This window comes from Epinephelus fuscoguttatus, linkage group LG19 (assembly GCF_011397635.1).
Source record: "Epinephelus fuscoguttatus linkage group LG19, E.fuscoguttatus.final_Chr_v1".
NCBI lineage: Eukaryota > Metazoa > Chordata > Actinopteri > Perciformes > Serranidae > Epinephelus > Epinephelus fuscoguttatus.
The window spans coordinates 28,054,896-28,126,984 of record NC_064770.1 but is presented as its reverse complement, the minus strand read 5'-3'; the positions used below and the strand labels follow the sequence as shown (position 1 = coordinate 28,126,984).

Below are 72,089 nucleotides of genomic sequence, written 5' to 3'. Positions count from 1 at the left end.
GTGAAAATCGTGTAATGTGAGCTAGGCTTAAGCAACACCAACAAGCAGGATTTCTAATCAAATGAAAGACACTGACACGTCCACAGTGGGATTGTCATGGTTGACAGGATCACTTGCGGTGTTCTATGTGTGGCCTGCATACTCAAAACATAAGGGCTATTAAATGTGTTTTTCCATCATTAACTCAAAGTAAAAAATATGTTACCGTAACAACCAGGGGTGTGGCACAAATTGTGGAGCCTGTGCATAGGCATTCTCTACGGTCCCCTCCCTGCATTCATATTCTAGTATATTTGTGGCCCGTCCTCATGTAAAGGTCTTCAAAGTCCCTCTTTCAGTTTTTATGAAATTCTCACACTGCCTCTATTCTTTGTACTCTATCTGTGATCTTTTAAACACATTCCCATGTTGCTTTTTTCCACTGTAGTTAGCAGTCCCTTTATTCCACTGTCATCCTCCTCTCTCACATGCTGCCTTTTCTCTTTGTTTACCTTTTTTTTTTTTTTTAACTTTGTCTTTCGCTAAGGGACTCCCCCTCCCCTGTGCTCCATGCCCGCTCATTGCATCTCCACTTGCACATCTCTCCCCTCATCTCTCTTAAGTTCCAGCGGTCAATGGCGAACAGGATTCAGAGCCTTAATTACACCCCAGAGGAGTCTCCTCCTCTTCTCTCCTCATCCTCTTATCATTGCTGCTCCCTCATTCTCTTCTCTTTGTTCTTGTTTGCTCCCTCCCTCCTCTGCCTGCTCCTTTTTTTGCACACTTACATAAATTCTTCTTGCTTTGCTTTTAGTCTCCATCTCCTGACGAGTCACTAAAACATGCACTGTTGCTTTTGCACCTCTCTTTCTCATGCTGGAGCTTTCACTCTCTGCTTGAGGTCATGGTCATGTCTCTCTGTCCATCACGTCCTCTCATGTCTCTAACCTTGTTGTGAAAAGAATACACAATTAACATGCAGTCAGACCTTCATGTTAAGAATAAATTTAAGAATGCAGACCAAACCACACTTTCATAAGAGTGGTTTTGCACTGACCAGATCTAGTCTTGTGTTTTTGTTTGTTTGCTTCCCAGTGACATTGGTTAGATCCCTGTAGGGAGAATTTCTTCATCGCTCCACTTCCACAGGGAGGTCAAAGGTCAGAGTGAGCTCAATGACACTTAAGCAAAGCGGATGTTTGCTGTCATGTGGCCATGAACTGTCTGGGCAGTTGAAAGCCTGCCCTCTTCACACCACCATCCTGCCAAAGGCATCTACCGATTATCATTCACTCACTATAATAATATCAGAATGGTCAGCCAGTGTTTGGGCAAATATTTTCTATCACAGCAAGGTTTTTTTGAATGCAATCCCAAACCTGATGCCCAAAGAAATATGAAACTGTTTACATGCGGCCATAAAATAACAATATCGTGCTGTTTAATCTCCTTAATGAGGACATTTGTCAAATGTCATATTCTGACTATGTTTTGCTCCTCTGGTTTTCATCACCGTGATTCTTTTTGAAGGCGGCAGAATAATTAGTCATAAATTAAGCCAGACTTATGATTAATATGTTTTTAATTAGTCATCTGCACTGCCTATTATTCTCTTCTTTCCGGGCATGTAAACTTCAAGGTAACGGCATGAGTGCTGTGTTGGGACCATTGAGAATTCATTCTCTTTAGTTGGTGCTGTGATGCACTGAGGTTGCAGGACTCCTGTTGCTAATCAGCCTATTGTTTGTTCTCTTTCTCTTTTTTTTTGTTTTTTTGTTTTTACCTTTCATGTCACCAGTCACAAATTTCCCTTTACTGTGGGAGCCACAATCTACTCCCAGGCTGTATTTTACTGACAAGAACTGGCAACACTTTTTTTTTATTTTCTGCAAGTCAGGTCTCACCTAACAATGTTTTTGGCTTATCTGTGAGCTTGAATTTGAAAAATATGATGAGAGGATCCAAAACATGTGTTGGTAGCTTGAATTAGAAAATACCATCTGCACCATTTACACAAACCTGGATTAGGGTTACGTTTCAGATATTTTCAGACAGGTGAGGCTGTCAAGAGAGGCTATCTTGCCAACTAATATTCAGCCTTAGCTGCCCCTGCTGGCCAGCAATCTGTTTTTGTGGCACCATGACTTGTTTTGTCCACCAGCATAGCATTATATATTGGCTGTTATTCATTATTATTGTTCATGCTATTCAAGTTGAGCTTTGCAAGGAATTGCACAATACACTATAAAAACTGCCAGAGACCTGCTGTGATTTTGTGCTTACTGCACCTCCAGCATCTGATCTTTTTAAGAGTTTCACAATGTACTATGTAACTTCAACTTGGTTGATTAAGTGGTAACACTTTTCTTTTTAATGTATCCTTTATTTGGCCAGGGAGGACCCATCGAGATACAATATCTCTTCTTCCTGGGAGTCCTGGTCATGACTCATAAGCACTTGACAATACAGTACACAGAAATGTGAGTAGTTACCAGAGACCAAGTGAGGAACAACAAGATAATTAATGAATCCTTAATAGCTCCTGAAACTTAGTTCTTCTTTTTTTCTCTTTTGGCTGGACCGCAGAGGCGAGGTCAGCCCTACAAATGGAAAAGTCTGTCCATGACTGACTAAGTAAGTGATGAAGTTATACCACTGGTCCGAGTGACCGATGATTGAGTGTTTGTGTTTCCCCTTTGACTGTTGCTAGGCGCTGACAGGCTGGTAGAGCTGTGGACGCTGACAGTCCTGTATTACTGTTTTCCTTGGGATCACCTTATCAGTTTGTGTAAGGAACCACCGTGTCTATGACACAAGCTCTAAATTTATTTAAACATTATTAACTACTACGTGTTACAGAACAGGTTCCACCACTGTTACAAGGAGAAAGTATAAATAAGACACTGATTGAAACTGAAGTGAATATTATTTGTTAAAATTTCAAAACGGGTGCCACCACAATGACAAAATTCTCCTTCTGGTAATCAGTGCTGATAAAATGTTTACAAACTGTCATTTCACTCAGGGACACTTTAGTCAAAAAAACCTTTATTTCCATTTGCAGTATTATATTTGGTGTATGGCTCTGTTCTGGGGCCTCCCTGCCCTTTCTCGGGCCTACGCAGAAAGCCTAAGGCAGAGAGAGAGCACACCTCTCCACCCTTCTGCATGCCTGTGTGGAAAGCCTATCTCCGCCCTTCCACACGCTTACATGGAAAGCCTTAAGGCAGGGGTGTCAAACTCATTTTCACCAAGGGCCACATCAGCATAACAGCTGCCCTCAGAGGGCCAGATGTAAGTTATAAATGTAACTAAATGTAACCAAATGTAATGTAAAATAAATGTAACTACTCCTTAATGTTAAATAACTCTGAATTTATTACTTATTCAAGTTACAAATATTACAGTTGCATAGAAAAAAAAATGTTTGCTTGTTGCTCTGTTATAACATAAATCATTTTAATTTGTCAGGTTATGAAACCCACATAACTCCATCAATCAAGGATCAAACTATCCAAGTGAATAAAGAAAAATAACATCAAACACAAGTTATGACATTAACTTTGTTCAAAACGTTTTTGTCATCTCAATTCCACTTGTTGGATAAATGATGTGGAAACACTGCCGTCTAGTGGCGGGAAGCCGTCACTTCGCAGGTAACATAATCAACATGCATTGTGGGAATTGTAGTTTTTGGTCAAATCACGCTTTTGACCTATTTATTTTTAGACAATCAGGCCTTTTAAGCTCTCGCAGGCCACATGAAATGACGTGGTGGGCCACATTTGGCCCGCGGGCCTTGAGTTTGACACATATGCCTTAAGGCAAAGAGAGCACACCTCTCTATGCCCTTCCACGTGCAAACAAGGAAAGCCAGAGGCAGAGCAAGCACACACCCCTGCCCTTCCATGTGCAAACAAGGAAAGCCAGAGGCAGAGAGAGTTCACCTCCCTGCCCTTCCATGCACCTACATGGAAAGCCCAAGGCAGGGAGAGCAGCAGCAAAGACCCCCCGGAAACAGAACAGAGCAACATAGAAATGACATTGATAAGTCAGACACAGCATGAAAAGGAGGAGCTGGGGTGGGGGTGGGTTGCAAAGCAGCTTGCAGAGGAAGCAGCAACAGTAGGCAGGCCAGAGCAGTTTAAACAGGGCACCCTGAATGAGATTCACAAATTGGTTGCATAGAAAGGAATCATGTGATCTATCAGCTGACTCCCTTCCATCAATCAGCTGCTCCATCAGTTGATTGGCTGTTTGAGATCAGCTGATGTAGCTGGGACGTGAGCTGAGCTTGACATTGTGTCCTGTCTGAACTAACGCTGTGCTCAGTTATCTGTAGAGCTTGGCTCTAATGGCGGCTGTGCAGCCTCCACCAGTCATGCAGGGACATACACACCCAACGGGAGCTGATGTGGGGAAGGTTGTGTCAGATGTTCAGTGGGTACAGCTCCAGACAAGGCAGTGTGTGTGTGTGTGTGTGTGTGTGTGTGTGTGTGTGTGTGTGTGTGTGTGTGTGACTGTTTCTAGATGTGTTGTTCTTCATTTTAACATGTATTAATTTCTGTGTTTATTAGGGAGTAGAGATGCACATGAAGGAGGGGAGAGAAAGTGGATGATGTAGCAAAGAGCCACAAGTTGGAATCAAACCCATGCCATTGCTAAGAACTACCGCCTAGGGGCGCACGCTCTGCCAGGTGAGCCACTGAGGCGCCCCATTCCTGCATAACTCTGATTCGAGGACTCTGTGTAGTAGACTATGATGAGTTACCACAGAGCAGACTGGGAGATATCTTAATAAATCATCCATGTCATTTGTATTATAAGAGTGCCAATTCATTTTTTATAGGAGAATAAAAAAACACTATTATTTGTCATCCTACCTCTGCTCAGATGTTTTATTTGTTCCCAGTCTGGCTCATGTATTGTTTCTGAATCATTCTCTCAAGTTGAGAAAATGTTATGTGAATTTTTCTTTTCCAACCAAATATTCTCCTCCAGTGTTGCACTCCAGAAAAATAATGAGCATGAAACAGACTTAAGAAATCCTTTTGCTTCTACCGCACGTCAAATCACTGTAAACTCCTCTTGCATCTTTATAAAGAATACATATTTTCACATAACTTTATTACTGAACCACAAGGGCAACGGAGCAGGCTTGATCTATGCAAAACATTTCACAGAGCTCTAGAGCTGGCAAGCCAGAAAAATTAATGTTCTGGGCATGAATTATGGCATTATTCATATCCATGTCTTGCTGCTTCAGCACTCCGATTGAAAGTGAAGCTAGCTGGTGAAAGACAGCCTTAAATTTCATTACTTCATAGCGGGTACTAGCCTCTCACCAGGGTGATGACTCATGGTGAAAATAGATAAATCACACTTTTCTATACAGTATATATATATATATATATATATATGTGTGTGTGTGTGTGTGTGTGTGTGTGTGTGTGTGTGTGCTTGGAGGGTATGCATGGCCATGTGTGTCTCACCTACCTGTGTGTCTGTGCAGGCATTGTGTGTGTGCGTGTGCCTCCTGGTTCTCTCTGTACATCATTCACATTTTCCGTGTGCAGCAGGGAGGGGAGCCAGCCAAGCGTAGCATTGCACTACCCTGCTTGTTATCAGGTGGAGAAAACGAGGACAGAAAGTGGGCAGACGGGGCTGGTGAGCAGGGGGGAAGAGGTGAATGGAGGGATGAGCAGAGATTGAGAAAAATGAGGGAGAAAGGCACGGATGACTGGAGAGACAGAAAGAGAAAGGGATGGAGGGCAGCAGGCACGGACGAATGACTGGGAGAGGGAGGAGAGGCAGACGGAGTGACACTTGAATCTGAGAGCGTATGAAAGACACTATTTGCATCGGTGAGGATGGAGGGAATTGTGAGGAAGAGGTGGGAAGAAAACACATTGGATGAGTTACAGGGGATCTTGGTGTCAGAGAGAGCTGCGGCATCTATGCTATTAACTTCCTGAAATATTGATCAATACACACACAGAGACACACAGAGCTGCACTGCATAGATATAAATGTTTTATTAATTGGTGACCCACAATGCAACAGGTAAACACAACAGAGTACATAAACTGACACAACAGATAATGTCACTGAGGCAGGTTGCATCACACTGCGTCGCATCGGACACACATGCTACGACTAACGACAAAGAAACAGCAGGGGTTGTGACAGAGCAATGACATGCAGCGGGCGATTTTAGGAGGGAATAATTTGTGTGTGCGCATATCTGGCATCTCGGGGGGGAAGAAAGGAGAGAAGGAAAAAAACAGACGAGTAGGAGAGCAAAGAAATAGATAAGCTACATGTGAGAGATTTTTGGAGATGAGGGAAATGTTACTGAAGCAGCCTCACATCCACATCTCCATGTGATTACAAACACTCAATTAGTGTAGTTTTACAAGTTGCATAAAGCCAAAAATTTGCATACAGTATAAAAATAACCCCAAAAGTATATGCCAGAGAGCAGGACTATATTTAATGAGGGACAGTGTTGCAGTGGCACCGTCACCTCACAGCACGGGGGCCCCAGGCTTAAATCCGCCGGCCGGCTGAGGCCCTTCTTTGTGGAGTTTACAAATTCTCAGCGTGGGTTTTCTCTGGGTACTCCAGCTTCCTCCCACAGTCCAAACACATGCAGATTAAGTTATATGGCGACTCTAAATTGTAGGTGTGAATGCAAGTGTGAATGGTTGTCTGTCTCTATGTGTTAGCCCTGTTACAGTCTGGCAACGTCAGCTAGGCTAGGCTCCAGCCCCCATGACCCTTAAGAGGATGAGTAAGTGGTTACGGCTAATGAATGAATTAATGTTCTTTACTTATCAGATGAGGGGGTCGGCAGGGGTGTGACTTCATTTTTTTAATTAATTAATTTTACTTTTTTTTAATTAGAAATATTTTTCCTGGAGCCTGACTGGAGAAAATGTATGACCCTCCCTTCCACTATATTGTTTAATATTCACACCAAATGTAGGAATAGGAGCCAATGCAGCTAGCAAACAGCATGGAGGAAACAAGAGTTATCACCAAAACAAACAATTAATTCCACCTGTCCTACCACACAAAAGCAACCAAATTTAATAAGCCTACACATCACATCACACACACACACACACACACACACACACACACACACACACACACACACACAGACAAACACTCATACACACATTACAAAGAGCAAACTGCTTATTAGTAGGGATGGGTATCATTAAGAACAGGATTATTGGATATTTTAAGTAAAACAAATTGTTTCCAGAGCAGCAACAGTAATTTACAACAACATGACAATACTGAGTGAAGTTTAGTATTTATTAGTAACTATAAGTCATTCCTCCTGTCCTCTGTCCTCCTGTCCTCCTGTCCTCTGTCCTGCTCCTTCTCTGCTGATGTGATTCACTGTGTGCAGGTAACATTAGCGCTGGTAGAGAGAGGAGGGGCTGTTTGTCTCAGCCAGCAGCTAAGTTTAAAAGTATCTGCCCAATTTTACAATAAGTGTCAAACTAAGTTAGTCTACATACAGACAGCTGTCATTTGAGCTTATTAGTAACAATTCCCTATTAGCTGAACTAGTGCACAGCGTGCACCGTGGATGACAGACTGCGTACACAGCATATTGAATATCATTGTCTACAAGTGTACATGTTCATGTTTGCAGAACACATGTATTGATTCATTTTTGGCTTCTTACTCGCTAAAGTTTAATTGCTTTTACACTGACATGTTTAGTTGCCGTCAACTTGAGTAATTTTCTAGTTATCTTCACTGCATTTCCCCTGCGGCCTCTCTATTGTTCACCGACGACTCCATCTGTGTGTGTTTGTGTGTGTATGTGTGTGTGTATGTAGAGGAGGTCAGCCCCAGCACAGAGCGCAGGTGAGAGGCTGCAGGATGATGATGAATTAAGCCAAAATGTGTGAAAGAACCGATAACGTCACAGCTTTTTGATCATTTAGCCCGGGGGCTCTTTTAATACCAGGTTTCGGCACCCATCCCTGATTAGCAACACATGCATATAACGAACACTCTCCCAAATAGCCTACACAACAGTGGCAGCAGCAGCCAGCCAAAATAATAAAAGCAACTTGGCTTGACTGGTGATTTTTAAAGAAAACATGCTGAACGAAGCTGCAGGCTGGGTTTGGGGTCCAGTGGGTCTTTAAAATATATATAAAATACAAACATTTAAAGTCCCTCCTCAGTGCTTAAAATCTATTTGACATGCCTCCCCCCATTTTGCACCACTTCCCTCCCCCCTCATAAATGATGAATAGTCCCTAATGCATATGAACATGTATCTGGCAACACAAATATTGTGTACAAGGGTAAATATGAGGGGGAAATGCGCTGCAATATGCATAAATCTCACAAAAACTCCCTTTAACAGCAGTCTTTAACAGCGCCTGTAAACAAAGTCGGGAGATTTTCAGTGAGGTTCATGTAGAGGACAAGTTATTCAAGTGTCCAACAGCTCTGAAATTGCTCCAGACAAAAGGCTGAACTGCTGGGAAGCAGAACAGTTTAGACTTCAACTGTCTGCAGTAATCGTATCACAGTATATATACTTAACTGCTAAACTGAATATGTGTCCCATCTTTACTGTCCAGTGTCCAGGAGCAGTCAGCTGCAGTCATGCCACATGTGCTTCTAATGTACATCAGTGCCAAGAGTGCATGTGTCATCCCAGTGCTGCGCCTGCATATGATACATACACGATGTTTTCCCTATCTTTTCACACACGCTTACACATGCAGTGTAGACGCACACAGACGCATGTCAACACGTATCAAAAGGAAGAAGAAGAAGAGGGGTTGTATCCCCCTGATGTTCTAATCCCTGTAGGCTCCATGTTTATACAGTGCTTAGGAGGGAAAGGGATAACAAGGCGACATGCTGAGCCACAAATGTAATCAGGGCCATGAAAGACTTTAAGTTGACCGCTTGTTGATCAAATTCTTCACAGTCATAGAATTGGCCAAGGGACATTCTATCTGCTCACAAAGAAAAATGTGTAGGCTATCTCAAAAGCATTTTTCATCATCTTTTATTCGGTGTGTGTGTGTGTAAGAGAGTGAGTGTGCATTTTTGTGTTGTAGATATGAGGTTTTGCATGCATGGCTGCGCTCATGTTTCCGTGTGTAACATGTGTGTGCAGCATGCTAAACTTATTTATTAAAACACAGACTTTCAATATTTGATTTCCTGCGCTGAAGCGCCAAGGCTGAATGAGGTGAAAGGAGTGCCTTAAATATTTCATCAAACCCAGGTAGCACATACTGCTGTGAAAAAGCACTGCTCGAAAAGCAGAGCTATGGCCTAATGTTTCACCAGCTAGGAAGTCAAGACATTAAACCTTATTTTCAACTTGGCTTCTTGCATTTATTGACATTACATTTTGTTAATTGTCAGATTATCCACATTCCACCAGATAAAAGGAGTGTATTTTTATCCATATTTCAGTGGCAGTGTGACAAAAACATTTCCACACTTTACACTATACACTTTAAAATGTGTTCTTAAATCATCTCAGCACCCTGCCAAGCTTTAAATTGAATATACAGGCAAATGCAGAGGTGACCATCTCAAGAGAAAATGCAGTGCAATGATTACATTCACTACATGAGCACTAGCAACCACTGTAAGCTCTTGAGTTGGTAAACTATTCATATCCACCCCAATGTGATGCAGGTTATGGAAAGCTATTTGAGCCAGCCTCAGTGATTTGATGTGCTGCGCACTTCAGTGCCGAGAGTTCACCAACTGAGTAAGCAATGAAAAAATAAAGTAAAATAAACCCTATGCTCATAAAGCTCATCGCAAACTTTGACGCTGTGAAAGATTTTAAAATAAAAGTGACTTTACACACGTGTTTTGTCAAGCTGATGACCAGCTGATGACCAGTATGTACTCAATGGTACATGACAGTCCTAACAACATGTGCACAGCAATATGCACTTAATCATATTCCTGAGAGGCAGGTCGCATCTGGAGAATGAATAAATAAAACCCTTCAGCATTCATTAGTTAACATGTAGAGCTTGTGCAAATCTGCTTTCTGAATGGAGAGAAAATCTCAGCTCATGAAGCGGAGATGTGTCACTCTTCTTGATTCGAGGTGGCTGAGGGAGAAAAGTATTAATCTAGAAATGGAATTTAACTCCAGTTGAAAACAGTGTCTCGACTTCAGACTTTGCTGCGGTGATGTCTAGGTGTATACTATGGCATGTCAGAACACCATGACATCACTGATAGGAGTGATTACAAGTGTAACACAATTGAAAGTCTTGACAAGAGACCTCAGTGACACAATGCAGACAAGATAAATAGTCTCACACAGGCTCCGCCCTCTACGGGATTCTATGGGTAATACTCTCCTCCAATCAGGAGCACAATCAGGACATGCCTACCTGAATACATGAGGACCCCACAGCATATAAGGCAACACATAACACTATCAGTCATCCTGTTCTCCTGAGTGACACAACCATACAATATAGCATGCCAGATAAATATTAAGTATGTCCTAATACATAGTATGTCAAATGCAGTATGCCAAAAATACCAGGATGTTCTACTACATCCGGTCCGATTTTGCAGTATGCAGGTAAGCATGCTTCTCTGGCTATTCTGACCCACAATCCTCTGCACAGTAGACGATACTTCACATCAACTGAGCCCCAAACTTGACAGCTCATTGCCACTGTTTGACAGCTGATTGACAGCAAAAATGATGGATGACAGCGCATTCAAATAAATTATAACCAGTCGAACAGTAATAATAGTTTACCTGAACAAAATAATCATCAATATTACAAACATAGACATAGAACTGCAGATGTAATTTAATTGTTGCTAATATAACATGTTAAAGTCTACAATCATTGCTAAGTAACAACAGCAGATCTCCAGGTTGATCTCCATCTCTGGCGAAACTGGTAAGTGGTGTTTGTTTGTCTCCAAGGTAACAGATATAAAAGCAAGAGGTTCAGAGTTGGGGGCATAATGTTATGAGAAAGTAGTATGTCCTGATCATGTGCATGCTGCATGCAACAGTACCTACTTTTTGAGGGCAGCTGCAGTGCCTGCAAAAAGTAAAAAGAGAAAGTGTGTGATTTGAAACACACCCTGTGATTTGCCCACTGATCAGCTGTGTTGCACCTGACTCCCCTCTGGACATATTCCTGTGCTCCGTAATAACTCTGGGAATGTGGTTTGCAAGGTATGTATTGCTTGTCTCTCGACCCCTGCAAGATTACACCATGGCTCCACCCAGTTTGGCTGCATACTACCTGGGTCTGCTGGGACCTCCTAATTCTACACAGTGGCAGCCTAGGTAATAAAGAAGTTAGCGGGCTAGGGGGACCAACCTTTAGCTAGTCAGAATCAGTCATTGATGGGTTGTTGATATATCGCAACAAGCCGTTCATTCCTCGGACTTCATCCACTGTATCCATAGAGTCCAGTAGAGGGCGGAGCCTGTGTGAGAAAGAACAAAATGTTACAATATTGTAACCCTAGTTCTATTAGGACAGGTGGAGTTCTCTAACTAGGGGCCCTGTTGCTCCTATGGTGCTCGCTGAGGAGGGTGTAAGATGGTGGACAGCATCATGTGCTGCCTTATATCAGACTCATTAATGCTGGAGCTAGCTTGGGTGCTTGACCCATGTTTGTTATTTATTTATGGACATTCTGAAGCTTTTTTTTTGGCGGACATCTTAAAGGATAACTTCAGTATTTTTGAAGAAAAGAAAAGAAGAAGAGAAGACATCCAAACCCTGAAATACACCTCTTCCTCAAGAAAACGGCTGCCCCACGAGTAGAGAGAGCTACAGACACAGTGGAACAAAGCTCTCGTGAGATGACGTCACACAGCCCAGAGGTAAGGGAAACGCTTAGTATGCTATTTACAGAGATAGCACTGGCGATCTGAACCGGTCAGTGGCAAAAAAAAAAGCACTTTTAATGTGCAAACTTATACGGGACGCATTTGCCCCCGTTACCGTTTAGCTCGTTTCACGGCTCCCGGTTGCATCCGCCTCCCTCAATACTGAACTAGTTTTAGAACGAGTTGAATCATATGGGGAAATAGGGCCCAGGTTGAAAAATACCGAAGTTATCCTTTAAAATGTTTAAGGCTGCACTCTGCACTGTATGTCAAATTATGTTTTGTCATTTTTCCAATAGCATGTGTTGTGTGTGCACTGATGTTTCTACACAGATGAAGTTCCTACTGGATTAGTAGTTATTTTGATTGTGTGATTTGATTTTAATATACGGTGGGATCTATATGTGTTCAGGAAGGCATGTCTTGATTGGCAAGCTACTGTACGTTTATGTAAATTTTAGTGTGCAGATGCCCTCTACTGGACTTTTACCCATAGAGTTAGTAGAGGGCTCTGTCTGTACTAATAGAACTAGGGTTACATATGGTAACATACCAGTCATTTACACTGAGTGGACACTTCAGACCTTGGCTCCCAGGGTGTACAAATTATGGCATTGCATCATCATCATCATCATCATCATCACATAAACAAATGCACACACACTGACACATGTATTAATGTGAAGACGCATACTGTAACACTATATTTACCTTTAAAATCAGGGCTTGTCTGCAGTGTCGGGACTTTGTGTTGATATTATATAATTTGCAACCACTCAGGGAGACACTGATGGAGAGTTGCAGAGCTTGTAGGGCCATTTCACAGCAATAAATAAACCATTTGCTCAAAGCTCATTGCCATGTCTCTTTCCCACACATGCACAAATACAAATGGACACACACACACCAACAGATTCTAAAGAGGAAGGATGGTTTTGTAAGAACCTGAAGAATGAGGAAGATGTTGTAGCCTACCGCAGAATTGAGCCAATGCCACTAAAATGGGGCTTGAAAAGGTCTGTTTTCATGTTACGCTTGGTTGCTTCAGTCATTGCATAACATCATGAATACATGATGAATGAGTATTATTTTATATTTGTGTCCTTCTGCTTGATCTCAACCCTCTTCTTCCTCTTCTCCTGCCTCCTCGTCTTCCTGTGATTTGCATGGGAATTAAACGTAGCTGCTCACAGATCGCCCCAGCTCACTTTGACCAATTGAGCAAATCTACCAAGAAAAATCTGAATCCCAAGATTCTGATGAGCCCAGCTGTTACAGACATATCCAACAAGATTGGAAGCTACAACACTGCCAAATGTGCCGAAACAAAGTGATGACTCAGGAAATGAAACAGCTATTTCAGCAGAAATCTCAATTTGCACGATTGTTTTTCCACTTGCCATTAATTTGGAGAGTAATTAATTCATTAACACTTCATCTGTGATGCAGTTACAAAGACACAAAGAAATAGATGTTAAGACTTTACGCTGTGATTCAGGAAGTGTGTGCATGTGTGCTGAGGGATATTTGGAAGGCCACATGTGCAGCTATGCACACATTCATGAGCGTGCCCTCAAGCATACATATGTTTGCACATATTTGTGGTAACCTGTCAGTGAATATTTCTGTGTGGTTGTGTTTCTTTAACTACTGATGGAGTTATTGAAAACTTGGAGGCATTAGCTCGTACCCACCGGGCTCTGTTGACGCAAAACAGGTTTTAATGAAGTCTCAGCGGTAACATTTCAGGTTGTAGTTGCCTCCAAATTACACCCAGCGTTTCAACCAAATCTTATGTAGCACAATTTTAGAGTCTCTTTGTTTCTTTTTGATGATGTAGTATTGTTTCTTTATGCTGTTAGTGTTTCCATAACACGTGCCTGTGATCTATGAGCTGCTGTCTGTGCTTTGTAGTGCTTGGACTGTTGAAGGCTGTTTGCTTGGTCTCTTACCCAGGAGCAAGATAAGAAGTACCCTTTTTACTGCGGGTCGTGACCTTTGTTCCTGTATACTCCCACTCCCACTAACACATACGCATGACCATGACCTCTTATACACAGACATAACTGTATACAGGAAGACACACGCTTATATTGTCTTCATCTCCTAGCACACACTCTAAAATACCTCCATTTCCTCTCTGCTACACAAACTCTTTCTTTCATTCTTTGAAATATAATACACGCAAACACACTCATACACACACACACAAGGACCCAACAGCATTTATCAGCAGCCAGTGTTGACAGAAAGTAAACAGCACTGTCTCTATCAGCCGATGTGTATCAGGGCTACAGGGACCCCATTCATTCCTATTATCAGTGATTACCATCACTGAGTGCTCCTCCTGCTCCTGATTTTTATCTGCACTCGCAGGCCAAAAGATCTCTATCACAGACACTACAGTAACTACTACTAAAAGTATGAGCATTTATTTTCCAATCATCTATCATTGTCTATTAATTAGACGATTAGTTGCAGTAAGAGGATGAGGTGAATTGGGTGGGTGATGACATCATTGAATTGGGGTATTATTGTCCTTATGAGAACTTGCTTAAAAAATATATTCAGTTTTACATGTGTTGTTCCCATTAGTGTCTGAATTAATTCACAGTTTAAATACATTCATGAAAAAATATTAGAAAGAATATTTTATGGCCTCCACATCTGAGGCCATGGTTCTTTGCCAGAAACCGGTGGATTGCCTTCTCTGGGTTGGGAGAGAGTTACTGCCCCAAGCGAGGGAGTTCAAGTATCTCAGGGTCTTGTTCATGAGTGAGGGTAGAATGAAGCATGAGATGGATCGGCGATTTGGTGCAGCTTCTGCAGTGATGCGGGTGCTGTGCCGGGACCATCGTGGTGAAAAGGGAGCTGAGCCAGAAGGCGAAGCTTTTGATTTACTGGTCCATCTATGTCCCAACCCTCAACTACGGCCATGAGCTCTGGGTAGTGACTGAAAGAATGAGATCATGGATACAAGCGGCTAAAATGCGTTTCCTGAGAGGGGTGGCTGGGATCGGTTTGTTGTGGCTTCTGCAGTGATGTGGGTACTGTGCAGGACAGTCGTGGTGAAGAGGGAGCTGAGCCAGAAGGCAAAGCTTTCGATTTACCTGTCCATCCACGTCCCAACCCTCACCTATGGTCAGAGCTCTGGGTAGTGACTAAAAGAATAAGATTGCGAATGCAAGAGGCCGAAATGAGTTCCCTCAGATAGGTGGCTGGACTTGGTTTGTTGCGGCTTCTGCAGCAATGCAGGCACTGCGCTGGACCATCATGGTGAAGAGGGAGCTTTTGATTTACTGGTCCATCTATGTCCCACACCTCACCTATGGTCATGAGCTCTGGGTAATTTTTTAATTTAATTTTATATACTTTATTAATCCCCCTGAGGGGAAATTCAAGTTTTCACTCTTTTGTCCTTAACACACAGGTCCAAAAGACACACACATGCACAAACAGGACCTATACATGCGCAAAGTGGGGAGATGTCAGAGTGAGGGGGCTGCCTTGGTCAGGCGGGGGTTTGGTGCCTTGCTCAAGGGCACCTCGGCAGTGCCCAGGAGGTGAACTGGCACCTCTCCAGCCGCCAGTCCACGCTCCATATTTGGTCCGGACGGGGACTCGAACAGGTGACCCTCCAGTTCCCAACCCAAGTCCCTATGGACTGAGCTACTGCCAGTAGTGACTGAAAGAATGAGATCGCGAATACAAGCAGCCGAAATGAGTTTTTGAGGTGGCTGGACTCAGCCTTAGAGATAGGGTAAGGAGCTTTGGCATCTTGGAGGGAGCTCGGAGTAGAGCCGCTGCTCCTTCATGTTGAAAGGCGTCAGTTGAGGTGGTTCAGGCATTTGATCGGGATGCCTCCCGGGCGCCCCCAGTTAGAGGTGTGCCTAGTACGTCCCACTGGTAGGAAGCCCCTGGGGCAGACCCAGAACACACTGGAGGGATTATCTGGCCTGGGAACGCCTCAGGGTTCCCCAGGAGGAGGTGGAAAGTTGCTGGGGAGAGGGAAGTCTGTGGTGCTTTGCTTGGCCTGCTGCCCCCGCGACTCAGCAACGGATAAGCGGATGAAAATGGATGGATGGATGTTTTATTGCAAATTAATCTATCAAGCACAAGCATTAGTGGTGTGTACACTGAACATGCAGATGCTTAAGGAAGACTGCTGACCTTTAGGACCATAAATGAGAAAGAGACAGATATTCATGCCTGTCAGTTCAATGCTCCCTCCAATCACCCCACAATATTGCATATATGTAAATCAATCAATAGACAATAGAGTTTGCACATATCCTGGCAAACACGTAACTGTTTTGGTTTTTATGCATGAACGATTTAATCAGGTTCTTACTCGTCTCAAGTCAATAAATATTATTTTGTTTGACGCAACAATTGGCAACATCAGACATCATTCAGAGCCATCTCAGAGGGGATCAGGTAGATTAGGCAGACTGACACAGTGATTATCCCTGGCGGAGTGTGATAAAGAGAAAAAAGGCTCGGCAACAAATAAAAAAATGAGAAAATGTAGATAAAAAAAAGAAAAGGCGGGAGAGGTGTGTGTGTGTATGGTAGGTATACGTACAGAGGAAGGGTCTTTATATATAGCAGTATATTATATAAGTATACTCTTATTTACAGTACATAATATTCATAACTGACAAACCAAAAACCCGAATGTAAATTGTTTTCGCTGAGACATCAGCAGCAAGAACACTGTGACAAAAGACCATCTGTTGTTTACAACTGCATTACCACACACACACACACACACACACACACACACAAACACACTCACACAAAGATATGCATTTAGCAGTTTAACATATAACCACTTAATTGACTGATAGTCTTTCTTTTGCATTTTCATGATCGTCCTGCTTTTTACCCATTAGCGCCTTGTATCAAGCTCTCTTTGCAAAGTGAGTGTATTGTCAAGGCAGAGGAGCCTGTGTGTACTCATTATTATTATAACTGGGATATAAGTCAGCATATGGATCAAGGGCACACTGCTCTTTTATCCTCTTAGCCAGCACTTAGTGACAAATATAAACCACATAGATGTGCGCACACACACACGTACACACTCACAGAGATGTGGAGACATAAGTCACACTCTCTATTCCACCCTTATTTTTTTCCCAGAGACCTTTGCTGTCCCCTGAGTCTGTTACTCTTGCTTCCTTTTTTCCTTTCTTTAACAGAGACTAATGGGGGAGATAAAGACAACCTGCAGAGGGGCCCTTTCAGTGTGTCTCAGTAAATGATGTAATTAGCATACATGTCTTTTTCCGCTACTTTAGATGGGGCTGTCCCGTTCCCTCCCTACTTTGCTGTCTATCTCCAGCTATTGTATAAATAAAGACAAAATATGCCCCATGTTTAAAATAGCTTTAAAAAATCTAAACAATGAATTATTTTGCATTGTTTCTGAATTATGGAAAAGAAAAGAGCAGAAAAGACAAAGAACTTGGAGTGATAATAACAGCCTCTGTGTGGCCTTTGCCATGCTGCACACCTCCATCCATAATACACCATCCAGTGAACTGAGGTGGATAAATCTAAACCTAAGACATGCTGCTACACAGCAGAAAATTAGTAACTTTAGCATAACCAGAGGACCTTTTTTTTTTTTTTTTTTTTACTAAAATCTTTTCTTATTAAGTGTGGCTGAGTGTGGCAGCAGTGTAAACAGCAGAGCAGGAGCTCAGCAGTTTGTGAAATGAAAAATAGTAAAGCACGCTGTCACATAAACCCACTGTATTTAATGCTTAGCTGAATATGAAGTCTGCGGAGAAAATGGAAATTTGATGACCTATCCTATAAGACAAAAGTTTCCCAGGATGCCAATATCACAGGGTAATAATTGTGGGCTGTGTGCAACACAAATCCCTGAAGCCAATGTACAATATTATCCTCTGCTAGAATCATGGTTTACATTAAGGGAAGGGAGGCGTCCCCACCCAAAAAAAAAAAAACAACTGCAGCTTGCAGGGAGGTATGCTACAAACCCAGCTCATCCTATAACACTCATAATACTCAGACATGAGCTCTTACTGCATTCTCATTTCAACTCTACATAAATGAGCAGCATGAATGCATTGAAATTGAATATCCAGAGAGCAGCAGACAAGCTCAGCCACAACATGTGAATACAGGAGGTGCACTGTTACTCCACATGATGTACATTAGTACTTTTCAACATCATGTGCAATATTATTCTACAATATCATGATCACTTGTGTAATGCATATCATTCTCTCAATCATGTGCAATACTACTTCTCATTGTTATACTATATCCAATATAACATTATCAGGCGCAGTTTTGTTCTGTTTTTCCACCATTTTAGTTTATTTTTAGTACCTCTTGTATTTAACATACTCCTGTTGTTACTCTATTAGGCACTGGTTTATGCTTTTGCTCCTTGAGAACACCTCTATCCTGTATATTTGTATATTTCGCATGAAATTTTCATGCATGAATTATGACTACTTCGGTCAGGATTTTTATTCCTCTTTAGGCATGAGAAACAAAAATTTGAATTTCATTTTTTTTCACATGTGCATTTGGGTGGACAGCATGCATTTAAGTTTTCAACAAAAGAAATATAAGCTAATACAAAAAATGTATTATGTGAAACTATAGTTTAAAACTATAGTTTTATTAAACTAGAGTGTATATTTTGTGTTTATTCTGATAAAATTCAATACTGTTCAATGCCTGTGCAAAAGCACTGAACCTTGCCTCTGACTCCTCAGCCTCTCTCTCTCTCTCTCTCTCTCTTTCTGCACCTCCCCCTCCCTCATTCAGCTCCTTCCTCTTGACTCCTCACCCCCCCCCCCACACACCTTCTCCATTAAACTATATCTTTTTTCAATGACAATTTTTACAAAATTACAAAAATCTTGTCAAAATATTGTTTTTGTCACAAACACATTGCAAGTTGCAGTCTGATAACTTAACTAAATTAATTTATTTAGAGCCTATAAAGTCACTGCAGATGAGGTACTTTGTTGCAGTAATGGTATTAATTGTAGTTAAAATATAGCCAGTGCTGCATGATGTCCAGTTTAGAGGACAGATGATTAATTGTAATTTCTCCCCAACATAAAATAATTACTTGAAAAATTTAACAACTGCATTTCTTCTTAGATGTTACTTGATGTTTACAAATTGTATTTACCTGCAAGGGTCTCCTATTATAGTAGGATTGGTGATAAATTCCTGAGCTGCACAACATTTCTTGCGTTCCATCGGCCATCTTGGTTTTCAGGGGGTTAGGGTTAGGGTTAGCATACAAAAAAATGGTTTTAAATAACTGTGTCCTGTCATGACAACTATGTGTGAGAGGGTCTGTTGTTCTAAAACTGGGCCCAGTGAGTGACTCTGACCCGGGGAACCCACTGGTTGTTGTGGTTGTGAATTGTTAAAATTGTGGGTGCTGTACTTAGTGTTACTGTAATTTGGAGCATTCTCTGGTGCAAGAATTTCCTTCGGTATAAATAAAGTTCTACTGAATTGAATTGAATTGAGTGAAAATGTATTAATAGGTTAAGGTTTTCTAATATCTATATACACATTCTTAGCTCTCTCTGCAGTCTGACATCGATTGAAACACTAATTTGCTAGTTTATGATGGATTGTGATCCACACTATTTTTAGACATGGCTGTCTGAGATAATCTGAGCAGGTCACACACACAAACACTGTAACACACTGAGCAAGGGGTCCTAGGGTTAACAAGCATTACATCCATGGTCATAAATACAAGAGGGGAGGGCCGAGGTTAGAGGGATTTATGAAGCCATAACATCCATCCGTCTGTGTCTATCACTAAGACAAATAATGACTGGCCTCCCACCCAACAAATGGCCGCAGCAGATGGACAGAATGAAGTGGCATAATTGCTGTGCAAACAACATATTACTAGAAGAATATCTGGGGGTTGGTGGCAGTGTCTGCTGTAGTTGTAAACACTGGTTACAAAACTTTGAAGTTTTACAAATTGCTAAACAAGTGATTGCTATAATAGAAACCACACTGTAGTTCTGTTGTTACACTGCAAAACACAGATTTCCTGGTGTAGCAACAGCCCAGTGTTTGTGGTTTCTTGTAGCACTTTGTTAAAGTAGAAATACAAACGTTTTATTACAGTGATGCATTAATGCAGCTCTTTTATATGCTCCAGAGAAAATAGCATCTACAAATTCTGCTGTGGCTTTATGATTACTATCTCTTCCTCTTTGGCTCCGCATTTTATACCTCACATTGTAAATCCATGCCCCCCTGCTCCCCTCTCCTTCATTCCAGCATTCACTACATTGGTCCCTCTTGACCTTCGCCATCATCATCACACTCACCTCCTTTACATCAACCTCCGGAGTGTGTGTGTGTTTGCTTAGATGCTTGGTGCATCATTTCCCAAATGACTTGACCTCAGAAAATGATAAAACAAGCTCAGACGGAGAGAATGTAGGATTTGTATACAAGTGCATTAAAGATGTCATGATACTCTTGAGACTCTTGAGATTCTTTTTATCCCTCTCTTTTCCTCCTTGCCCTTGCCATGACCCAGAAGTAAGTTACAGGAAACATGGTATTCAAATATCTTTGACTTTGCCCCATTTTGTCAAATTGGTAACACAGGTAAACATGTTTGCCCTCCTTTCTCTCTCTCGGCCCCACACACTATAGATTTAACACAGAATCATAAATAAAAAAGAGCAGCCACTCCCATCACAGCACCCAAGAGAAATCACTTGCCATTGCGATGCGTAGCCTCAGAGCCCCTGCCCTTTACCTTCAATCCTCCTCATCACAGGAGAGATCCTCTGAGACTGGGGGGAACAGCTGCGTGAAAGCCCCGTGATCCAGCCTGAGAGACCCAGCCTGGCTTAGCCTACCCTGGCCTTATATGCATAAATGATCCCAACGGCAGAGTCCACATCATGCAGGTTACATAAACCTGTGTGCTCCGTGTTGCTTAAAGGGTGCCCCTATGCGTCTCTGTATGACACTAGAGACGTGCAGACTTAATCATGTGCGGCTCAATGATTTCAGTTTAGCTCAAATTGGGCTAATGGAAGTATTAGAAGGAGGGCTCACTCGATTTGCACCTCATTGTGATTTTATTATGCATGCTGGGAAAACATAGCACGTACATATGACATAGTACATATAAATATGCATGCATAAACTAATACGCATGAACAGCACTGATACATGTGGGCACACAGGCCTGTTTTAGTACACATCAGTGCACGCCTGCACGCATGCGCACATGTGGGCACACATTTACATTTATAATATAATCTACTCAAATATGGCCCACATAGAGGGTTAATTGTAAACTGACTGGTGTGATGCAACAGCGCTATCTCCTGTCCTGATGGAACACTGCAGCACTGCAGCAAATTGACTCAGTGTGAACAAGTGGTCCTCTCTCTGTCTTTCGTTTCATCTCTCATCTATCTGATGGCAAGCTGCTGATTCATCTGGATCAATAATCCCTTTCATCTGATCCAATGAACATGTCAATAGCACTTGTGCATGTGTGCTCGTATCTGTGTGCTTGCGAGCTTTTGAGCTGACTAAAAAAACCACCCACATACACACCAAGACTGTGAGCCTGAGGTTTCTCTTGCCTCATACGAACAATATAGCAGAAAAATGCCTCTTTCAGCCCACGTCTTCTCTCCTCCCTCTCCCTCTACTTTTCCACTCTGTTTCCCACTGCTTTCTCTTTATTCCTCACCTTACGCTTGCACTTAATTTTCTTGTGCTTCAGCCACACACACACAAACACACACACACACACACACACACACACACACCTGCGTTGAGTCTCTTGCTCAATCTCCTATATTTTTTTGCTCACCCTTATCGCAGCTTTATTCCTCTCCCCTCCCTCCCTCTTTGTTTCTCGATCTCTGTCTGTCTCCTCATTCCTCCCCTGGCATCTCTCTCCTCCTCCCTCTGCCTCTGTCTGACGTCATAGCAACTGCAGTGTAAGATCCAGGGCTTGCTTGACAGTGCCCATCATTCTATCAAAACTGACGAAGACAGCCAGACAGATAAGCACTAGAGGAGGTGGAGCAGAGGGGGAAAGAGGTGGCAGAAAAGGGACTGAACCACACCCACATCACAGTGAGATGTAGGGCGAATGCACTAGTGGGGCTATTTGGCCGGCAAGCTGCGGGCAAGGTCGGCTTTAGGCTGCAGCATTTTTAATGATGTGACTCACTCTGGCATGGTGCAGCAAACTGAGCATGCAAGCAATGCAAGAGGGTTAGAGTGAACAGAGGAGCGTCATGCTGATGTGTCACAGGGCAGAGGAGGAGAGAGACTGAGGGAAGGGTATGTGAGGCGAAAGAGATTTTCAACAAAGGACATACTAACTTTTCACCATATGTCTGTGAGTCAGTGGCAAAGGAGCAAGAAGAAGGTGAAGAAGACTGCAGGAACTGAGGGATAAGGTGTAATTGGTTTAAACAGAGCGACACACTAAGTGATTTGCATCCTAAAGGATTATTGACTCCTCAGTCAGGAGCTCTGCAACATGTGTTTTCATGCACACACACACACACACACACACACACACACACACACACACACACACACACACACACACACACACACACACAAAGACACACTATCTCATTTTTTCAGAAGAAATTAAAATGCACTCTCTCACTGTGCAAAATTTGCAGCCCCAGCATCAAAGTGCCGGCTCCTGTCATGCATGAATCATCTCATACTTTAAAGAATAGCTGATCACATGGTTCTAATGCCCATTTAGCCTGACTTCTGCTAACTAACGTGAGATAACACAGGGCACTGTCCCCTAAGGTCAGTCTGGACTGCAGGAGCACACCAGACCTCAATTAAAATATCTTATCTTAGGTGTGTTTGTGGGTGAGAGGGTTGGTGGTTGTGTGGAGGTGGAAGATTGAGGCTTGTGGGTGCTGTGATAAGAAACATACTGTGTGCTGTGAGGTCTTACTTTCAGTGGTTGAGCCACGATAAGTATGCCAGTGTGAAAAGGCTTGTGCACTTATTGCACCAGAGACATCTTGTGGAGTAATTGTGTAAAAGCATTATGTTTTAACCATCAGTGGAACCATTTCAGAGGAAATTTGAGGTTTGTCTCAAACTAATTAAAGGAGATACAACTGATCTTCATGTCTTGACTAAGATTAAATAGCACCTTTTTCCACTTTTGTAAAAAAATTTTTTAAAAACAACATATTTTCCTCTTTTTTTAGTAATTTAATAGGGTAATTGAATTTGTATGGGTGGTCTACTAATGCTCAAAATCAAGGATAAGAAAAGAAAGTATGCCACTTTCATGATCTTATTCTTATTGGATCTAATAGGCCTGTGTAATAATAATACATTTCAAGTGGAAATCTCTCCAGAAAATGTTTAAGATCTTTAAAAATCACAGATTTAAAGGTTAACAGCTGTTTCATCTTATTGCCACTTTATTAGGGACACGTCCTTTACAAAAGAAGCATGATTTAAGGGGTTAAACGTGTCATTCAAAACAGCAAACACACCCAACAACCAGCAATATGGAGCCAGATTTCCGTAAAAATGTGTTGTGTTCGCAATAAAGTGCTCCTAATTTCATCTGACATCATGATTAGCACTATTTAAATCGCGAGAGTTTCATTTTCCTGCAGGAGTGAATGAGCAAAAAGGACGAGGAAACTAATGAATGAATGGAACAAGCAAACGTCGTGTGCCTACGTCATCCAGTCCTCCGCGGAAGGATATCTTTCAGCGAGAAGTGTAGTTCCGGGATGTGGAACTACTTCTCAGGATGGTCAGGAAAGCCCTTTTAAAGGGTGTAGGGATACCACGGAGCTACACGTCGCTAGCAGGTGCATAACGCAGAGGAAATCACAAATACGAGACGAAAGATGGCATAGCATATGGCGTTTGACTCTTTCCAACGACAGAAGACACGTCCGACACAACACGTAACCTTGTGCTTTCGGTAGAATAATGTCACGGTAAGTTATGCTAGCAGGCTGTTGGCCACCATTGTGTGTAACTGTTAGCTTAAAGCGAGAGGTAGCGTGTTTGGCTAACGTTAACAGCTGACAACTCACAGTGGAATCATTAAGGTCTCTGAGACGGGTGAGTTTTATCAATTTATAGGCATAGCTTATTTTTTATAGTGCACGTTTAGTGTAGTTTATAACTTAAAGAGAATATAGTCGGCCAAATGTGTTGCCTTTGGAAGGTGTCATTGAAAGTATTGCTCATTTTACAGTCTTTTGACTGCATTTGACGTCAGCTGGGGTTTGACGTAACCACAATTCAGCTAGCTTCATACTGAAAATGACGTTATGATTTCTATATTATTCTGACGTAATGCACACACACACTTGCATACAAGTACGCAGTATACTTTTCATAGCAGCTCATGTGATATTTTGCTTTGGGTCTAATGCAGTGATGTAGTCATAGGTGATGGAGTGGGTGCACTAAGGTAAATGGGTAGGCTACAGAGGAGGAAGTGGACATACTCTCCAAAAAATTCCAGTTGCTTTTCTGCTGGTAGGTAAACGGCCAGAAAAAGAGGTGGGTCATATCCTGTAGACCTGCCCACACCCTCCACTGGTCTAATGAGAAACGTGCACAACAGGAGCTTTTCAGCATACAGATTGTGCACATTAAAACCCTGTTTGTGGTATACCTTAACATGCATTACTATGTGGTGTGTGTAACCACAAATCCAGATGAGTCACTTGTTGCTTTCTGTAACAATATTATCATGATGCTTAAGCCACAATATATTATTGTAATTTTAAACATATTGTGGCATGCTTAGTGTTGTGATAAAATATATTGTGATTTACCACAGCTGCAAGGAAATCTTTGTCAACATCTGTATTATCCAACAAGATTAGGTTTTCAGTCTGTTCATCTCACTTCAGTCATTTTTACTCTAGCCAAATATATCTAGTGGATCAAAAAAGCAATCCATTTTATAATTCTCATAGGCTATCAAAAGTTTATTTTTTTATCTGCAGTATTAATCATTTCTTTAAGTAAAAAAAGTCAATACTTGTTGTCCATGCACTGACAAAATATTGCCACTTAAAAAATATCATGATACTGTGCTGTATCAATTTAGAAGGGGTTTTACAATATCTTCTTATTCCCCTGCTCTTGTCGAAGCCACATTCCTGTTCACCACGGTGGCACATGCCTCTGTGTGTAACCGAGAGTGTGAATTGATAGATGTGACGTGTGGCTGTGTATGTGTGTGTGAAAGAGAGACAGACGGAAAGACACAGTCTGCCAAAGAGTACAAAGAACTGTCTATCATAATTCAGCCAAAGCGAACTTGGCAAGGCACGAGCCGGTCCTGTAATTCTGTGACATACATGGCCGTGTAGGTGGGCGTCTTCTCGAGAGGGGAACATGAGTCACCATTGTTGTGGCTACTGTGAGAACAACTGAAGGAGGTGTTTGGGAAGGAAGGGGGCGGGGGGTTTTGGTGGGCCTAACATGGCAACACAAACTCAATTATCAAAGTAGAGTTGAGAACTTACTCTACTGATGTAAAAGGAAGGGTCTTGCTGTGTGTACACATGCACACACACATGCTGTGTCTGCGCAGCAGGATGTTACTCTTTGCTTTACCTGCGGCAGGGAGTTGACCGGTTTGTGCAAACACAGGTGAGCACAGCCGCACCTAAACAATGGAAAAGATCTTGTGTCAGTAAGAAAGAGAAACATCCCATTATATAGACGCAGCCAAAAGTGATTTTAGTTTTTTTTTTGTTTTTTTTTTTCATGGGTGTTTCAAGTAGTTTTATAATCAGTATTGGGTTGGATGATGTGTATTGTAAGATCATATAAATTTGTAACATGTTAGTCCAAATCCAGGTTGCTGTCTCTGCAGTATTTCTGATTGTGTTGGCAATTGTGGAGTGTTGTAAATCAACAATTAGGCCTGCTTTATAGCAATATTGGATTTTTGAGTCAATGTGATAATGTATGGACAGTCCTGTCTGGTCATTTTGTTAATCCATAAACATGTTCTCAATTGACTTTCTACAAAGTTTACTATTGCAATATACCATATATATATATATATATATATATATATATCTCATTATCATATAAAAAGATCTTGATATTGGTGTTGAAAAATTTACACATTTTGATTTACAGTATAGCCATTTATTCTTTTTGACAACACCCCAACTGATAAGTGGATTTTTGAGGTAAAACTAATACTGAACTTTGATAGTGAGGATAATTAAACATCATCTAATATTTTATTTTACAGAAACAGTTTTGCTAAGGACCCCTCAAAATCTCTTACAAAAATTAGTAAAAATTAACATGGTAAATATAATATAATAAAAAATATGTAATTATAAAAACACAACAAGTAGGAATGTGCTGCAATTTCCTATATAGGCCTTTATATAGCTAGCATGATGATGCAGTGGTTAGCATTGTCGTTTCACAGCAAGGGCATTCTTGGTTCGCACCTAAGGTGCGGGGTTCGAACCCCGGGGTGGGGGAGCCCCTCCTTGCAGAGTTTGCATGTTCTTCCCGTGTCAGCATGGGTTTTCTCCAGGTACTCCAGCTTCCTCCCACAGTCCAAAGACATGCAGGTTCGGTTGGGGACTCTAAATTGTCCGTAGGTGTGAATGTGAGTGTGAATGGTTGTTTGTCTCTATGTGTCAGCCCTGTGATAGTCTGGTGACCCCACCTCTCGCTCAGTGTCAGCTGGGATACGCTCCAAAATGAATGAATGCCTAAATATAGCCAATATGAAGTATCTGTGGTAGCCCAGTGGCTGCAATTAATATTGGTTGGCCTCTATTCTTGACATTAAGTTGTTAATGGGCGATTCTGTTTACTCCAGGTTAACCGCAACCACAGTAACAGCTAATGCCTACAGCTAGCTACTTACTATTACATTGTAAACAACCTAGTTGTACACAAGTTTGCAGCAAGGATCATATCTTAGTTTAACTCTGAAAATAAGGATTCAAAATTAAAGTTTTTCTAGAAATCACTTGGTCTTTACAATATCAGAAAACTTTAGAAAAGAAAAGAAATGCCCTGAACATCTTCAGTTTATATGTTTTTGTCAGACTAACAGTATGCTATCATGAAAGACAAAGACAAGTAGCACATCCCCACATTTGACACACTGAAAGCAGCGTTTGTAGGCTTTTTTTTTTTTTTTTTTTTTTTTAAATATTTAAACAATTGACCATCAAAATAGTTGCTGATTATATTCATGTTATTAACTGATTAATGATTCAACCAATCGTGTCTGGTCAAACTTTTGCTTCCTTCTGCAGCAGAAATTTGCAGTTAGGTTCGTCAATATGTGCAACAGTTTGCAGAAGGGGCTCAGTCGTGTTGGTTTTCTTGGCAGGTGATTAAACTGTTTGTGTTCTTGTAAGGGAGTCGCTCCAAAATCCCAGTACTCCCCTGAGCTACACACAGAGCTAGCCTGAAAGTACTTGGCCATCCTCCAAACCTCAAATTGATTTCTCATCTCTCTTAAGTCCTAAATCCCTCTTCAGATGCTGCAAGCCTGCTGCTGGAATAAATCATTTTGGCAGGGTGTTTGCATGCTGGTGAGCCTCTTTTGCAGGTTACGGTTGTTGGGCTGTTGTGTCTGCCCATGTATGATTGTGTGTGGTGTATCGGTGCTCACGTTCCAAATGGTGTCTTTTCTTAGGATACTTCATATGAGCCTGATAGCACAATGTCATGACCTTAGAAGCATCCAAATTCCTCTTCCCTTACTTTACTGCTTTGTTGACTCAGAATCTGAGTTTTGTGCAAATAATTGGAAGTGACTATCCAATAATCAGGGGATTTGTGATTATTCTGTGTGCTCAAAACATATTTGGACAGCAGCATATTTGTTGTGGGTATATCAGATCTGGATTATTTGGCTTGGTCTTCCAGTTTTAATGTGTTTTATATGTAGCATGAAATGGTGATTGGAGTGTATAATAGCCTGTAGACCAATAGGCTGAGCTGAAATTGAACAAAAAGAAAATCTAGTGACAATCTAGTTTTTCAATTTTATTATTATGTTGAAAAACTCTGTCGGTGGCATATCTGCTGAACTTTTGCATACAGAAGAAAAAAGATGAAGAGTACAAATCTGCTGTCGCTGGTGTGTTTTATTTTTAGTCATCCGTTTCAGATATTCTCCAAGCATTGGCTGACTGATGCACTTGAGATACTCGTTTTTTTTAAAGGTGACATAACTGGAACAAAAATTGCGAGCGCTCTGGATGGCTGAACAATAGCCAGAGCTGTGATGTCACCATCAGAAGAGATATGGTGATTAGCTCAGCAGTGCTGTAAATGGTTATATTTCCTACTTCCTGTTTGTTCACTTCATTATTTATGTAGTAGGGCTGCAACGATTAGTTGACTAATCGATGACTAATCGACTATTAAAATAATCAGTGACTATTTTAGTAGTTGACTAATCAGTTTGAGTCATTTTTCATAGAAAAGTACTATTAAAGTACCCCAAAATACTCTTATTACAGCTTCTTACATTCAAATATTGGCAGCAGCGTTACACATTCTACCATGACCAATAAAATGATTAGTCGATTTATCGAAGAAATAATTGACAGATTAGTCGACAATGAAAATAATCGTTAGTTGCAGCCCTATTATGTAATTGCAGTTCTAATTAGTTGCAGAGTGTTTTCCAAATGAGTCATTGAAATACTAAGACACACTTTTCCATCAGCTTTGTCTACAAGAAAACTAGTTTTTAAAGTAGATGTGACACAATAAAAACATACACACAATAGAAGCAGGCTATACAATACAGAGCCTAGCAAATTAAAATAACTACCTACCTATTTTCATGATTAGCTACTTCTAGTAGCCAGTAGAACAACATGCAAAGTTGTCCAAGTTTACAGCCATTTTCAGATCTGGTCCATAGTTGGGCTGAGTGGTGATCTAAGAAAATTACCACATTTGTGATGCATGGAACCCTCCCAACCAAAAACAAGATAAAATCCTCAAGAAGAATTCTCACAGAACGTCTGTTAATTTAGCCTCTGGACCTTTTTAACTGTTTAAAAACAGAGCAGCAGCACACAAAGTTAAATAAAGCAATTAGCCTCTGGTAAGTGCAGCAGTCATATGGCCATGACAAGAGACACAAGAATGTCCTCCCTTCTCTCTCTCACTTGCGATAATTGTGTCGAGCCTCTGAATCTCTCCCATTAGTAATGCTTGAAGAGGAAACACTGCTGTGTTATGGAATAATTGGACTTGAGCTTGGACTGTTGTGGAGGTACTTGCATAATTTTTGAAAAATGGTAATGATGGTTACAGCACAGGGGCAGGTTTAGAGAAGATAAACTGTTATAAGTTGAAATCAATGACGGGATTGAACCACCAACCATTTCTCTTCCTCTGTTTGTCCTTTTTACAGAGTGGGTGCTATCTGCTGACCCCCCTCCTCCAGAGTGACTGTGGTGTTTGTGTATAGAAGCCATTCACTCTAATACCAACAAAATGTCAGGTAAAAGACTTGTATACATTTTATGCAAAAGGCTCTCAATTTAAGGGCATCTTTGTACATTTGTTTCTGGTTATCAGAGAAACGTATTCATGTCCACAAATACACGCTGACGTTGGAGTGCTGAAATTACATGAGTCATGGCATTGCTCATTACTCTTTACTTTGGATACATCTTGATATCTCATTTGTGGGTTTAACTGTCTTGGTTATTCTCGAAACTCCACGCATCATATTTTCTGTTTAAGGACCAGTTTTTCTGATTTCTGTATCCGTCTCTGTTTTAGGTACTTACACACCAGCCCCTGGTGGGCCATTCTCTGCTCTCACCCCAAGCATGTGGCCTCAGGACATTTTGGCCAAGTACCATCAGGTAAGATATGACTTCATGTGGTGTTTATGTGCAAACCCTAAGAATCTGTGACATTAAATAGAGACTGAAGACAGCGACTATTCTGGAACGAGGGGAGAAAATAAAATAACAAGCTACGATGACTCATCTGAATTGCGTGACAGAATATAAGAGACCAGAATGCCTCAGGAGCTCCATGTGACACTGACACCTGATGTGTTGTGTTAACTGGTGTTTAAGACGCTAAGAAAAGCTGCTGTGGCCATCGTCGGCAGGGCCTGTCACAGTCTCCTTTCCTCTGCTAATGACATGCATGTTGTGTCTCTGCAGAAGGAGCCCTCAGAACAGCCTGAACTCCAATATGACGAGTTTGGCTTCAGAGTGGACACTGAAGGTAATGTGTTCACTCACACTGACACATGCAAACATGCCCACTTCTTCTTGCTTCACTCTATTTTTTCCACACTGGTAAAGTTCCTTCATCCCAGTTATGAAGCATAAATGGAAATCTCCATATCTTTGGACAGTAGCTGCATTATGCACACAGACTAAGGGCATGTGATCTCAGAGTTATGACTTTTATTTTTCTTGCTTTAGGCTGGGAAAATATTTTGTGCCACTTTTGTACCACAATGTTTTGTACATTATTAAAGGTCTGTTCTAGTGTAGTGGTTCAGAAGGCTGTTTCCTGTCCTTAAATTATCTTAAATATTGTCTGGCAGCAGTATATTCTCCGCATTCAGCTGGATGTTGATGTATTCATGTTGGTTGTTGTTTTTGCCTAATAGTAATCATGCACGTAATAAACAATCAGCTGGAGTATAGTGTGTCTCCCATTAAGGGAGTGCTATTTTTGGCTTTGTTATTTAACCACTTGTCTTTTATCCAGACACATTTCCCCGCACTCCCCTCCTTCCCCTTTCCTACCACGTCACTGTCATGCATGATTCCATCAACACCTCCCCTCAAGAGGTTAAATTGGGGTTTACTTAGGTTAATATTTTGAAAACAAAGAACACGAACCACGTATCTTGACATATTACTCTCTTATCACTCAGACGATGGGAAGCCCACGTCCTGGCTGGGCTCCGAAGGCTCACCCCAGCGTGAAGACCCCCAGCAGCGATTGCGCTGGCAAGCCCACCTGGAGTTCACCCACAACCACACGGTGGGCGATTTGACCTGGGAGCTCATTGATCCCGTCCTCCCACGCTCTGAGCGCCTGCGTTCCCTGGTGCTCGGTGGCATACCTCACAGCATGAGGCCACAGGTAAGCAGACCCACTCAGCATGAGGGAACATTTTGTGTCATTGAGTAGGAGTGGTATACATGATAGCCCATGATAGCTAGTCAGTTTCTTTTTATAAATAAATAAGTTAAAAAAATAAAAGTTAAATTTGTGGCTATGCTTGCATTTCATATTTACATTTTTTTTTGTTATCTACAAAGTCACAGAACAGCACTTATTTTGTTTGTTAGCTATGGATGCGTCTGGCTGGAGCACTGCAGAAGAAGAGGACCTCGGAGATCACTTACAGAGAAATCATTAAGAACAGCTCCAATGACGACACCAGCACAGCTAAACAGGTAAAAATCCCACACCGCTGTACACATAACCAAACACAGTCCCATTGCAGAATTCCAACCAAGCATTGTACTTCTTGAACATGCATCCATAATTGGTTGATTAATCAATTAATAATTAGAAACAGCTATTAAATGGAATCAGTCAAAGAATCTTTCCTGGCATATGTATGTATTATACACCTGTGCATTTTGATTCATTAAATGTTGCACAGCCCCAAAATACATGAATGAAGCAGCTATTAATCTGCTGTAGAGGGGTATACACACGGTGCCACAGTTCACGGAAGATGAAACAGTCAGCTTTTACCATGTTGCATTCACATCTATCCTGCAGTTGACTGCACAGTCAGGTCTAGTAAGAATTTAGGTGTAAGTTGTGTTTGTTTTGGCAGCCAGTTGTGCTGTCACATGAAGGTGATAGTGGTGCAACTTTATAGTTATTTTTGTCCCTCACTAAGATACAAATAGACAGATGAGGAAGGTGATGGATCAGGCGCTACCATGGTGTTATACAGTTAATACTACAAAGTCGAGGATGATTTTAAGACCCAGTTAATTGAAATAAAAATACCCTAGAGATTCAATCTTAGATAACAGGTTCGCACATTTCTTTTTCCTTCTTTCTTTATTCCGATCTCCATTAGCACCAGCATAAGCTTTCTCTATTCTGCCTGGGATCCACACACATACAGTCACACACACTATAACCACAAACAGACAAACACATTAAACCAAACACAAAATTACAAGTCAGTCACAGCTCCTTTTTCTCTGCTTCTTCTTTCAAACAAATATCAGTTCCTAATAAACATAAAATCTTGTCTGAATGACATTCTGTGCTTTCACACATTTAATTCCGAGAAAATAGGGAACTAAAATGCATTTCTCATTATCTACCCAGGGGAATTTCCCTTTCACCTTGGTGTACTTTTTATTCCTTACACCTTTTTCATAGTTACACACACAATTCAATTATGGTTCCTGAAATGTTTGGAGATAGTGTTTTTGCAAAGTTTTGAATGCATATTTAATGTTCTCTAAAACACTATGCACCAGAAATGAATTTCACTTTACTGTGGCTGTGTACACAACAGTTGTCTCTATCATACTTTTTCTTGTTTCAGGGGTCCGTTTCACAAAGCAGGTTTAGTGAAAACTCTGAGTCTGTTAACCCTGAAATGAGGGAAGCTCTGAGGTGTAACTCTAGCCTGTTTCAGAGAGAGGTAACTTAAGCTCTCGGTCAGTTACCGTAGTAACAGACTCTATGAACCTAACCTGGTCGGGACCAGGTTTTTCTCAACAAACTTCGAGTTTCTCTCTGTCTCCGCCCTGTCTCAGAGCCACACACTCTATTTGATTTCCTCATTCATTCAGTCAGGAGGCGAGTTTTGGCGTAGCCTAGTTCTGCCGTCTGTCTTTTAAAAAAATCATTTAAAAAATCAGAGTCAGTATTAGAAGTCCATCAGGCACAGTAGGTGGCGACTTTTTTTACTAACATGGCATGTCCTTTTGATAACGATCCCGTGGATGAAGATGCAGCATTACTGCGCAGAGAATTAAATATTCGTCGGGAGATGTTATCAGACCGCGCATAGATGTTCTAGCATTTCCAGACAATTATCTTTTTGAGCTGTACCGTTTCACGTCACAGTCCATCATCTACATACACAACCTAATCCGTCCTTACATTTGCAACATTACCAATCTAGTCATGCTCTCACATCCCAGCAGATATTGTGTGTTGCGCTGCGTTTCTTTGCAAATGGAAGTTTTTTGTACCATGTCGGAGATGCTGAGCACTTGAGTAAGGCAACTGTATGCAGGGCGGTCAGAAAAGTGTGCTCATTTTACAGGCATCTGCCTTCTTTCTGTTGGCTGAGTAGAAGTCTATGTTAGTTTAAATAGGCTTAATTAGCCTATTTAACGGAACATGATATAGATGAGAAGACATTTATGTGTGTGAAAACAGCATTATGTTGGGGATAAAACAACTGCACAGTCAAACAGCCACTTAATATTTACTTTACAATGTATAGTGTGATCAAAATGAGGTACCCTCATGAGATTATGCCAAGGTCTTACCTGTTTGAACAATGTTTTTATATTTCATCCTAAGCTGCTGCCAAGTGCGCTTCTCCCCTGCGGGATTGCACCTAAATGAAATAAATTAATAGGCTACCATTCAAGCAGTTTTCCCCTGTAATATTATTGTGATTGCAAAGGACTACATATGAGCACATTAAGATTTCTAATTCTATTGGGGTGAAAAACGCAGCCCTCCCCTTCCCCGTTGCCATGGTGACTCATCGAATCGGGGCTCCATTGATGCTGGCTTTTTATAGTTGTGGTGCACGCGCTTAACTCCAGGTGAAACTACTCCGAGTTGATTAAACTGATTCAAATCAGCTGTTCTGGAACCAGAAACTCAGAGTTTCCTATCATAGAGGCTGTTTACACGTGGCCGGCTATTTTCATAAACGGACATTTCACTGTCTCCGTTTCCAAAAAGATCTTCGTTTACACTTACCCGTGTATATATACACAAGAGCATGCCAAACCTGTAGATGGCAGTGTAACGAGAAGCTCAAGCCTTCCATGTATCCATTGTCACTATAGCAACATAGTTCGCACTTTTGACACAGGTGCAAGTTCCAGCGCATACTGTGACGTCGGCTGCCTATAACTCTGTTTATCTCCGTTTAGCTCAGTTTACATCCAAACGCGCAACCGGAGTTTTCCAAAATCTCCACTCTGGCCGGAGTTTTTAGAAAGACTCGTTTTCAGAGGAGAAATCTCCGTTTGCGTGTAAACGAAGGGCACAAACGAAGCAAGATGTCTCCGTTTATCAAAATCACCGTGTACGTGTAAACGGCCTCTCAGAGTAGATCAACTCAGGGTTCAGGATTAGACTCCTGGTCGCATGAACCTTCTTTCAGTTGTTTGTGTTTGTGGTTACAAAATGAGAGAATAACCTTTCACGTAATACCTTTTGTTAATCGTGTCACTGGTACATTTCTGAATAATTTAACAAGGCATTAACAGAAGCGATTGTGAGGTCTTTATTGCCTTTTTTTCTGCTACTATGTTTTGTAATCATGATGCGATCATTCTTTGTCCCTCAGATAGAGAAGGACTTGTTACGAACCATGCCAACCAATGCATGTTTCAGCAGTCTGACCAGCGTTGGAGTGCCGAGGCTAAGACGTGTACTGAGAGGCCTGGCCTGGCTCTACCCAGACATTGGGTACTGTCAGGGCACTGGCATGGTGAGAACACGCACATACAGTACCTCACGTTGCCACAAACAACTACATTACACCAGCCAGCTGAATACATGTACATCCATACACATCCTTGTGTTTTGCTTTGTCTTTCTTCTCACCTTTTCCATCTTCACTGCTTACTGTTTCACTGCCCTCACACCTGCCTTGATCCCTCCAGGTGGTTTCCTGTCTGCTGCTCTTTCTCGAGGAAGAGGATGTGATGTGGATGATGTGTGCCCTGATCGAAGACCTCCTTCCTCCATCCTACTTCTCCTCCACTCTGCTGGGTGTCCAAACTGACCAGAGGGTTCTCCGCCAGCTCATTGTTCAGTACCTGCCAGCCCTCGACCGTCTTCTGCAGGAGCATGACATAGGTAAGGATGGGTGTTATTAGGAAAGATGGTGCGAGTGTGGTGTGTGGCATCAGAGAGGCAACAGGGGCTTTCAGTTAATACATTTCAACCTTCTGTTGTGCAGTTTATAAACAAACAAATACAACTGTTCGATGAAACTAGCAAATGTTGTTGGTGACAAATCATCCTCTGATACAGTTAATGTCAAAGTATTTATAACCTGTATGTAGCATACAGCATGTAATCCCCTCCCTGTTCTACATCCAGAGTTGTCGCTGATCACACTGCATTGGTTCCTGACATCATTTGCCAGTGTGGTGGACATCCGTCTGCTCCTCAGGATCTGGGACCTGCTCTTCTACCAGGGCTCATTGGTGCTCTTCCAGGTCACACTGGGCATGCTCAAGATCAAGGTACATTCACTATTCAGTTATTTTATTAGTTTAGTCACTCCATGTGTTTTCTACGTTAGAAGATGATGATAGTTTCTGTTTATCCAAAGGTCATGTTACAGCGACTATGCCAACAATTACACACTACTACAGCCAGAAACCATGCCATGCCAACTATTCACTGCCTGCTCCTACTATTGACAAAAACGGTATTAATCCTTGTGAAATTTACTCCCCGACCCCAGGAGGAGGAGCTCGTATCATCAGAGAACTCTGCGTCTATTTTTAATACTCTATCGGACTTGCCAAGTCAGCTGAGAGATGGGCCTGCAGTTCTCGGGGAGGCTATGAGGCTAGCAGGGACGCTATCCCAGGAAACACTGGAAGCCCACCGGCACAAGCACCTAGCCTACATCCTAAATGAACAGGCGCAGCTCAACAATGGGAACAACACAGCACTCAACACCAATCTCAACAAGGTCAGTCGTTGTAGCTTTTTCAAAGTCAGTGTGCTGAAATATAACACGTTACTATATTACATATATATGTTTTTACTTTAGAAATGTAAAAAAATAATAATAATTTATCGTGTGTTTGAATGTGTTCAGGTGGTGAGGAGACAATCCCTGCGCAGGAAGTCCACCCTGAGCTCCCTGCTGTTTGGGGAGGATGAGGCAGAGGCCCTGAAATCCAAGAACATCAAGCAGACAGAGCTGGTGGCAGCCTTGCGGGAGGCCATCGCCCGCACTGCAGAGCACTTTCACTGTCTGGACCCATGTCACTCCAGCACTGTGAGTTCACACACTGCAGCACAGTTATAGTGTCATTTATGCCCTGTTGTGGATTATGAATCAACCTCCTTTAATCTCCTGGCACGTCAGAATTTAATATTGTAATACCATCATATTGTAGCATTCAGTATAGATCCCTCAATCCTTTTCATTCACTCTGTCCCCTCCTATCTTGTGTCTAGGACCTGACTCCCGACTACTCCATGGAGAGCCACCACCGAGATCATGAAAACTTTCTTGTGGTGTCTCGCAACCGACGGAGGCGGGCGAAGGCTTTGCTGGACTTTGAGCGACATGATGATGATGAATTAGGCTTCAGGAAGAATGACATCATCACTGTGAGTCATGACTTGCACAGAAGTGCACAGACAACACTCGGCTTCTTGTTTCCAACCATGTACCCACACTGTACTTACTCTTTACATACCCCCTTACCTCTCAATCTAACAGCTGTATTTTTCTTTTTCTCTTTCAGATCATCTCACAGAAAGATGAACACTGTTGGGTCGGAGAGCTCAACGGCCTTAGAGGTGTGTCCCTTGTCTCATCACCACCCACTGTTGCCCTCTGAATAATTGATTATGCTATAATCTGTCTGACAGCTCATTTAACATACATTCTCTGCGGCTCTTTGTAACAGGATGGTTTCCAGCAAAGTTTGTGGAGATCCTAGATGAGAGAAGCAAAGAGGTATGGAGGCAGTATAATATCATCATAATTAGGATTAAGTGTCTGTGCTGACTTTGATTTTACAGCAGATGAACCTTTAAATATTTAATTCATGTGACATTTGTCAGTTTGTATGTTTGTTTTTTCCCCTTTCAGTATCTTGGATATTAATTAATGGTGTCCTTACCAATGTGTTTTGCTTGTGTGTCTGTCCCCAGTACTCATTAGCAGGTGATGACTCAGTGACAGAGGCGGTCACAGACCTGGCCAGGGGCACGCTGTGTCCGGCCCTAAAGGCCATCTTTCAGCACGGTCTCAAGAAACCATCTATACTGGGAGGGCCTTGTCATCCTTGGTTATTCATAGAAGAGGTAGGAGAGTTTTTCTTTGAATGGCACCTCATTGCACGAAGCCGTTGTATCAGATTCACCATAGCTTTTATCATTCTTTGTCTTCTTGTTTTCTCTCAGGCGGCCAGTAGAGAAGTAGAGAGGGACTTTAACTCCGTCTATTCCAGACTGGTGCTGTGTAAAACTTACAGGTAAAACTGTCCTTATGTTTTCATTTGTTTGTTAAAATGTCTGCTCATGTGATCCTTTAATATGGCTTTGAGGGATTATATTCACATGGAAGTGTTTTTGAGGACTGGATCATCCAGCAAGAAAGTGTGATGAGGCTTTGAAACACGCCTGGTTTGAAACACAAACAAACGTGGGATCTGAAACAAATGAGATATTTACTCAGTAAGAACTGAAATGTGTTTTGGCAGTGAAGTGAGGATCCACTTTTAAGGTATACGCCTGCAGCATTTTAAGGTAACAAGTTCTCCCTCTCTGATATTTACCAGGTTAGATGAAGATGGGAAAGTTCTAACGCCAGAGGAGCTGCTGTACAGAGTGAGTAAGCATTTACTCAGATGACTTAAGTAAAACATTTTAGATTATAGTTTGGACATGAGAAGTTTGTTCTAGCTTTCAACAATAAGAAACCATAATAATTCTTGAAAGTAGTGTTGTGTGGTGAGGCCTAGTCATGTCTTTAAAATCAGCCTGCAGGAATGAATGTTAGTAGGAAGTGTGTGAGCGCCCTCTGTCTGCTCTTCCTAGGCGGTGCAGTCAGTCAACATGAGCCACGACACAGCACACGCACAGATGGATGTCAAGTTTAGATCTCTTGTCTGCGTTGGACTAAAGTGAGTTTTCAAGAGTGATACACACACACATACACAAGCAGAAAATAAATCATCACAGTTACTCTGAACATGTTATCAAACAGCAAAGGCTTAAATATGTGCTCATTATGATTTTACACACACACACACACACACACACACACACACACACACACACACACACACACACCCTCAGGCTGTTTGATTCTTAATGTGTGTCTGCCCCTCCAGTGAGCAGGTGCTGCACCTGTGGTTGGAGGTGTTGTGTTCCAGCATGGCTGCTGTAGAGAAATGGTATCATCCGTGGTCGTTCCTTCGCAGTCCTGGATGGGTACAGATCAAGTGTGAGCTCAGGTAAGAAACACTGAAGAACTGCAGCCAGTTTTGACTTTATCTTACATTTAGAGAACATTAAAATCTCAGACAGCACATTGAAAGTGGTTAACTATGGGAACTTTGGGGTGCCCTGTAGCTCAGTCGTTAGAGCAGGCACCCCACATACAAAGGCACTGTCCTTGCTGCGGTGGCTTTGAGTTCGAATCCAGTCCATAGCTCTCTCTACCTGTTTCATGTTTCAAACTGTCTTGCCATTAAAGGGACAAAGCCACCCCAAAACAAAAACATCTTAAAAAAAAAAAAAAAAAAAAAAAAGCTGCTGCCTTGGTGCTGACTTCCTGATGTTGGCTGGCAATATTAACCCTGCGGATCAATGTAGACAGATAATCTGACTAATCAAACAAATAATGACTGTTGTATGTTTGTCATCTCCTCAGGGTCCTATCAAAGTTTGCCTTCAGCCTCTCCCAAGACTGTGAGCTACCTGACAAGAAAGAGGTGAGTCAAGGAGATAAACCACAGCCTCCTCATATAGAGAATTAGTGAGCAAGTCTTACTATTCAAAGACAACATGTTAGTATTCAGGGGAGAAAAACTGTATGACTTTCTGCTGTTTCAGAAATCTGCAATTCTGAAAGCAGAAGTTATGGATGTGCTGGTTCAGCATCACCTCTTTAGTTGGGACCTCTAGGTAACATGTCACATGTGAGACTGTACATGCTTTAGTGTAGCCATTAGGGACTAGTTTACTTACCTGCTGGTGTGAGACTGCTACCCTACCACACAAATCAACTCACTCTGTAGTTCCCGTCCTTACCCTAATGTACCTTTTTTTTATTTGAGCTTTTGAAAAAGTGAAGTAACATTTCTAATGATCGCTTCATGTTGCTTATGTCCCTCCAGTACTTCTCACTGCCTTAGAGTCTCTGCTGTTACAGTTATTAATCTCCATGGATCAGCTCGATCTGTAAATCCCCTCTGGCCAGACTACAGTCACGTTGTTAGCAGCACTCAAAGTGCACTCTTTAAAGCTGCCAATTGCTGTTTGGTCACATGTCTAATATAATTAAACTGCCCTCTCTGGTGTAGTGTTTACTTTGTGTTCAGGTAAAAGCTTTTAACATTTCCTTTCTCTTCCAGGAAAAGGAGCAGAGGCCGCTGAAAGAGGGAGTGCAGGATATGTTGGTGAAACATCACCTCTTCAGCTGGGACATTGATGGATAGACCCAAGCACAACATGGCTGAATCCCTCCCTGTCCCGCGTGTCTATGTACATTTGATGTCTCTACCTGTTTCTTACAGACTGTCAGTTATAAATTAGACACCGTTGTCTGCTACAGTAAGTGACTACTTCACAGACTCCATCTGTCACGTCACCGTTCAGCATTGGACTAAGGTTGACGAGTTTGTATGTGCTGAGGCGTGTGTGCATTAAGGTGCATACTTTATTTTAACTCAGCCCCAGTGTAGGAGGCTGCACTACATGGAGAAAGATATATATATATATATATATATAAATGTATATTTATATATATATATATATATATATATATATATATAAATAATATACATACTCCTGCATACATGTGTTATGCAGGAGTGAGACGTACAGTCCGTTTCTTTCACACCGACTGTGTGTGTGTGTGTGTATGTGTATGTGTGTAAAACACAGCAGCAGGTCATCACCACGACAAACACTGGGCGTTTAACACGGTCCTAAACGCCACACTACCCTGTATATTCCCAAATATCAAGACCAAAACAGAACATTCCTGAAAACGGAGCTGTAAAGTTACAAATTATTTTTTGAGAGGAATGCTACTTACCTCATTATCATGAACTCCACAAGATATTTCATTAAACACTGATGTTGCACATGCCGAGTAAAGCCTTTTCAAATTGTGATACAAGACCATGGCTTTGTGTGCTACCTAAACACTGGTAGTAAACAGTCTGCACTTGTATGACATAATGTAAATGACGCAGATAAATACTTTTTGTGTTACAATCTATAGTAAATAAATGTTACATATTTGTAATGTTTTTGTATATAAAGTAAACACTTTGCTTGTGACTAAATGTGCCCTGGAGAGTTAAAACGATTCAACATATTCTGACCTGTAACTGATTTCCAAACTGACCTTTAGTTCTGACTTTAAGCTGCAAATACATGACAAAACACAGCATTGTCTGTTTATTTATTCAAACTGTCGACCATTCTTGATAATGGTAGACTGTAATTGAGGACTTGAGAAGGTTAATATGCTAATTTAAGTTGTGAAACATTTTCCTGCGCATCACAAAATATACTTTTCTGATGGCAAATATTTCATTGTATAGGATATGACTGCCAAGCTAATCAGATCTTGCAGGTGTTACACTTCAAACTGTCCTGTAATTTCAGCTGAGAATCTTTTTGGACTTCCATTGTTAACTGTAACCATGTGCAGGAAACGCAATCAACTTGGTCTTACATGATGGTAGCTGGTGTAGTCTGTGTAAATCACTTTGTAATGATTGTAAAAAATCACAATTGAAATACACAAGTATATTCTGCTGTCTACTCAAAGACAATCTGGTTAATAGTTGCTGCTTTGCATCTGTAATGTGACACTGATGAGACAAAGACTACTCAACAACACTCTTTAAGCTTAAGTGAGTTACAGTATATTGGAGAAAAAGAACACGATAAACAAAATACAAACCATCCACTCTCTTGTTAAATTATTTTAAGATATTTTCTTCACTCCTTACAAATAAAATACATAGTATAGTATTTAGTATAAATAGTATTTTTTTTTATAATTTTTACAAATATTTCACCCGTAAAATGACCATTTGTGTATCAGTTACATTTGCTTGTTCATTTCAATTTGTGAAGTGAACGCATGCCTCCACCTTGAACGGAGAATCCAAAAAAAGGAAAGCATTCTTCGTGAATCTAAGTCATTGGGGACCACGTTTAACAACAGAAAAAACTGTGTCAAAACATTCATTTACAAACCCTGGTACACCTCGTGCAGTGTTATCAAAATCTCATCTATCCAGTCATATGCTCAGTATTTCCCAAAGACATACATTTCTGCTAAAACCTCACAATTTCAAACACTCCCACATACGAGTTGCACGCCCTGAGCATACCTGAGCACACTACTTGGCTGTGCATGAGACTGTCTGTACTGGTGTGTTTTAAATCATAATCTTCTGATGAAAACACGTGTTTGGGAACCTTTGAGCGTACGACTGGATGAATGAGACTTGGATTATACTGCACGAGTTGTGTGAGTTTGTAAATTGATGTTTTTATATAGTTTTGCTGTTAAACACAGTCCCGTTCAATCCAAAGGTAACTCATGGAAACTGATATACAAATGGTCATTATGCCAGTGAAGTATTCCTTTTAAGATGTTTAATATATAATTTAAGAAAAATGCACACATAGACAAAGAGACACTGTTGAAAAGTTCAGTAAAGCCTGTTTATTAATGGTCAGTTTTTCAGCGGCAAAGTGTGTTCAAAATGTCACAACATGTTAACAGCGACAGGCCATAACGCATGGGGTACTAGAGTTACAAGTAGCACTGCAAGTACTGCATGTCTTTATAATTATGAGCAACTATTGGAGTGACGAGATGATGTGCTGTATTTGTTTGTACTACCACTATTTGTATAAGGTTTGTAACATGGCTGACTGACGGTAGAAGCATGATAGATACTACTGAGTCTAAGAGTGCAGGTGAGAGTAGATTAAAAGACATCCAAGAGTGAACCTTTTGCATGTATGCCAAATAAATAACTGACAATTATAAAAAAGAAATGCAACAGCTTATATTTTCCATATGTAGAATTTAAAATCACTATGTGCCTTCTGCTACATTCATTTATGATTTGCATACATTTTTGTACAATGGCATCAGTCCAATCAGAGCACAACTAACAGCTAATTTACATATGCAGTATAAATAGTACATGAACTGTTTTTCATTGCAAATACACAGGGAATGCATGGGGAGGGGGAGTTTCACGTATAGCTGCTCGTATTGGTAATGGACCCTTGTTTTCAGTTTAAGCCTCCCTCCCTGCCACTGACATCCAGCCAGAGGACTGAACTGTGTATTATACAGACATAAAATATGGATAAAATTAAATAAATCATCATCCTGAGTGAGGCTAATCTCAAAAACCACACTGCTCTCCGTCACCCAAACCATTCAAGACAGTAAAGGCAGCTGACGTTAAAATGCATGAAGGGTGTACACCTTTAGGTTCAGGCATACCCCTTTGTGTTCCCTTTAAAAATAAAAACTATAGGACCTGGTGTAGAAAGGCAAGGAGTAATAAGACTGAGGAGAGTGTCTTGCTCCGAACGTCTGCATCCTTCATGGTTAATGGAATGAAGACACTTGGTGGAGCGATAGCAGAGAGGGAGGTTCACAAGGGATGAGAGGGGCAGTTCAGCAGCCTCCTATTCCTGCTGAGGAGGGAGCTGCTGTGGAGTTGGTGCTGTTGTTCTGGCCTTTTCCTTTGTGCCTCTGGCCACCCCTTCTCCTTCCACCTCCCCCAGACTTTGGCTGCGAGGGGGAGATAACAAAAACACTCGATAAGGCACCTCCATGACCAGAAAATATTATTTACTTAAAATTTATCAAGATCGCCAGGCTATGAACTCAACCGTCTCGCTTAGTAAAGCACAATATCTCCTTTTCGAGTTTGTGTTTATTTTCAATTGACCCATTTTACCTTGTTCTCTTTGTTGCCCTCCTTTATCTGAGGGTCTTCCTCTCCCTCTCCCTTTAAGAGGCCAGCCACGCAAGCAAGGGGGGGGAAAGAGTGTGAAGGAGTGATGTGGCATGACAAAAGTATAGGATGAAGTGAGACAAAATCAAAGCAGGATGGAGTGAGTGGTAGGTAAGATATGGCAAGAGAAAAAACAAAAGGGAGGACGACACAGAGCAGTTAAGTTAGAAAAGAGCAGCAACGTTAGGGCAAGCACACAGTAACTGCGTTTCCATTAAAGCATCAAGTGAATATTATGTGAACTTTTGAAATTCGACAAAAAAGAAATGCAAATTAAGCCCCAAAGTTGTTGAAATATAAGGTGTGTTAATGGATTCACGTCATCAACTCGTACATTGAGTAACATTACACATTAACGATCCACCAGCAGTCTGCCCGGTGAATTAAGTTTTGCCCTGAGCAGAGTGACCGTCTGCTATTGACCAATCAGACCTTTTAGTACCAGGTCTGTGTGCTAGGTACCCCAACAGAGGGGGGACCAAAACTGGGAACGGTACAGAACGGTTCCATTGGTACCATCCACAACTCTTCACAGTGGAAACGGAGAAAATGCATACCGAACTGTACCTTACAGCTCGGTGGAAACAGGGCTTTAGATGCATTTCCATCAGCTGCTTTGGAGCAAATAAACCAGGCTTCACAAAGCATAGTTGGCAGTAGAGGCTACATTTTACACATGGCCGTCGCCACTAAACAGTAGAAGTAATTGTTGGCAACCGTAAACAAAACAAGCTGCCTTGTTCTTGTTCTTTCATGTCAGCTAGTACCAGCATGGCTATTAATGATTCTGTAAGATATTTATTCTTAAATTTAAGTTATACTACCGTCGTGGTTCACACCGGTTCAGACTATGGAGTGTCTGTGTTTTTGTTTTCTGTAAGTATAGGTGCAGCTTATTATAAACTTTGGCTACAATTCTAACGCACAGGAGGATGCAGTAGAAACACCTCATCAGTTCTGCGTTAAATGTTTTGTACATCGGAACTTATTCAACAAAGGCGTTTCCATAACCCATTTATCTCAATAACTCTTTTTCAACACAGGCAAAAACCACCGAACGAGTGTAAATTTTGCCATTTCCATTCTAATGCGATACTTCAAAATGCACAAGTAAATATGTTCATGTGAACACAGCTAGTGACGGGACAGAACCACGAAATCTAAAGACAATCTTTACCACGCTATATAGCATTTTATAAAATAACATCTTTGTGGGTCTCACCGGTTGTGTCGTGTTCGGGCCCGCTGTCTGTGCTATCGTTGCTGCGTCATCGCCGGCTGCTGTTGTGCCGTCCTCTTTTCGCAGCGGTGCCTTCTTTGTGGACTGCATTTTGATTTGTGGAGGTTTCGAGTTTGACGGCAAATTGTTGGTGGATTGCAACAGCTGAAAAGAATGGGAGTCAATATTTGATAAGATTACAAAAAAATCACCTACTCAAGATTAAAAGCTCATTACAGCAGCAAATTCTACAGATATCAGCCTGATATGTTTCACAAGGGAGTAGGTAAAGTAATTACCAAATTGTGCCCTTAATTTAAATTCTTTCCCACAAGTATAAGTAAGTCTAGAAACTTTTTGATCCAATTTCTATTCTTGCTCATCAGCTTTACAGATATTGTCCTGGAAGTTACTCCATTTAATAGAAGTAGATGCTGGCCAAGTAAAAATGATACTAAAAATGATGATATCTTTACATCTGTTGGACAGTACTTTGCCCTCACCACTTATGTTAGTCATTTCCAAGAGTAAATTGACACCCTGATCTTCCACAAGGCTGTGTTACCTTAGTGATGGTGCCCACAGCCTTGGTGCGTCCCTCCCTGAACACCAGCCTCTGGTCACAGTGCAGGTACTCGGGGGTTTTGATGAAGCGGAAGTGGACTGAAGCCTTGTCCCCTGTCCGTAAGCAGTCTCTGTTCATAGACAAGATGGTGGCTGTCTGCCTTATGCTGCCACAGTGGACTGATGGGTGAATGGAGAGAGGAAATGAAAAAAGAGATGAGGGGAAAAATGGGTTTATGCGTACTGCAGAGGCAACGGTGAGTCAGCGAAATGTTTTCTGAGTGACATCTACTCATTTAAACCAAACGACACTTAAGAAATATTAAATGGTATTTGGAAAGTTGCCCACAAATCTTCAAGGCGCTCAGTCAATAACGTAGAGCTACTGCAAAAACCCACAGAACATTAATTGTTGTTCGAACTCCCTGACACTTCTCTGTGTCACTGTCACCCACCCATGGCCTGGTATCTGGGGGATATCGTAGTGGGATGATGCAGAACCAGGATCTCAGCCTCAAACTCCCAAGTGGCCTGTGGGCACAACCTTGGAGAAACCATCACCATGCCTTTCCTTATGGACGAGCGCTTGATCTATACAAAGACACAGGCAGAGGAACAAAGAAACGTTTCAACAAAGTCGTACCGTTTAACTTGCCAACAAAACATTTATTGCCAGGTTTCGGTAACTAGACCTTCATCAGGCAGACTTCCTGCTTCTTTGTACTATCATTTGTCTAGATCATTTCTTGAGATTAGATGTATTAGATCAGCAGAGTGTGATAAGAAAAATGGAGAAAACAAGGGAATTAATCATACGGTTTGAGCAAACGGTTATTTAATTTATCACTGACAAAAAAAGTCCCAGTCCTAAACTTTTCCCCCCAGATGCTGCTGTGGGAGATTTTTCCCCTCCTACCTTTTTGAGAGCAAATGATGCAGTCTGGCCGCCTCTAACCTCCTTCACAGGCATTCTTTTGCGATGGATTGATTTGACAGCGATGGGGATGAAGCTGCCCAAGGGGTCCGGCCCCAGCAGCATCGTATCATTCAAACGTATAAGTCCACGTAAAGTAGTCCCTGATACGACTGTTCCAACTCCCTGAGACATAAACAAAAAAACAACCAGCGCTTTAGATAGCACTTGTGCTGTTCTGTATGATGTGTGAGGTTTGCATCTGTTGTTCCTAACTTAGAGTTTGTCACTTGTCAGAGTACCGGTACAGAGTAGGTGTCATCTATCTGGAACTCAGCGGGCTGGTCGTCTCTATAGGAGGTCCTGGAGGAGAGCAGGTTGAGAAACATCTTGAGCAGGTCCATGTTCTCTCCAGTCACATTGGAGATCTGAAAGATGGGACACATCCTGGAGGGAGACAACAAACACACAAAGGTTACCAAGGAAATGTTTTACTCTTAAGCCTCGTTTTCACCCAGCAGTCCAGTTTGGTTCAGTTCGTTACACATTAGAACAGCTATTTCTGTGCTGCCATTGTATTAAACACACTGATACAATACTAAAAGGTGGAGCAAGAAACACTGCAATCCGTTGATTGATCAATAGAGAACAGTCACTCTTGCTTCACTAATGGTAAGAGGAAATACAGTGAGTGCTAGACGGAGTAGTAAAAACCCCACCTGCATTTAAGAGTACTGTCTATTGTGGAAATGCCAAACAGATCAAAGGCAAGGGAAGATGACCTTACAGGTTATGTGCCGATTCTAAAGGTACTATATCGAAAGTGTTTGGTGTAAATGCTTCTTTATTCTGAATCTGACTGGAACGGACTTCATACCTCTCCGAACTGAAGTTTGAAGCCGTGACTATGACGTCATCCTTGTTCTGTACCAGGACAGGGATCTTCCTACAGCCAGGGGACTTCAGTAACCTCTGGAGCAGCTTTAATGTCTCTGTTATGAGCAAAGCAAGACCACAAGAATTATAGCATAAAGCCCGATCCTGGATATTACGTTATTAATGTCAGGTTTTGTTAGCAAGTGCAGTCAGAACATAACTTCTTGACAGAAGCTTTTTCACATACTAACTTAGCTCTACTGTCATATCGTGTTTATACATGTAAGAGAGAAATACAGTAGAAAGGTTTATAAAAGGGACTCCAGAGGACTGACCTTGCAGGATGTTGGCTGGACACATGTCTATCTTGGTTACCACTACAAACACAGGCACATTCAAGGCTAAGGCCAGGCCCAGGTGCTCTTTGGTCATCCCTACAATACCAGCATTACTGCCCACCTGGAGAGGCAGAGACAGAAATTCAGTGTTGAAATGTTTCACTGCATGCGTACAGATATACTAGCGAATAGACATAGATAAAAACAATACATGCAGGCGTGTTTCTTCCTGAACACCCCCCATTCTCACCATGAGCATGCAGAAGTCAGGCAGGTGTCCAGTCATCCCAAACACAGTGGTCTTGAGGTATTTCTCATGTCCAGCCAGGTCTATGAAGGTAATGACCTTGGAGGACTTCTCACAGATTTTGGTCCAGTCCAGGCTTCCTCCATGACTGTCTGGTTTGTTCACCACCTATGGAAAGATGGTTGGATATGGCATTATGTCCGCATGATCCAATCTGTCTCCACCTCTATGTGCTGCTTCATAATAAGGTCAGTAAGTAAGCTGTTGCTTCCCAAAGCTCTAAATGTATTTATGGTGCTACTACATGCTGGTGCAATTGGATCACCCTACAATTACTTCTCTTTGTTTTAGATGCCATTCTCTGCATTCCTGTGACCTTTGCTCTTTCATCTCTTGGATGAATTAACCTGCTTCGCTTCCCTAGTTACTGTCAATATTTCATTTAGAATGTCAATGCATTTGAGAACCTCATTGTGTGGCACAAAATTCAATCAGATAAACTGTATTAATTCTATTCTTACAACACTTCTTAACATTGAATTCAAGGACTTATATTTTTGTGTCGAATCAACGCCGTAGCCTGATGTGCATCTCTCCAGAAATGTAACTACACTTCACAGAGACACAGACCTCTTGTCTATTTTGAAAGCTGAAACCATTTCCCTCAGTGGAAATGCAGCTTTTATTTACATTAATTTCACAGATAAGAAACAATAAATTGTGAAGACAGTAAAGCCTCCACAGAATAGCAATTTAAGTCTCAATCGCAAGGCTCATTTCTACAATGTAAAATGCCATAGGCTTGTGCTAAAACTTTGGCATTTTATATTTGTGGGGAAAATGTGTCCAGAAAAAGACAAATGTTTGTCTGTGAATGCTGTGAGTTATAGTGAAGCTGATTTGTGTACTTGTGTTTGAAGCTGTCTTTATTAAGCCATGTTTAATGTGGGTTTAGGTGTGTTTTGAATCAACTAAACTTCACAGCACTTCCCGACACAGACTATTGTTTTGGAGGTGTAACTGCAGAGTGATAGCCACACCACCGCAAAAGTAAAAATGCTCACACACACATAGGCCACTTGAGTAGGTTACGGCATAGGCTCTGTATAGAGCTGACACACAAGTATAAATCCAGCTTTAAGCCTCTCTGCTCTGCCAACTCTTCTCACCTGTCCCTCCTGGTCGAACCCCAGGATATCGTTGCCCACGCTGCTGGTCCTCCCACTCTCCATCTCGTGTTTGTGTCTGAAGAGCTTCTGGCGGGCAAAGCCCCTGCCATTGTCCAATTCTCCGTGCGTTAACACTCCCAGCAGAGTGCTCTTACCGGCATCGACGTTACCCACAACTGCAACCCTGAGGGACAGACAAGCACCAAGATATTAATAAATCTGTAAAACGTAGGTATAACTTTTACTCATTGAAGAAAATGGAACCAATGTAATGAATAAGGAAGGATCTATCATCATAGCCGCAGGTACTGTGAGTGGGATCTATTACTGTATTGTAACAATGATCTCTTTTTATCCTGATCTCTGACCACTCACCTGACCTCCAGGAAGTCCAGCTCACCCACACGTCTGCGGATCAGATAGTCGCGTACCAAACCAGCAGCCTCATTGCGCTCCCGGAGCGTAATAAGGTCAGCATCCACTTGCTCACACATGGAGCGCACCGTGGCTACTGAGGCCTCCATGTCCTTCTCATCCAGACCCCAGTCACCACCATCTACGACAGAGAGATGGAGGAGGGAGAAGAACAAGAGGTAAGAACATAACAACAATCACCTTACAATTTGTCCAGGTTTAATAAACTGCTTTAACACAGTCTGAAAAATAGTGTGAAAAGGTGCATGTGTTTTTCTCACCTGAGCCCATCCCAACCACATAGATGGTCTCTCCGCACCCCTCTTCCATCCTGTCCCGTAACTGGCGAAGTAACGAGTCATACTGCTCTCCGTTTGGGCTAACAAGTGCCAGCTATTGGGTTTGCATGCAAGAAAGAAGAAGGAAACAGAAATTTGTCTTTTGTTGGAGCTCTGACCCTGGCTGGATGTTTTTCTACAATAAATTTAGAACCAAAGCCAATTCTTTTAATAATTGTAATCAGTGACAGTCATTAACTGTTCAAAAGTTGGGTAGCGATTGCCCAAGGTGTGGTTGCTTTCGTAAGAGACAGCGACTGGACTTCAAAGTAAGCATCACTTTGGTCCATTTTTCCCTCAGCTCAGATGACTCTCATATTCAAAATGTAAGCTACAGATGAAAGCAAACCTAGAGGGAAGTTTGAAAGCTGCTCTTCACACACAGTCACAGCTGCTGGTCTTCCCATGAAAGACCTCAAGGTTACATGTGAATACAGTGCTATTGACTGACTAAGTAAAATATAACCAACAGCACTGCTCACACCACTTAATTCAGTAGAACTGCATTTTATGCTGTTGTCACCATGCATTATTGTATTTCCAGGAGATCCTGGTGAAGACAGGACGGAAAAAGAACAGTGGTAGACAGGCCATACCGGTCACATCTATACACATTCCACCTAGATTAAAGGTTGTTTAAAGCAGTGACGTGTTTCCTTAATGGCAGTTTTTGCGCAAGCTGTTTTACAAAGCTCCGAGGGCAGCCTGAGGACATTTAAAAGAATCCGTTGTTCAGAACAAGTGCTACAGTTGCTGGTATGGAAGCATAAAAGCCTGGAGATATAAGTAGGTAGTTAACCTAGTAATGCCTTAGCAATAAACTGCAACATGTGCATTTTCCTCCTCTGATACAGAGAGAAAGCTCATGAGCCTACGTTTGTAACAAAACGTAATGCGGCTTGATAAGAAAGTCCCATTTTTAAGTAGGGATGAGGCTTAATGTATGTAAATCCCATCGCAATGGTCGAATACAGACAGACAGAAATGAGCATTGTACAGATTTCTTTCTGGCCTTTTATGGAAAGCATTTCTTTAAATGGGAAAAAAGCTCAGTTTTGGCTGTAAGCTTTTTAATAGATTTTCAAAATGCACATTAAAAGTCAGCTTTTCGAATCACATGCCCAAATATTTGTAGGAAGTGACTCTTGCTATGCACATACATTCTTATGTTGAGATAGTGGGATCAGCTGCCTTGGAGCGAGACTGGGTACAAGGCATATATTTGTTTTGTTTTGTTTTCTTTAAGACCAGTTTTAATTTTAATCATAAAAGCTGCAGAGCTTTACATTACATATTGTATTCCACTTTGTTAAAACATGTTTTAAATTGCTTCTGGCTGTATGACATTTAAATGGAACAAATTTCAAGAACTTAACCGTCATTAGGCATGCATAACAAAATGAAAAATGTGTCATCCTCAAATGGTGCATACTGTTTCTGTCTTAATCTTTAATGCAAACTGATTTTGGCAGTATGGCTTTAAACTGGACAAAGATACCCTTCTATTGTGGAAGTGTGGTTTAGGTTTTGTTAACCACTTCTAACTAGGGATGCACTATATCAAATTTTTCGCCAACGCCTACATATATAACTCATTAAGCCAATAACCAATGCATATATAGACATGTCAACTTTATTCCCCATCTAATTTTAGTGATTATCAACTCTTTTCTGTAGTGGAATAAACATCATTTAACACATGCATGCTCTTCTCGTGATGGCCCACCAGCAGATGGAGACATGAAATGCAATGCTTTTCAATATATGCACTATTCGTTCATTGTGCAAAATAAGAAAAAGCACGTTGGCCCATTCCGAGAGCTCATTTGAAAGCCGATATTTGCAGATACCAATGTCTTGCCAATATTACTGCGCATCCCTACTCATGACATTTTATTATGGCTGCAATTAAGACAACTATTTATATGAGAATGGTGCATATGGTAACTTCTATTTCACTTTTAACATAAATTGTACAGAAATGTCACTGGAAAACCTGGTTATGATTGTGTCATAAATATTCAGGACTGGGTGATATGTCCTGACATTTATATCATGATATTTTTAGGCTCTATCTCGATACACAATATATATCACGATATTTTTAGGCTCTATCTCAATACACAATATATATCTCTATGTTTTTAGGCTCTATCTCGATACACAATATATATCTCGATATTTTTAGGCTCTATCTCGATGCACAATATATATCTCGATATTTTTAGGCTCTATCTCGATACACAATATAAATCTCGATATTTTTAAATCTCAAAAGTACTTAATTGGTGCTAGGACTTGGAGACAAAATCAAACGTAATATTTGTGACAAATACTCTCTCTGATGCAAGAAGTTGTAGGGATGACTATTTCTTCTTTCATAAAATATTAACACAACGAGCTTCTTCAATAATCATCAATAATATGGATGTAACAACTAAGTGGGTTAGGGCAAGTGTTAAAACAAATGAAACGTGTGTAAAGTTGATAAATATATATCACTTTACCGTAATTCAGACTGTAAAACAAGGGGAAAAATAACATTTATACCAACATGTAAGACGATATACAGCCTAAATCAGTCAAAATTGTGATGTTGCAAAAACAGTATCTGCATAAGTAAATCAAAGTTTCATGGGGTGGACACAAACAGATGATACTGACAGGAGCCACAGGTGATAAGGACTGCCTCCCTGATGCAATCATATGCAACCTGTCAATGGGAATAATACTGTACCATTGTACTGTGTAATTTGACCCCTCCAGACACAAACCACAGAGTTTATGTCACTGTAAAACTAATTTGGCAGCTCTGCATATCTAATAGCTGGCTTTAATAATTCAAAATAGCTCTGCAGCCTGATCCTCCTTTCTTTCCTATAGCTCGAAGGCATGTCTTACTCATGACCATTTGCTCTGCATTTCATCAGCTTGTGAGTGCTTGTGTTGGGGTTAACGCACCATGCCATGTCAATGTTTTGGTTTCTTTGACAACAGGCTTCCATGTTGCTCTGTCCTGCTTCACACAACACCAGTATCCAATAGTGGAAAGCTGCACACTCCCAGTATCACCAGATATGGTTAGCCAGAGACATGTTACGGTAGCATATGGTGCAATGTGCAGTGGCTGATAAGCAAATAATGTTAGCGACGCGCTCGAGCATCAGCTGGAGTTAGCATTAGCAACAGCTAGCTATTTTATTCAACGTCCGCAAAGTCAGTCCGGTACGAAGGGTAACTTACTCAGTAGTTACAAAATGGCGCAGCAGGCAATGTTTGGTAATAACATCGTTATAATACATGCAGTACACACGTTAGTTTCATTCATTCATTCCCAGCTAGCGTTAGCTTAGCAGCGCCATTATAACAGAGGCCTACCTTGTTGGTGAAGTCAACCCCGCGGTCCTCGGGCTCGCCGTTGATCATGTCCCCGTCATCGAAGCACTCGTCCCCGGCATCGTCCCCGCATCCTCCCCGGTCCGGAGCGAAGATGCTAGCGGGGACTAAAGCATCAGCCAGCGGTATGGAGCCCGGGTTTATACCTGGCTCATGCGAGGCTGCTATTGATGCCATGTCTATGCCAGCCTTACAGTAATAAATTTCAAGCTGCCCCAATTGTTGTGAAGACGGCTGGCGACCAAACACGCATACACGCTCGCCTGTGCACCACAAGCCCTACACACTCACCTCCGTCAGCTACAACACAGACAATGTAAGTTCAACTGCTTCACCTCACTTTGGTTAACATCACATGAAGGTGCTGCTTATTTATATGCACTCAGCTTGCATTCAAGCCATTTAAAAATAAAATTGCCACCACTTTATTAATATTAATAAGGAAGGCGTGGCTAAGCTGGTGTACCTGCCTTTTTACCTCCAGCTCACCAATAGCACTGAGCCAATGTGAATATGTTGACAGAGGACCAATACCAGAGAGGGGGCTGTTCATATGATTAAAAGGTGGGACAGGCCCTCACACAGCAGCAGGGATGGTGTCTGTGCAATGGTGAAAGTACTGTGTAATACTCCTGTTGTTGTTGATGTAATGATCATGGTAATAAATTAGAAAAGAATAAGAGTGATGCTGTTTTGGTAAAGTTAGCTATCATATTTTATGCCTAAATACATTTCCCTGTACCTGAAACACATCTTTGCATGTGAAATAATCACTCCCCTGGCCTTAAAATAGTTTGACATAAGTTTATATCTAAAACTTGTAATGTTTTTTTTTTTTATTTTTATTAAAATCAGTGACAACAGGCTGCACACCTGGTTTGATTTACCCAAATTATCATTATTAAGGTTAAGACTAAAAGTTGACAATGATGTAAACCTGCATGAGTTACAGCAATCAGTCTTGTGTTTGGAAGGGTCAAATTACACATAATACAGACATAAACAGATTACACAGGGTTGCATCAGGGAGGCAGCTCCTTTTTCACCTTTGGATCCCATCAATTTCCTCAGTTAGTGTCCACCCCTGATAAGTTGTGTTGTGCAGCTGCTTTGATTTACTTGATGTGACATCACTGTGTGCCTTTTAGCACAATGATACCGAGCCATGATAAGCCTCAGTAGCACCATCAATTTATTTCCAAACAGAGCAGTCAATCTGTGGCTTGACCCAGGGAAAATTGCAACAGTAGTCATTCAAAGTTTTTTGAAATCTACTGGGCCATCCAAATTACATTAAAACTATACCATTAGATATTTAGTGGATCAAGATAAACTTAGCATCACACAAAGAAGTGCATATCTCTGCTTCTGAACATGATATTTTCATATAATTTATGCCTAAACAGTAGTTTTCAAGGATGTTCCCTCACATATTACCATCAGATACCAACCATCCAATTTCCCATAATGTTTTCGAGCATTACAAATACAAGTTCCACTATTGCACCATATGTGTTTCCTATCCCATCCCATGTAAGACATGCAGGATGTCTTTTTCTGGTACATCATCACGAGGAACAGTATTTCATATTGCTTTGGCAATTTATGTAAATTTAAATTATTTGTTTTAAGTGACTAAAAAAAATAATAAGACAATGACAATAAGAGTAAAGATGCTCATAAAACCAGTCAGCTTGCACACACTTTGTATCTCCATGTCAGTCCAACCTTTCATCTCCGCTGCACTACAGTCCCCTATATCCCTCTCAAACTTACAAGGAATGATGACGTTATAGATACGAAATATATATATGGAATAATTTATATCCAGTTTAGGTGCAGATACACCCATAGGAGCAGTATGGCACAAACTGTCAGTGGGATATTTGGCAAAAAAATGGGTAGTAGTACCCGAAATATAGGTATAATACATCAGAATATCCTCTTAAAATGTGTTTTATTAAAAAGATTGACCCCAAACACTTGGGAAAAGACACCAAATGTGTTGGATAGGTGTACATAGACCCTCCAATATTAACATGATTTCACCAAGACCATGTAACTGTAAAATGTTAAAACTTTGCGTTTGACTTTGATCCATGAAGGCATACCTTTAATACACAATGCCGGAGGGTATTAGAACCAATGCAAGCTATGAAACATTACTATTGCAATTTCTCCAAGGTTGGGGCTCATTTCTGAGTCAGACTGACTGGACTAAATGCAGTTTTAGAAGAAGAAGACGTACTTTATTAATCCCCGAGGGGAAATTCAATGTTTTTCACACTGTTGCCATGTGCACACAGGCCCGAAATACACATACATGCACAAACAGAACCTAAGCATGCATTAAATGGAGAGATGTCAGAGTGAGAAAGCTGCTTTGGACAGGTGCCCCGGGCAGTTGGGGGTTTAGTACCTTGCTCAAGGGCATCTCGGCAGTGCTCAGGAGGCAAACTGGCACCTCTCCACCTACCAGTCCACGCTCCATATTTGGTCCGGGGACTTGGACCAGCAACCCTTCAGTTCCCAAACCAACTGAACTACTGCTGCACCATTACAGCATGCTTTTATATTAATACCACCATCATAACCAGGTTTTCCAAGGACACCTCTGTACCATTTATCATGCAGTGAAATATAAAGGTCACATGTAAAGTAGTTTCCTTCATTGTAGCCATACTCTAATAGCATGAGTGGTTAGCAAAACTTAAACCACACCTCCACAATAGGAGGATACATTTGCACCATTTAAAGGTCATACTGCCAAAACCAATTAAATTTTTGTGCTTGATTTGTAACGCATGCTAAAAACAGCATAAAAAGCCCTCACAGTAGTTGGTCAAGTGGCATCAGCAATACTGCTGGTTGTATTTTAACATAATCCTAGTATAGTACTTCCTTCTGGTGTTGTCACGCTACCAGGATTTTTAACTGTGACACTAGTATGAAAAGAAACCATAATCTAATCTCATGAGTAGTGAAGAGAAGTTAAACCAGTTCTCCACAATAGGTGAAAAAAACAGTGCCAATAACAGAGTGGGAATTCCCAAATGGTTTGCTTCTCAGTCAGTGTCGTTTCATCATCCTTCTTCACTAACATTGCTCTACAGGTTGAGCTATTTTGTGTGAGGGAAAACAATGCACACGTGTTGATTATTGCCTCTCCTGTCTGGGACCTTATGGTGTCCAAAACTAGGGGAACATGTTCTGTTTGACCTTTAATGGCTGTGATCAGCTAGACAGGTTGTAAATCACCCATCTAACCCAACAAGTTACCCCCAACACCACTAACTAATATTTAGAGTGTTGATTTTTTTTCTTCTTCTAGTTATTCCCAGTGCTAAGTAAGTGAGAAGGGGTTGTCTGAAAATTCCACTTTTCAGCCAAATATTTACACAAAGGGCCCAGATCTGTTCAGTGAGTACAACATAAGTGAAATATTCAATAGTACAAACCCAATAGTCTTAAGAAGTTTTGTTTGCCATAGAGACAGAAACAATTCAAATTCAGAGTTGTAAACTGTTGCCCACAGGCCCTCTCTGCTGACGCACAAAAACACAGTGATGCTTTAATCTGAGAGATATGGAGGATATCCTCAACAGACAGCAGCACTACACAAGTGCTCTATGGGATCATATTAAATGACAATAAAACAGTGAAGCTGTCAAAAGCCATCATGTCATAACAGCTGCCTGTTGTTTACGAAGGTCTGGACTTGCTTGTAAGTAGTGAGAGCATTTCTCTGACAATAAACAACAAACACCCTGCAGGTTAGACATGTAGTACACTTTAAAAAGGGCAGATCGGGGGATGGAGGCTAGCGGAGCAGGCTCTTCAGGTATCTGACTGAAATGTGAATGAAAGTGCTCATGTTAAAGACTCTGTGTTTTACCGCAGTAGCAGCACAGCTCCAGACTGGGCATTGTTCATTGGCCAGTTGCAGAGGAAGAAGAAGTGTGGAAATAACCTAATAAAAGTCCCGCATTCAAAATTTTAATTTAATCAAAGTGCAAAAGTATGAGATCAAAATATATTCTGTAGCACTGTATTTACTCAATGCATGAAGGTATTCACATCCTGTTTTGTCATACATGTAGAAGAACCCCATGCCCACTGTCACACCAAATTTGGTATCAATCAGAGCTTGCAATATGAAATTACATGAGTTCAGGTGTATCACCTCCCATTCGCCTTGGCTTTATTTCAAACTCATTTTATTAAAGGGATGTGTCCCAGTATCTGATCTCAACTTTAGAGCTCATTTTAGTTCATTAAACATAACTACTTTTTATCAATTACGCAATATAGCTAAGGTACGACCTCGACTGAACCAGCAAGATGCTGAGAGGCTTGTTCGTACTTTTGTTTCCAGTCATCTTGACTATAGTAATGCCCTATATACTGACCCATCGCAACACTACAAACCATTCATAATGCCGCTGCCATGGTTTCAACAAAAGCTAAAAAGAGAGACCATATAACTATCATTTTACATATCCTACTCTGGCTCCCACTATCTTCTAGAATTGATTTTAAAATCCTTCTATTGGTTTATAAGGCTCTTAATGGCATGGCCCCCTCCTATATAACAGACTCCCTGTCACCATATGTCCCTCCACGAACCCTGAGATCCTCCATAGCTGCTCAAACTGTCCTTAATGTCACTACAAAAACCTCCGGGGATGCTTCCTTTAGCTACTCTACCCCAAAAACATGGGACTACCTGCCTTTGAATATCAGACGATACGGCTCAGTGGACAGTTTTAAAACGACGACCCAAAACATATCTTTTTAATATAGCCTATAAGTAGTAGCTATCTGTTTTGATAATATCAATCTGTATTTTTATTATATAATTGATTAATTAATTGATCGATTAATTTATTCTTCTCTTCTCTTACAACTTTTGCAGAAAAATCTTTATATACAAGAATCCATTTCATATGTGGGAGACCCAAGAGAATATTAAAAACATTGGTGCGTTTTATTCTACATCCAGATTCCACTCAAGATTTTTGGTGCCTTCCCATTAGCCTGCTGTTAAAAGTGAAGTTGCAAAATACCAGCCATCTGACAGCCACTGAAGTCTTGTGGTGTTGCAGCTCCTCACGGTGACCACCGGAGGGCAGTGAACACTCGTGTTTCTAAATACACTCAGGTCAACTGTTAGCTCTGCTTTTACCACCAAAGAAGATGTGAAATGTGTGTGTGTGTGTGTGTGTGTGTGTGTGTGTGGGGGGGGGGGTGATGTTCCTCCTCTGTTTATGTGAAAGATCTCTGTGTGATTAGATCTGCTGACTGTCTTAAGACTGGCTCTTGGGGTAAGAGGGAACATAAGATCTCTGTGCTGCACCAAACTTCTGATGCAACAACCACATCTCCTGGAGACAACTCATATAAACAAAGCTTCCCAGAAACATCATGTACCTAAGGACATCAACCATTCAATTGAGCCATTATGTGGTGAATGATATGATGAGGAATGCACCTGTCTGTTGCGGAGGAGGTAAATGTAGTTAAAGCTTTGGCTCGGACACTGCCAGTTTCTTGGTTTGTTTATAAATGCCGGTTGTTGGACATGAGAACAAACCACACAGTGTTTGTGAGCGAACATTCAGCGAGAACAGCCGAATGAAATTTCACAGATGTACACTTGCAAACTGGAGTGTGATTGTGAATGTGTGCTTGTCTCAGCAGATGTGATGTTGGTAATCAGCAGGCACGCAGGTCAACCAAAGGCAACTGCAGCCACATACATTATGCAATCTTTGTGGGTGTGAGAGAGAGAGGAAGAGAGAGATACTTTTTTTTTCAACAAGTGGCAAATCCTTGTGGTGACCAACAGTGGTGCCCCCACATTTTTTACATAGGCATGGCCAGATGGGGGCCACAAAAGCCATGACTAATTATCAGGTTTTAATGTGTTTTTTTATCTGTGTATGTTTGGCGATTCATCGTTCTTCAAATAGGCTGGTTGTCCTTTTCATTAAAAAGACAAACAGACAGCTATAATTTGAAGGAGCACATTGATTGCAAGGGAACAAACATTTATTGGGGGCAAGCCTTCTCAAGTTTAGGGGAGACTCGTGGGTAATTGTAGAACACATTATCATGCAGGTATCTTGAGCTGAGAGTTCAACAGAGCCCTTTGAAAACAGCCATGCCAGTTGTTACCTCACGAAAATTGAGTCTAACTTTGCAGCGTTATTAATCCCCCTTCCTGAAAACTATACCAACATGGTTGGAGGCTGGATGCCCTAGATCAGGGGTGTCAAACATACGACCCAGGGGCCAGAACTGGCCCATCAAAGGGCCCATGAGATGACTTTGCACACCTGATATTGATGCACTTGTGAAGGCTAAGAGGTGTCAGGTTTCAGGAGCAAGTTAAACAGTGAGTGGATACTTAATTTAAAATGCTGCCTCAGAGGCTTACTTACTTACTGTGGCCATATTTAAAGATATTGAACATTGTGCAATATATTGTCAACCAGCAGCGTCAGTACAAATGAATCTGAATCTGTCTTTAAACAATGTGGGTGGGAGTGGGATCCTGTTGCTTAAGCACTGAATGTTTTCAGAATGTACTAAAACAAAAGGGGGAAAAATTATTTATAGGTTATTATGCAGTGGTTTTACTTGTCCGGCCCAACTGAGATCAAACTGGGCTGTATGTGGCCCATGAACTAAAATGAGTGTGACACCCCTGTCCTAGCTTGTTAAGTTCAACAAGATAGTGCTTGTGTCCCCCAAACCTTACCCTTCATAATGCTGTAAGATCCCAATCTAAGATCCACCCACAAGAACCACACCTTGAGGACTAAACATACCGTAGGTATGCAAACATATTTTATGCTGCCAGTATGTAGACTTGCAGATGGCCTTTCCCTGTCAAACCACCCCAGGTTTTCCTTTTAGCTCCAGTCAAACATCTACAGTGAGCATATCCTCCTGAGACCCTAGTAGTAAGAGCACAATACACTAATCCATGTAAAAACAAGATGGTGGCCATCTCTGCCAAGTCAGTCTGCAGCTAGTCTGGGTGGGCGGAAGTTCGCTGCAGAGATCAGCCTCTCATTGGGCGGAACGAGCCACCCGCTGTCCCGCCCTACCACTTCCGGTTGTCATAATCGACAAACGTCCTTTACTAACTTTTGCGGTGTTTGATCTTGCGGGGATGTAGCCATTTTTCTGCCATGGTTCGCATCCTGTGTGGGCATGTTACACCAAAACCTGTTTCCCCCTGCCAATATTTTTGCAAGCGCACCATTGCTGTGGCACCGCCCAGAACAATTGTGATTGGTTGAAAGAAATACAAGCAGCCCAGGCGTTTTTTTCTCCAATCTTAAAGTGAGAGTCGGCCCAGACTAGTCTGCAGCCAATCCGGACACAGAAGTGAAAATAGGTTTAAAACCTGATCACACTTTATGGCTGAAACGTGGATTTATGATTAATAATGTTTGTAGTTTGATATGCCAACAAATTTGACCAATTTTAGCAACAGTAACAAGCTTTTATGATCATCATGTTTGAGGATGTTGGGACTTGGAGTATGGGTCAAGGAAAATTCATGCAGAGTTTCTAAATGAATGAATCACAAGATTTTTAGATTTGTTACAATACTTTTAATTCAATTTTTTATGTTCAGATTATCAGTGTTAAACTTACGCACACATTTGTGACTATTAAGATAAACCCATTGTCCCCATATGAGGACATCTTTTGTCTTGTTCAAAGACACTGTTCAGTTTTTTATACTTATCAAGTCCTACTGATCCCAAATAGCTAGGAGACATACCAAACAGAGGCTTAGGTCTCAGGAGGATATTATGGGTTGGTTTTTTTTTTACGCAAAAGTGAATGGTTTCAGTTATTTTCAAAAAACAAGCCACGTATGCAAACATTTGCACGCAGGCACCATTAACATATAAAGGCTATCATTAACACAGAATGATTGCAAGACAGATTTTATTGCACACATCCCAAGAGAGATCTAACCCAATCAGATCTCTATCAAATCCCACCACACAAATTGGAAAATAGTGTAGAAAAAGAAAGAACACATATCCTTGACAGTTGCTCCTCGTGATTCTAATCTAAATTACATTAGGCTGTGTTACACAGTAAGTGTGTGGCTCATCCCCTCATTGAGTCACAGCAGCTGTCAGTTGTATGTCAGCAGATGGAAGTTGCTGTTGCTGGCTGGGAGTCAGACATTCAGATCATTTTGAGGATTTGACTCAGTTTCAACATTTCACTTTGGCCTCTTTCTCCCCTAACTGAGGCAGACAGTCTGCTCTCAAATGCTGCCACTTGATCCTACTATAAGCTATATACAGTAAGTGCGCATTAAGGCTATTGGCTGTGCCAAATATTTAGTTGTCTCCCTGGCAACAAAAACATTGCTATTTCTGTCCGGCCCTCTGGCCTGTGTCCCCTCTCGCAGACAGACTCCACAGCAACAGGTTACAATGTAACAGCCTCATGTCAACAAATCACTAATTATCCTCACTTCACTAAGGTCTGCAAACACTTGTTAAGCACTAAATTAGTTATTTACAGTCTGTAACAACACTTTGACTTCATTGGTCGCTGCTCTGTGGTGGCCTGATTGCATTCGCTGCTTACAGTGTCACTCAGGCTGCAGGACCCTCCCACACTGCTTATATCTGGCAGGGTGCAGTAAGGCGAGGCCCTGCAGCACTCTCACTTCTCCTCAGCTGGACCTGACTGACTACATCTGCAAAGATGATGAAAGTAAGTGCGTTTTTTACAACAATACTGTGCTTGTGTTGCTTTTACTGTCTGTACTTTGTGCCTCAGATGGACGAGCAGTGTCAGGTCAGATATTTAAAAGTGGCACTAACAGCTGGTTGAGTGTCAGCTCACTCTGCCATGCTGATGAACCTGAACAGCTGAGCTCTGCTTTACCTAAACCAGCTTTTAAGTTTAACTGTATTTTGCTTTTAAGAGGTCTTGCCTTCCTAGATTGCCTTTTATGGTCAAAGTATTCACCACAGAACAGACGTACATGCTCATCAGTCACCTAATACACGTTTTTTTCAAGAGCTGCAAATGCACAAAAGATTACTCAGCTACTTAGGTTATTACATTCTTCCAGAGTAATTGTATTACACTGGAACGGAAATGCTTGTTAACATTTGTCTATTTCATTCATTCTCAGTCTCGATATCCAGAGCCAAACGCTGGCAGAAATGCATTCTGGTCTCTTTGGACTCATAAACTGAGTAGATTACAATAAAGGCCCTGTATCATTCTGGCTTTTTGTTGGCTACAGGGGTAACACGTGTTCAGAAAGGGCACAGCCAGGTCGGGGCAGCGGGTTTAAATCACATTTAAAGCTGAAATGAAATAAAGGCATCATGTGGAGGCTGGGATAGATGCTGGCTCTGCTGTAAGTCCCAGGTTTTCCTCTTGGAGTGAAGAGGTCAGCAGTGGCACATGTAATTCTATCAGGCAATGTCTCTTACACTGTAAACGCTCAATTTTGTATTGATATCACTCAGGTATTCCAGCAAGATGACATTTATTTTAGATTAAATAACTCATACCTTTAAGTATTCGTAGTTAGCTGGATGCCAGATTCTGTCCCTCAGTCAGTGGGAGGTGTGGTGAAGTGGCATCCCTTCCACAGTACAGTAGGCAGAGAGAGATGCAGGGTGACTGCCAGCTTCGCCCTCAGCCCAGCCCCGCACAGCTCAAGCCCCAGTGCCATGTGTTATCCGGGCAATTTACAGTTGGACTCTAACATGGAAAGAATTTCATACCCTTGTCATTCTATCCCTTTAGCATGCCTTTCTTGTCTGGTTGATGATTCAAATACAATTTTTCTTGGGTGGGTTTTACTCCAGATGTATCATCTCAGGTTGTGCCAGAATCAACTAATCGTCATCAACATGGCACCATATCAGCCTGAGGACTATTTATAGAGGTGTTCAGATGAACAATATTACTTTAAGTCACTAGGAATCTCCATTCTACTCCAATTCCTGTGCAAGTGTGCTGCCTGGCCATGTTAATCATTCTGACCCTGAACTTTATCAGCTAAATAAACTCCCTTTAGTTATTTTTGGTGCGGAAGTTTGCCCTCTTGTTGACTGTCCAGGGCCGTAGCAGCAAATTCTGGGCCATATGAATAAGCAGTCTCTGTGGGCCCCCCGCCCTTCCTCATTTCATCCATGTTTCTCTTGCACTCTTTTTTTTTAAATCATTCATTTTCTGTAACCGATTATTCTGCTGGGGGTCGCGGGGGGGCTGGAGCCTATCCCAGCTGACATTTGAGGAGAGGCGGGGTACACCCTGGACAGGTTGCCAGACTATCACAGAGCTGACACATAGAGACAAATAACCATTCACACTCACATTCACATTCACACCTACAGGCAATTTAGAGTCACCAGTTAACCTGCATGTCTTTGGACTGTGGGAGGAAGCTGGAGTACCTGGAGAAAACCCACAATGACAGGGGGAGAACTCCACACAGAAGGGCTCTCCCACCCTGGGCTTCAAACCCTCCATCCCGGGCTTTGAATTAGCGACCCTCTTGCTGTGATGCGACAATGCCAACCACTGTACCACCGGGCCGTAACATCGCATTCTGCGCCCTATGCATTAGCAGCCCCCCCGCCCTTCCTCTGTTGATCTGTGTCTCTCTCATGCACCTTTTGAATTACTTTTTTTCACAAAGCCAATTTGAAACTGCAACTTCCCTTTCTTGGGGCAAAACATGACATGACAGTTTACACTGGTGCTCCGGCAGCATAAGCAGTCAGTCACTCTGCTTTAGCTGTGTTTAGAGATGAATCCTATAGTGCAGGGGTGGACTAAACCATTTTCTGCTTTTTAAGGGGTGAGAGGGGCCTCAGAGAACTTCCATTATTTTATTAAGTTCACTTTTTCAGCTGTTTTATTCTGCCAATTTTAATTTGGTTATGGCACTGATTACTTAGAAATTACCAGGCTTCTCGAGGGCCCCCCTTGAGACCCACTTTTCCCTCACTACACTGCCACTGACTGTATCTAACATTGAGATTAGCGAGGACTCTCTCCAACAGCTGCAGTGCATAAAACTCACACAGGTCATTAAAATTCTTGATACTGTCCCCTGAAACGTTGGCTAAAATCAACCTCTGAAAGGCAAGCAAAAATCCCAGGTGTTGTTTGTCATATTTTCCTCAAAGGTAGGTGCAAATGATACACACACACTTACAGAAAGACAAATCACAGAAGGCTGTATTTGTGTCAAATCATTTCCTGTTCCCTTGTCACATGCTTGTATTTCGTATTTTAGACGTCTTAGAACCGAGTTTTTTTCAGTGTCTCATAGCCCTCGACTTCCTCACATGTTTAACTATATGGTGAAAAAATGTAAACCCTCACAGGGCTGCTATATTTGTACTCGTTGCCTTGGTGACAGTCGCAGTTCCCCAGATACATCATTTGACAAAGTGACAAGATGTTAAAACAGCGGTGATCTGTGTTTCACAACCCTATAATAGATTGCTCAAGTATAATTTCCTAATCATGGCACAGCTCAGTATTCCCCTGCCACATGTACAGTAGCAACTGAGCCGAGAATTTCTGCTGCGCTCAGCCTTTTTTTTTTTTCTTTCTCCACCATGTACTTGACATCCAGCATTGCACTTAGGAAAATATTACTCAGTTGAACATTCGTCCCTCATCATTTTACAACATTTTTAGCCTCTGCCAAAATCTGCGCAGAGAAAAAAGGGTCGTGGCAATGGTGAGACAGGAAAGCGCTGGAATCTCTGACCAGTCGGCCGATGGGAGTGTAATTGAAAACACATGTTGGGTAATTTCAAAGGATAAAGTGAGGATTGGAGAGTTCACTGAGGCTGCTGCTGGTGCTGCTTTTTGCCCGGAGCTGCAATAATAGTTAGATCTAGTAAAATCCCATGCTGTTTCCACACATCCACACAATAACGCACTGTATCACCATCCCACCCCTCTTTCTCTTTACAGGGTATGATTGTCAAGAATATGTCCTTCAAGGTCGGACAGAAAATGACCGTAGTTGGAATCCCCAAGCCTGACGCTACAAAGTAAGTAGTAATCAGAGAAGTAAGAGAGGGTGGCTGAGGCTAATAAAACATGGTGGTCTGTAAGAGCGTTTGCTTGGTTTCAACATTTGGGGGGCACAATTGAAACTGGGGATTTGGGCGTCCTCCCCCACAAAGTTCTTGCAACGTCCAACTTTTAATTTCCTGCATTCTGGTGAAGTTTTAATGCATCAGTTTTTGCATTTTCTGCATAAGTAAATGCTGTAAGTTTAATTTCATCAAAATCAAGCAACGACAAACACACACTTTAAATGTTGAGCCGAAAATCCCCCCAAAATCTGCCCTACTCCTCTACTACTTTCTGCAGTCATTCAGTTTCCCCATGTGGAACACCATGACTGAACTCATCACGTTGGCCACTCTTTATAAACATAGAGATGGAGGTGGAATCTGTAATCAGTTACAGTCAGTGACCACCTATTAACTTCCCCTCAGTAATGTGGGGGTGATGAAGCTGATGGTTACCAGGTGAAAAGAGCAACCACACAACCGCTGTGGTTGTCTCAATAGTTTGTGCACTTTGTGTCCTCTCGCCCGTTTCAAATGTAAGCACCTACATTAAAAAGTAATGAAATCTTTTTGTTTCTTTGTGTCGCAGTTTTGCGGTGAACATTGGGCCCAATGAGCAGGAGATTACTATGCATATCAACCCTCGTTTTAACGCCCACGGAGATGAGAATACGGTGGTCTGCAACTCTTACCAGGGAGGCAACTGGTGTGAGGAGCAGCGTGAGACAGCCTTTCCTTTCCACCAGGGAGAGGAGTTCAAGGTGAGAGGTTGTGTGTGTCTGTGTGTGTGTGTGTCTGCAGGTATGTCCCATGCCTCATTCTGTCTGTTAGTGACCTCTGTTGGAAAATGTGTGTCACTGTACCTTTGATAACAATCATCTCAGCACCAATTTATGTCATGACAGAGATCTGTAAGAGCTGCATCTTTGAATTCTTTATTCTTTCTACCGTCTAGATCGTCATTGAATTCACCCCTTCAGAGTTCCTGGTGACTTTGTCAGATGGCTCTACGATCACCTTCCCCAACCGCATGGGTGCCGAGAAGTATACCCACATCAGCTTCGATGGGGAAGTTCGCATCATAAGCTTTGAGATCAAATAAACCTCCACCCTTCCGGCAAATTCAGTTTTTCTTTTTCACTTTGTCTAGCATCAGATCGCATATAGCCCCAGCTTTTAGGTTCCTGAACACCACGTAGCAGCAGTGCCTTACATGTTTACTGTTATGCAAGAATGTAGTTGACACAACATGGATAAAGAAGATGAGCAAATGCAAAGTCATAACAGTCAGATTTACACAAGAAACACATACAGTATATTACAGCTGCACGTCCTCCCTGCACACTTGACAGGCCCACTGACTGACAAGCAAACCAAACATGAAGTAGTCCAAAGCCTGTGTTATCTGACTGTTATTTGCTCTGCAGTTTGCAGCGTTTAGGTGAAAAGTACCAGATAAAATGTGATCCATTGTTCTTTAAGGTGCCTTGAAATGCTGCATGCTTTCATGTTTTCCCTCCCAGACATTCCAGATGTATGACTGAATACAATGCTTGCCTTTACAGTATTAAAGCAAGTCCTTGATAAACATGGTCTTTGGTGACTTATTACACTTGTTAAACAAGCATAGTATCTATCAAAAAGCCTCTTCCCTGCTCAGCAAAGACACTCTATTTGTGCAACACAGATATTGGTGCTCTATAATTTAAAGGGACAGTTCACCACAGAATCAAAAATACGTATTTTTTCCTCATACCTTTAGTGCTATCTATTGATGTAGACTGTTTTGGTGTGAGTTGCCAAGTATTGGAGATATCGGCTGTAGAGATGTCTGCCTTCTCTCAAATATAATGGAACTAGATGGAGCTCGGTTTGTGGTGCTTAAAATGCCAAAAAATACAATAAAAGACTCAACATCAATGTCTCTTTCCTGAAATCATGACCTGGTTACTCAAGATAATCCACAGACCTTATTGTGAGCAGTTTCATGTAGGAACTATTTTTTCTTCTACCGAACTACACCCGCCGAGTGTGTCACTGCGCAGAAGGAAGCGTGCATCGACTCATGGACAAGACACTTGTGATAGTGCAAGATGTAAACATTAATATCGTCCTCCTCAGCTTAACTGTAATGTTAGCTAGCTTTTTGGTGCTAGGTGAGCTAGCAGTAGATGCACATGCCTGTCTGCGTGGTGACATTGTAAGTGTAGCTCAGTAGACAGAAAATAGTTCCTACATGAAACTGCTCACAACAAGGTCTGTGGATTATCTTGAGTAACTAGGTCGTAATTTCTGCAAGGAGACATTGCTGTTGAGTTTTTCAAATATATGTTTTTGATTCTTTGAGCACCACAAGCCGAGTGCCATCTAGTTCCATTATATTCGAGAGAAGGCAGACATCTCTGTGGCCGGTATCTCCAATACTCAACAGCTAACACCGAAACAATCTAGACTGATAAACAGCACTGCAGGTAAGAGAAAAAAATATGTATTTTTGATTTTGGGGTGAACTGTCCCTTTAAGATCACTGTAGTGAAACATCCACCACCATTTACTATATAACTCTTCATCTATGAGAAAAATATAGTGTTTTACATTAACATATAATTCAGCATTAACACTGATCCAGACTGGTTTGAACCTACATCCCACCTGATTGCACCAACTGAAGCTGAGCTCTTATTTCACCTGCTATGAATTCATTTGACCAGCAGGTGTTCTCAGTGAATAAGACATGAATCCTCATGCAATGAACCTAATTTCAACACAGTTTGGCTTGAAAAACCTTGATGAATCAGCAGGGCTTAATGTTAGTCCCCTTTCTTGTTCTGTAAATAGTTTCTGCTCGTGTACCTCAAGTCAAAAAATAAATAAAAATCAGTTAACAATTTCAGCCAGTAGATGTCACCATTGCTAAAGTAATGCAATTAACTTAAGGACTGTGGGGTAAATGTTCCAGAGCACACACTGGTTACAACATCTAGGTGACTCTTGAACCTATGTCAGTGTTCTCTGTGAAATCCAGCCCGTGGAACTGTTTGTGTGTGCAGAAACTGTCTGACCTTTTTTTCCGCCATTGTGTCAGAACGTATGATTCTGTATTGATTAAACATATTTCATCCATTTCTTGACAGTCGTGAAATAATATAGATGTACAACAATTAGGAGGACCTAAAGACTTCCTGTAATTGTGCAGAAGATGGTTCGACACACGGCCGTGAAGAAGATAGTGAAGTGATATCTCAGAGAAAAATCCTATAATCTGACAGCTCTATTGATCTCCTGCTGACCAGCATAATGCGCTCGACGTGGATGTGATGACACAGTGATGGAATGGAAAATCCGAACAAGGCATAAATCTCTGCAGAGGTTTTAACCAGACACCATTTTCATATATGTGTGTGTGTGTGTGTGTTTGAGAGACTCGTGAGTATTATTATAATCTAATCTGATGTAACAGAAGGCAATGTGTACGAGGCTGATTTTGGGAGTGATGGATAGCGAAGAGAAGGTGAAGAACAGAGTTTGTGTGTGAGAACAGGTTCCCACTGCTCTGATCCTTCAAGACAAAGACTGATGGTATCATGTGGGATGACCTTTCCTTTCTCTCGTTTGTCAGGACTCATTAACGGCAGCGCAATGTGAGAGTGTCTGCGGCTTTGATGCCGAGCGTACAAGTGTGTGTTTGTGTGAAGGAGTGTAAGTATGAGGTAATCAGTGCTCTGAAGCTACCTGGCGGTGTCAAAGGTGCTCTCTGGAGGGGGAGATTCAGTTGCCATGATGACCACAGTTCAGTCCCTCTCTTCTATTTCCATCCCCACATCTCTTTCCATCTCGCTCATGTTCTTTTCACCTTCTTCTTTCTCTTTGAATCTCCCTTTTTACCCACATCTTTCCCTTTTCTCTCCCATCCTTGTGTCTCTGTCATCCCTCAGCTGTAACCCATTCCTCTTCCCGCACTCTTAATTGGAAATAACTCATTTTAACACTTCCCCTCTTCATTATTTTGTGGCAGCTGAGATCGATACCTGGGGCTGTGTTGTTAGTGTACCGGTGTGTTTGTGTTTGTTCTGCATCCACTAATACTTAATCCACTTAATTTGAGCAAGACTCGAGACTCACCTCTACCCCTGACTCCTTTTGTTCAATGTTACGCATACAAATACGCAACAAATAAGAAGGTGTGTGTGTGTGTGTGTGTGTGTGTGTGTGTGTGTGTGTGTGTGTGTGTGTGAACCTGATTGACCAGTATATGTCTAGAGACAGGTGAGTGTGTGCTGTTTAGACACTGTGTGTGAAGGACAACCCTCCAGCCCTTCCACACGCATCCAATCAATCACGTTAGGGCTTTGATTAACACATTCAAATCACCTTGTTTATAGTAGGCCCTGGAGGAAAACAGACATACACACACACACACACACACACACACACACACACACACACAAACAAACTGATTTGTATAAATGTGTGTGATTTCAGCAGGCAGACAGCAGGCATATGCCATGCTGTCAGCACTCTGAATCTATCTCATGCGATGAGCACTGCGGATGTTTAACACATCCCGTGTTTCCTTCACCTGTGCCATGTCACTTATTCAGTGTGTGAATAAATGCACTGAAATGTTGTGGAATGGAATGATTCACCTCAGCTTACATAAAACCTTTGTCTATATTTAGCGCCAGCATGACTCCAGAATTCTGCACCAGAAGCTATCAGCCACACATTGAGATGTGCGTGGGCCCGCCCTGAGCTGACTGCGGTCCTGGCTTCATGTTCTGCATGCCTGCCTCACCTCAGGCTCTGTTTTTTTCTTCATCTCGGCAACATGATAATACATAAACTCAAGAGAACCTGTTGGGTTACAGCATCGTGTTGGTGTTACCTTCGGGAGTTTGGATAAAGATTGGAGATTATTTATTTGTACAGAAAGCTTCAAATGAAAACAAAGAAAGAAAACACAGCAGCTGTGCAGAAGAAGACAGAAACACGGGTGGGCTTGTAAGAGCTGTCCCCGAAGAGCGGTGAAAATCAAGTCCCACACAGAGAGGCAAGCAGCAAAAAAACAATAAAAAACAACAAAAGACAAATAAATGTGAGTTCCCTGTGTGTGGAGGGAAGGCAACTGAGGGTAAGATGTGTATGATGAGGACACGAAACATCCCCAGACACTTGTCTGCAGAGATGTTGGTTTATGGAGATTAGAATAAGGAGTGTGGTTGATGATTATATTATGCAACAAAAAAAGATTTTAAATGCAGACACCAGAGAAACAGAACGAACACAGACATTTTTTGGATTATCTAAATCAGTTTTGTCATTCTCTACAAATCAGTTGAAAGCTTGTGCAGTCTGTCAAGGACATCTTTCCATCTGTTATTATACCGAGACATAGAGTTGACTCATCATTAATTAAAGGTCCAGTGTGCAGGACTCAGGGGGAGATTTTGGCAGAAATGGAAGTATTTTTTGCTTCAGTGTGTAATCATCTGCAAATGAGTGAGCCATTTATATCTACACTGGAAGCATGTCCTCGTCCATGTAGCCGACCATGTTGCACCGCCATGTTTCTACAGTAGCCCAGAACGGACAAACCAAACACTGGCTTTAGATAGGGCCATTTGCATTTTCTCATTTCCGTGTCAGGCGAACAGGCTGGCTACATACAGACACATAGCAGACAAAAGTAAATGTTCAGTTGATGGTAATAAACTTTTTCTTAATTCACATGTTGCCTGTCATTTTTTTTGCTCTCATGTCATCTGTAATATGGTATTATGTTGTCATGGTTAGTTGCTGTCCATGCAGAGTGACTTACATTAGTTAGAAAAGTAATCTATTAGCATTAGTCAAATAAAGCAATATTTTAGTAGCCTAATAAATGAAATCAAATCAAAGTCTTGGTCAAAATCAAGTTGTAATATAAAGATCCACACTGTTGTTTAAATGCTCTGAACAATAAAATACAACATATTTCTCTGTGGCGTCAATGGTGTTTCTACATTACAATTTAAAGGGGATCATCACCTAGATTTAAATTTCCAATATGTTTTTTCCATGGCCTCGGAAAGTCTAATCAGGATTTGTTAACATGGGCTACTCTCTCCAAGCCATAAACAAAAGAAAGAAGTCTCAACTTTGTGATGTCGTTGGGTCTGAGCTGCTCCATAGACAATAAATGGTCACCTGATTTTGTGGACCCACAGAATTTTGTTTCCTCTTTCACAGCCAAATTTATTCTATTGTATTGTTCTCAGTTCTGAAATATGAAATGTACCTTCATACTCAGAACGTTCTCTGAGTGCTCACAGTGTCTTCTATAACAGTGGTCCCCAACTGGTCCAGTCATGGGGTCCAGATTTCACTGGGTCAAGGTCCACACAGTTTAATTCAGTGTCACACTTGTGGTTGGCCATGTCACCAAGTAGCTGTCCAGTAGTCACTCACTCTACAGCAGAAAACAGCACTCCAAAATAAAATCTCTGTGCCGGAAATTTGCTGCACTTGAAAATAAAGTGTGTTTTTTGACAAACTTGACATATGTGCTTGTCACTTGCGGTCCATTCAGAATGGACCCGCGACCCACTTTTGGACCATGATCCACCACCATCACAAATTTGAGTTTTAGCACTCTAGTTGTTGGATTTGGGAGAGATTTGCTCATGTTTATTAATTTATTCATATTTTCTGGACTGTTTTTTGGACCATAAGAATAAATGGGTTTAGTTCCCCTTAAACACTCATGCGCACTGTGGTGGCAAATAATGATGACAGACCAATCAATACGGTTCAATAGTATATTTATTATGTATACAATGATATTACAATAGTTGGAACAAAGTACATATACTTGCAGGTTCAAACAACAGAGTTAGATGAGTAGATGAGGAGAAGACTCGACCAGTCTCCGCCTGTGTCTCTTATATGCCAAATTGATCTCCTACCTACTGTCTTCAGCTGGGACATTGTTTCCTAATAAGGAAACATTCAGTGGTCGAATCAATCACAGTACACACTCTTCCAAAACCCTTGAGCAATGTCAGAGTGACCCAATGAGGAATGGTGAGGAGGAGGTCATTGTTGCAGTGTGTGTGTGTGTGTGTGTGTGTGTGTGTGTGTGTGTGTGTGTGTGTGTGTGTGTGTGTGTGTGTGTGTGTTTTTTTTGGTTAAAATGCGCATCTAGGTTTATCACTGACATTTGCTCCACCTGGCCAGCAGGCTAGGTGACCCAGGTGCATGCTGGGACTGGTTAAAACAGGCTATTAAATGCTTCAAAGCTCATGGTGGTGGATTCAGGTGACGTCTGCTGCGTTCACTGAGGAGCTTTTACCTGCTGTGAGGTGTTTGAGGACC

General features: G+C 41.6%; 3 protein-coding genes across 4 annotated transcripts; 2 read left to right on the top strand and 1 right to left on the bottom strand.

The window, feature by feature from the left end:
* The first annotated feature begins 23,695 nt into the window (after positions 1-23,695).
* sgsm3 (small G protein signaling modulator 3) lies at positions 23,696-39,839 on the top strand. The gene is made up of 21 exons (XM_049562219.1): positions 23,696-23,898; positions 29,352-29,441; positions 29,726-29,811; positions 30,121-30,184; positions 30,849-31,060; positions 31,270-31,377; positions 34,500-34,643; positions 34,819-35,014; positions 35,261-35,406; positions 35,631-35,864; positions 35,994-36,176; positions 36,359-36,514; positions 36,652-36,706; positions 36,817-36,866; positions 37,064-37,216; positions 37,316-37,386; positions 37,693-37,741; positions 37,952-38,037; positions 38,248-38,370; positions 38,790-38,850; positions 39,493-39,839. The coding sequence occupies exons 2-21, from the start codon at positions 29,435-29,437 to the stop codon at positions 39,574-39,576; spliced, it is 2,268 nt and encodes a 755-aa protein (XP_049418176.1). The 5' UTR covers positions 23,696-23,898; positions 29,352-29,434; the 3' UTR covers positions 39,577-39,839.
* A 287-nt stretch (positions 39,840-40,126) lies between these two features.
* Positions 40,127-53,057, bottom strand: gtpbp1 (GTP binding protein 1). Of its 2 annotated transcripts, XM_049561781.1 has the most exons (14): positions 52,606-53,057; positions 49,171-49,282; positions 48,851-49,031; positions 48,476-48,659; positions 47,310-47,474; positions 47,057-47,180; positions 46,723-46,837; positions 46,148-46,292; positions 45,849-46,031; positions 45,388-45,523; positions 44,934-45,112; positions 44,372-44,533; positions 43,093-43,143; positions 40,127-42,923 (listed from the first exon to the last, which is right to left on the bottom strand). In XM_049561781.1, the coding sequence occupies exons 1-14, from the start codon at positions 52,798-52,800 to the stop codon at positions 42,807-42,809; spliced, it is 2,049 nt and encodes a 682-aa protein (XP_049417738.1). In that variant the 5' UTR covers positions 52,801-53,057; the 3' UTR covers positions 40,127-42,806. The 2 variants fall into 2 exon arrangements, with proteins under 2 accessions (XP_049417738.1, XP_049417739.1); XM_049561782.1 differs by lacking the exon at positions 43,093-43,143.
* An 8,200-nt stretch (positions 53,058-61,257) lies between these two features.
* Positions 61,258-66,324, top strand: lgals2a (lectin, galactoside-binding, soluble, 2a). Its single transcript, XM_049562151.1, has 4 exons — positions 61,258-61,383; positions 64,630-64,709; positions 65,326-65,497; positions 65,692-66,324. The coding sequence occupies exons 1-4, from the start codon at positions 61,375-61,377 to the stop codon at positions 65,836-65,838; spliced, it is 408 nt and encodes a 135-aa protein (XP_049418108.1). The 5' UTR covers positions 61,258-61,374; the 3' UTR covers positions 65,839-66,324.
* The last annotated feature ends 5,765 nt before the right edge of the window (positions 66,325-72,089 follow it).

Excerpts from the sequence above, each read along its gene's own strand:
- sgsm3 (XM_049562219.1), top strand. Across the intron at positions 29,812-30,120 it reads TTTTGGCCAAGTACCATCAG|AAGGAGCCCTCAGAACAGCC; the intron begins GTAAGATATGAC and ends GTGTCTCTGCAG. Across the intron at positions 31,378-34,499 it reads ACACCAGCACAGCTAAACAG|ATAGAGAAGGACTTGTTACG; the intron begins GTAAAAATCCCA and ends TTTGTCCCTCAG.
- gtpbp1 (XM_049561781.1), bottom strand. The coding sequence starts at position 52,800 with ATGGCATCAATAGCAGCCTCGCATGAGCCAGGTATAAACCCGGGCTCC. Across the intron at positions 47,181-47,309 it reads CTGACTTCTGCATGCTCATG|GTGGGCAGTAATGCTGGTAT; the intron begins GTGAGAATGGGG and ends CTGCCTCTCCAG. Across the intron at positions 45,113-45,387 it reads CCCCAGATACCAGGCCATGG|TCCACTGTGGCAGCATAAGG; the intron begins GTGGGTGACAGT and ends TTCACCCATCAG.
- lgals2a (XM_049562151.1), top strand. Across the intron at positions 64,710-65,325 it reads CCCAAGCCTGACGCTACAAA|TTTTGCGGTGAACATTGGGC; the intron begins GTAAGTAGTAAT and ends TTTGTGTCGCAG. Across the intron at positions 65,498-65,691 it reads ACCAGGGAGAGGAGTTCAAG|ATCGTCATTGAATTCACCCC; the intron begins GTGAGAGGTTGT and ends TCTACCGTCTAG.